The sequence below is a fragment of a genome, unplaced genomic scaffold (assembly GCF_019419815.1).
Source record: "Pyrus x bretschneideri cultivar Hongxiangsu unplaced genomic scaffold, Pyrus_bretschneideri_v1 Contig29, whole genome shotgun sequence".
Taxonomy (NCBI): domain Eukaryota; kingdom Viridiplantae; phylum Streptophyta; class Magnoliopsida; order Rosales; family Rosaceae; genus Pyrus; species Pyrus x bretschneideri.
The window spans coordinates 5,210,512-5,271,459 of record NW_025999601.1 but is presented as its reverse complement, the minus strand read 5'-3'; the positions used below and the strand labels follow the sequence as shown (position 1 = coordinate 5,271,459).

At 36.6% G+C, this 60,948-nt stretch overlaps 3 protein-coding genes and 1 pseudogene across 10 annotated transcripts in view; 1 reads left to right on the top strand and 3 right to left on the bottom strand.

Moving 5' to 3' along the window:
• Positions 1-869: 869 nt before the first annotated feature.
• On the top strand, positions 870-9,006 carry LOC103935663 (transcription factor TGA9-like). Of its 2 annotated transcripts, XM_009345468.3 has the most exons (12): positions 913-1,527; positions 1,720-1,802; positions 2,174-2,268; positions 2,398-2,661; positions 3,534-3,581; positions 3,690-3,749; positions 3,902-3,979; positions 4,093-4,141; positions 4,600-4,871; positions 5,844-6,065; positions 7,954-8,096; positions 8,708-9,006. In XM_009345468.3, exons 1-12 carry the CDS (start codon positions 1,307-1,309, stop codon positions 8,793-8,795), a joined length of 1,623 nt encoding a protein of 540 aa, XP_009343743.1. In that variant the 5' UTR covers positions 913-1,306; the 3' UTR covers positions 8,796-9,006. The 2 variants fall into 2 exon arrangements, with proteins under 2 accessions (XP_048444701.1, XP_009343743.1); XM_048588744.1 differs by lacking the exon at positions 3,534-3,581 and having other exon boundaries at positions 870-1,527.
• A 9,671-nt stretch (positions 9,007-18,677) lies between these two features.
• On the bottom strand, positions 18,678-27,473 carry LOC103935662. 5 transcript variants are annotated; one of them, XM_009345463.3, is made up of 16 exons: positions 27,346-27,473; positions 26,251-26,590; positions 25,651-25,894; positions 24,824-25,101; positions 24,390-24,557; positions 23,471-24,235; positions 23,286-23,380; positions 22,887-22,949; positions 22,686-22,774; positions 22,523-22,588; positions 21,761-22,348; positions 21,555-21,626; positions 21,323-21,393; positions 21,167-21,224; positions 19,942-20,182; positions 18,678-19,676 (listed from the first exon to the last, which is right to left on the bottom strand). In XM_009345463.3, exons 2-16 carry the CDS (start codon positions 26,523-26,525, stop codon positions 19,021-19,023), a joined length of 3,729 nt encoding a protein of 1,242 aa, XP_009343738.1. In that variant the 5' UTR covers positions 26,526-26,590; positions 27,346-27,473; the 3' UTR covers positions 18,678-19,020. The 5 variants fall into 5 exon arrangements, with proteins under 5 accessions (XP_009343738.1, XP_048444755.1, XP_048444754.1 ...); XM_048588798.1 differs by lacking the exon at positions 27,346-27,473 and adding an exon at positions 26,837-27,286 and having other exon boundaries at positions 23,310-23,380; XM_048588797.1 differs by lacking the exon at positions 27,346-27,473 and adding an exon at positions 26,837-27,285 and having other exon boundaries at positions 25,657-25,894.
• A 12,297-nt stretch (positions 27,474-39,770) lies between these two features.
• On the bottom strand, positions 39,771-43,881 carry LOC103935672 (annotated as a pseudogene).
• A 15,239-nt stretch (positions 43,882-59,120) lies between these two features.
• The window catches only part of LOC103935660, a 1,964-nt gene continuing 136 nt past the window's right edge, over positions 59,121-60,948 (bottom strand). The window contains exons 1-5 of one of the 3 annotated variants that reach the window (XM_048588896.1): positions 60,941-60,948; positions 60,638-60,831; positions 60,076-60,302; positions 59,714-59,975; positions 59,121-59,582 (exon numbers count right to left, since the gene is read on the bottom strand). The exon at positions 60,941-60,948 is cut by the window's right edge and continues 136 nt beyond it. In XM_048588896.1, the coding sequence (XP_048444853.1) occupies positions 59,247-59,582; positions 59,714-59,975; positions 60,076-60,302; positions 60,638-60,831; positions 60,941-60,947 (1,026 nt within the window). In that variant the 5' untranslated portion in view covers position 60,948 and the 3' untranslated portion in view covers positions 59,121-59,246. Of the gene's footprint in view, positions 59,583-59,713; positions 59,976-60,075; positions 60,303-60,637; positions 60,832-60,940 lie in introns of those variants that run through there. The other 2 variants (XM_009345462.3, XM_048588897.1) reach the window with 2 other exon arrangements.

Sequence of the window (60,948 nt, the reverse complement as noted above, 5' to 3'; positions counted from 1 at the left end):
TAGTAAGGAATCTTAACATGCCATGGTTTTAGGTAATGACAGGGAATGGATGTTAACACATCAACAAAGCTTGATAAGACCGAACAAATCCATCTCACAAAGGCAGTGATAAATATACTTATAAATATATATATATATATATATATATATATATAATATAAGTGAGGTTTTCCTTGTGGATTATATTAATCTAATGTTTTAGTTGAAATGGTATAAGCAGAGCAACCTTTACAAAAATATGTTTTTTTTTTAAAAAAAAAAATCTTCTTTCTGAAAGTCCCCTCATCAACCTGCCTAGTTGTGAAAAATAAACTCAATTCCCTTTACTTGCAGCTTTTCTTTTTCTCCACAATACTCAGCTTTTACCATCTTTTGTGAAAGAAAACCTTGTCTCATCTCATATAAAATGTTGAATATATCCCCTTATATTTATTTATTATCTACCGAGTACCTGCATCCCTGAGGAGCACAACAAAAAAGAACCAATGGCACAGCACAGGCGGTTAGAAGAGAGAGAGAGTGGAGTAGGAGTCAGTGTTTCCAGTGGGTTCCTGCCAATGACCCCATACTTGATTTTTTAATATTTTTTAGAAATTGTTATTGACATTCTAAAAATTTTATTTTATATTTTAAATTTTTTATATTTAAAAAGAAAAATACATTTGTGAGAATGTAAAATATGATTTTTGAAGTGCTAATAAATTATTTTTATTTTTTTTTGTAATTTAATATTATTTATTTATTTTTAAAGAAAATGTCTTTGTTTTTCCTGTTTTCAAACCCCACACACGCCCCACAGAGAGAGAGAGAGAGAGAGAGAGAGAGAGAGAGAGAGAGGGGTCTGTCTGCAAGGACAAGATTTTCTGTCCAAAATTTTGATAATGTTTACTAGGGAAAGAGAAATAAAGCAGAACCCAAGACACAAACACATCAATTAGAAGATTTCTTCATAAAGAAGTAGAGAGAGAGAAGCAGCAGAGAGTTAAGTAGATAGGGACATAAATATAAGATAGAGAGACTTACTGGACCTTCCCTCTCTCTCTCCTCTCTCTCTCTCTTGAAATTTCTCTCTCTAGCTTTCCTTTGATCTTTGGTCTCTTTCAAGTTGTTTCGGTTTGCTCCATATAGGCTTTGGTCTAGGAACCTTTAAATCCAAAAATTGAGGTAAAGAGAGCAAACTGAATAATTCCTGGGAAATTGTTTTCTTCCTTCTTCCCATTTCCGCCAACTCCTCTGTTTCTTCTCTACCTAGCTAACTGAAAGGAAGAGAAAATAAGTAACCACTTTGTGTGTGTGTGTGTGTTTTATGGCTTTTATTTCTTCTGCTACATGTCCGGATTCTAGCTTCTTCTTGGAGTACAAAGATGAAAATGGTCTGAGAAAATCTTGCATGGCGGCGAGTCATCAAGTTGGAGACGCTACCGCCACCGCCACCACCGCTGGTTTGTCATCGGAATCAGGACCTTCCAATCACCATATCCCTTATGCTGTTCTTCATGGGATGAATGTTCCTTCCACCAGTTTTCTGTACGGAAAAATCACAACAATTTCCAAATTTTCTTTCAGATACTGCAATTTCAAGACTAATTCTCAATTGGGTTTTTTTTTTTATTTTAGAAGTTTCCGTAATTTTATTGATTTTTCTATGATCTGCTCATCTTGTTTTACATGGGTTTCTGATTATATTTTTGTTTTTTGTTTTTGTTTGTTGATTGGTAGTAATCAAGAAGGATCTGCCTTTAATTTTGGGGAGCTGGAAGAAGCAATTGCGCGGCAAGTTAGAAACGATGAAGCTCAAGCACGTATGCCTCCTACGCCCCTATCATCATTTCTCTCCTTTTGGTGACGTTCGATAAAGCATAACCAACTAAGAAAAAGCAGAGAGAGAGAGAGAGAGGGTTTGAATATGTCTTCTGATTAGGGCAGAGAAGGGGGGTGAGGGGTTACCATTTCCAACACAATAATGATTCTGAGAGAGGAGAGTTGAATGGCGTGGGGCTACAAACTTGGAAAGCTGACCTGCATAGCATGATTTTTTTACTGACTCCATAACTGCAGAAAAGTAGAGAGAGAGAGAGAGAGAGAGAGAGAGATTAGGTGGTGCTTTGAAAAAATCTTTATTATTTTGCTGATCCTCTAAGAGATTTGGGTTTTGTGATTCTTTGTTTTGCAGCTTTATTCACAGCAGGAGGAGAAGGAGCAGGCAGGCCTGCTGCAACTCTTGAAATGTTTCCTGCTTGGCCAATGAGATTCCACCAAACCTCAAGAGTAATCCTCTCCTTTAACCCTTTTAATCTTCTTCCTTCTCATTTTTGATAATTACCCAGATGAAAATTTAATCAAATTTTGGTGGGTTTTTTTTCTTTGATTTGATTTGTGATTTTTGTATAAATGTAGGGGAGTTCAAAGTCAGGAGGGGAAGAAAGCACAGACTCAGAATCACAAGTGAACACTCTAACAACAACAACAACAAACCAGTTGGAACTGGAACCAGAATCTCCCATGAGTAAAAATCCTTCTTCCTCACAGGCTGCTTTTGATCAGAAGCATCTCCACTTTCAACAGCAACAGCAACAATTACAGCAAAAGTTGGCAATTAGTGACACTTCCAGAGGACCTAATTCACAAACTCAATCAGCTCCCAAACCCTCTCAGGAGAAGGTAATCAATTAACTCAATTACTGTTTGAATTAGAACTGTACTCTCTCTCTCTCTCGCTCTCTCTCTAGGTCAGTCAATATCTTCCTTGTACCATATCCCATAGGAAAAAGCTGGCATCTTTATTGTTTTTGTTACTGTTTCATCTCTCTCTGCTCTGTGGCATATCTTCATGAAATATTATGGCACAGATCCCCACAAACTCAGAAAATCAAGGAGAGACAGGAGTTTACCTGATTTCTGAACGATTTTCTGATTAAAATGTCTGACACAACAGAGAGAGTGTGTGTACACACTCAGAAAAATAAAATAAAATAAAAAGAAAAGGCCAAAAAGTAAGAATCTTCACAGTAGTTTTACCACTGTTATTATTTCTTTGTTATAATAATATAAATACCTACTTTCTTCTCTCCATAGAACTCAAACCAAAACCTCTCTCTTCTTTTTTTTTTTTTTTTTTTTTTTTTTTGAACTTTGAATATCCATTAGCCAAAACCCACATCACCAAAAGTCACGTTTGCTGATTGCCTGCCTGCCTGCCTCGAACAAAAAATGTTTTGCGGAAACTCTGTGAGATACTCTCTAATCATTGTGTTTTCTTTTCTGAAAATCATGTTATAGAATGTTCCCAGTGATAAAAGTAGGGAATATCACTAAACTACTCATAAAATTATTTTCTTCATTTCCTATATGTTAAAAAACACAAAGTTAATTATTACTTGCAATTTCTTCTATTTTTTCCTCCAAAAATAGAGATGCCACCTTCCTTCCAACATCAAAACAATTTGCTAACTAATTTTACTCTCTCTCTCTCTCTCTCTCTCTCTCCCTCTCTCTCTCTCCCCTCTTCTTATTTCATGTTTTTAATGTTCCAGAGGAAGGGAGCTGGTTCAACATCAGAGAATAAACAACTTGATGCTAAGGTTTTTTAAACATGACAATACTCCAGCCTTTGTTGTTTTACATTATTTTCCCAATTTGTTAACTTCAAGTTTTGAGCTACCAACTTTCTGTTCTTATTTTTTGTGTAGACATTGAGACGTTTAGCTCAAAACAGAGAAGCTGCACGAAAAAGCCGCCTCAGAAAAAAGGTATAGAAGTCATTTTTCAAACTGAAAAGTTTCATTTTCCACAAACTTTATCATAAACTATATTTTATTCTCTAACATACCCACTAATTAATATGTTTTGGTTTAAACAAAACATAATTACCCACTCATATTGTTTCCTTGTCAATATATAGGCTTATGTACAACAGCTAGAGTCAAGCAGGATAAAGCTTACACAGCTTGAGCAAGAACTTCATAGAGCGCGCGCTCAGGTTTTATTTTAAACTTATTAAAAATGATTTATTATTTAATAATTAGTATATTTATTGATTTATTTCTCATTTTGTTAAATGTATTGATTTTTCTTTTTAAATTATTTTATTAGGGGTTGTTCTTGGCTGGTGCCGGTGGTGGTCTTGGCAATATCAGCTCAGGTGAGTATCTTAAATTACTCCACGTAATTATAGATTAGTATGAATTTCTGAAAGTGTTTTACTTGTGCAATCCTTTTACCAAAAGAAAAGTTGACTAGCTTAATATCTTTTAGCTTTTCTAATCCAAAAAATATATTTTATATTCTAAAAGATTATTTTTACTTGGCAGACATCTCGTAGTTTGACCAAATTATGTTGCCAAATTTTTAATATTGAGAAAACTTGTCTTAGGGTTGATGGAATATTTTAAGGGAGCATATTTTTCAGATGTAAAATGATTTGTTATGTATTAGCACAATAATGTACTCTTTCACCAAATAATTAGTAACAAAAAATATTAAGAAAATAAAAGTTAAACGTACTCGAAAAAGATATGCTTTATTCTCATATGTAATAATATACTGATAAGTTTCAAATAATGTACATGACAATGATATTAATTATTATTGTTGTTGTAGGTGCTGCAATATTTGACATGGAATATGCAAGATGGCTAGAAGACGACCACCGGCACATGTCGGAGTTCCGAACAGGGTTACAAGCACATTTATCGGACCGCGATCTTCTGCTAAGTGTGGACGGATATATTTCTCATTACGATGAACTTTTCCAGCTGAAAGGAGTGGCTGCTAAATCTGATGTGTTCCACCTCATAACTGGAATTTGGACTACTCCAGCTGAACGTTGCTTCCTCTGGATGGGTGGTTTTAGACCCTCTGAGCTCATCAAGGTTTGAGTTTTCAAGTTTATGCATATGTAGTTTAACGAAAAAATATAATGCATCTGCTTACAATATGTATGTGTAGTCTTACTACTACGATGTGATCGGGTCTCATTTTTTTTTAACAAACGATATTATCTACACTAATAAAAAACTTGATTCTAGTACTTAAAACAATTTCAACTTTAGATAAACGCTTGGTGTGAGAATAAATATTGATTTTAGTATTTTGACCCTATATTTATAGCTGCATTCATATTATACATCAAATTTATTGCTATCTTCTTTTTCCTATAACGCCTTGTGTTAGATAAAATGTTTCTTACTGTTTTAATTGGTTTGTTACCGTTTTTCCTAAATTATTTTGTTGCTAAAAACTTTTCTTTCTCAATTGAAATTGAACTATAAAAAATTGGATCTCTCTCAATCATAAAAAGAAATTTACATAAATATGATGTATAACATTAATTCCTAGACATCCATTGCACCTAAACATATAATGTTCCTAAAGCACTAATATACTTAGATTAAGGGACCTAAACTAATGTACCTAAGCAAAATACTTGCACCTAAATAAACGGACCTAAGCAAAAACTGTGCAATACTAAACTTTGCCACACCCACAATCACTTTAAGCAAAAATGGTATCATTGCCATAAATATTGCATTCCACTATAAATCTAGCTAGCATCAATGACACTGGGTTGTTATGCTTGTAAATAATAGAAAATTGTATGGGCATCATTGTAGATGAGTCTACCTATTTTAAAAGAAGGATCAAATTCAGAAGTATAAAACCATTTAGGTTATATTTAAAGAGTCATCTTATTTAAGCCTGGATATCCACAATCTCTATGTATAATCCGCGCATACAAAAATTATTTGCCTAATATAAATAAACATCCAACTAAAAGTACAGTCATGTTGCTCATCCTTGCTGACTTATTAATTATAAATGTATTTCTCTTTGTGTTTAATCAGATGCTAATAGGACAGTTAGACCCACTAACAGAACAGCAATTCATGGGGATCTATAACCTGCAACAGTCCTCACAACAAGCAGAAGAGGCCCTTACTCAAGGTCTAGAGCAGCTTCATCAGTCTCTGGTCAACACCATTGCCGGTGGGCCAGTCATCGACGGCATGCAACAGATGGCTGTGGCTTTGGGCAAGCTCACTAATCTTGAAGGCTTCGTTCGCCAGGTACTTAATTATGATTAAATAATCCGATTCTGGCATAGTTTTCTTAGGTTTACCGGTGTAAACCATTTATTTTCCTCATGCAAGTTCATGCATGCACTTCACGTAATTAATTAATCTCTGTATGCTCTCTCATTTTCTGTTATCTCTTTATTAAGAACTGCATCATAAACTTTAGATTATATTATTCCTTTTAGTTATGTGTTCCTTGGAACCCTAGGAATTTTTTTTAATGAACCCTAGGAGGTCATTATTGCTATTTTTGGGAGTGTTATATTTTTATTGGCAAATTTTCCTGAAGCTTTGTGAAAATTAATTTGACTATAAGAGCAGGTCTTGTTCAGGTGATTTCTGAAAAGACTTGAGTTGCCCTAATTTTAAATTGCAGACCAGACTTGACCAATACAAATGGATGTCTGGGTGAAAATTGAAATCCATTCAAAAAATTCTATATGGATTTAAACCGTTTTCAAATTAAACTATCAAGGATTGATTAGATCTTACGTGACGAATCTGCTAACACCATGGACATGTTAAGTTATGTAAATTGAAAAAAGTGACTTTAAATTGTTGATGATTGTAGGGTTCAATATAGACTTTATCTATCAACAACTAGCAGTCAATCACGTTAATTAGTTTCTCTCATGTTTATATCATTAGAAAGGTGTATTATTTTCGATCAAACCATAGAACTTTGGTAGGTGACATCAAACATGTTAGTTGATCTGAATTGTCCTTCTAGTCCAACTATTTCATTATATTCTTTATTTCTGTCCGCTTGTTTTGTGCCACCAGTATCTAATATAAACATGAAGGGTGAACCCAAGGGTTTCATTTTCACACATCACCTTGATTTGACGTCTAAATTGACTTTTAGCTCAAGCTCTACTAAAATAATAGAAATGGAACCATCTATACCATAGTCAACTAGATATTGTATGTAAATTTCTGTCATTTTATGCTTATACCGCTTTTTAATAAGGGAAGTGATTTCTATACATGTTTTTGCACCTTCTCCATATATATATTTTTTTTAATTCTGGTCATTGATATTATTTTAATTTTTTCAATTTAATAGCCAAAAAAAAAAAAAAAAAACTAATGAAAATTGTTTGAAAATTTTGAGTTTTAACGATAACGACAAGATAAAGTGTAAAGTGAATAGTAACAAGATTGATTTTTTAATGTAAAAATATGATTTTTCCTTAAAATGAATAGTATCAGAAACTTTTCGTTAAAGTTCTTAAACAAAAAAAAAAAGAGAAATAATTTTGTCACTGTTATGCAATTGGTCAAATTTTTGAGAGAGAAGTTATATAATATTATACAGCTAGATTGATCACATCCTCTACATGCTTGCCACGTATGCGATGCTTCATTGGGTCACAATAATTTAACTATCACCCATAATTTTGGGGTGAACCAACATGTATTTTTAGCTAAGGTGTCAATCAGGTTGTTGAAGGCTAGAGTTTTGGTGCAGTTTTTCCATTCCAAATGTTTCTGTCAGAGGTAGGTTTGAATGTGATGTTTGTTGAAATCAAAACCGTAGATAGACCTATCGTATGAATTTAAAAATTGAGATGGAAAATATAGGTATTAAACTATGTTTGTATTTCTATTATTTTCTAAACCATGGTTGGAATAGTCCAAATTCATAAAAGGAACAAGTTTTCCAATTTCAACCCTTTTGAAAATATTGTTTAAAGGTTGTGCCCCTTCCCTTGCACTAGGGACGCATCCGAAGGACTACATAATGGTTATTATTTAATTTAATCAAACATGTTTGCTTTATTCTTTTCCTACATTGTATTATATTATGTCTCCTTTTGCATTTCTCTACCCTAAAAATTAAGTTACTCATTATTTGTGTATATGATCAATTGTTTAGGCTGATAACTTGAGACAACAAACCCTTCATCAGTTGCGTCGCATATTGACTATTCGTCAGGCAGCGAGATGTTTTCTTGTAATTGGAGAGTACTATGGACGATTAAGGGCACTTAGTTCTCTTTGGGCATCTCGACCGCGAGAGTAAGATTGTCATAACATCATCATTATTTTCCGTTCTAGTTATTATATAACTTAAATGACAAAGGATTAGTTTTTAATCACTGTTTATCATATGTTAAACTTTTTTGGGCTGGGTAAATCCATGACATTTTGACCTTTTCATGTACACAATCTCTGTTTTCTGGTAGAAAAGAACTTCATTAAAAGGAGAAACCTCTTACATAACCAATTTCAATACAGTCAAAATGGAAAGCCATATTTGCTTCCACAGGAATACATGCGTCTCAAATACAAAGATTATCCATCTTAGCCCAACTAAAGCCACCACATCCACATCCTAGGGAAATCTCTAGGGTTTATTACTTTATGAAAGTAGTAGTTCTTTTCTTTCGGATGAGACTATAGAACTTTTTACCATAGGTCTTACTTTATATCAAACGTTTCGAAAAAACAATTGGGAATAGAGTAATTGGGTTCTAAAACATTTTTTGCTACAGCAACGATAGTATTATTCTTCCTGTATTCTCCTTTAACAATTAATAATTTTAGAATTAATATCCATGTGTAACGCATAGAATTAATATCCATGTGTAACGCATAATTACTATTTATGTCATGTACTCGATCTGCAGGAGCATGATGAGCGATGATAACTCATGCCAAACGACGACAGAACTACAAATGGTACAACCTTCGCAGAATCATTTCTCATCCTTTTGATCAAATCCCAGTAGCCTGCAGAGAGCTACTTTAGGAGTCCATTGTCCATTATTGCCGGTGCTGGATGCTTCTAGCTTGATTAAGCTACTTTAGAAGAGATAGGATGTATTTTGTTTTTTCTTCCTTATTTTCCATTTCTGTTTTTTTTTTTTTAATGTCTTTATGTTACTACGTTATCTTATAAATGCAATTTAATATATTCTGTGCATCATGAGAAGGTTCTTCCACTTGGTTAAACAAAGAAAAAAAGGATTAAACAACGAAACATAATTGGTCCTAAACGGCTTTTACATGCATAATATATATAGATGGATAGATAGATGACCAGGAGAGAAGGGTGGCAAGTGAGAGAAAGAGAGAACTCAATAAGTTGTCATCGTCTAGTGTCATTATTGAAAGAGGGTAGTGCTATTCACACACTCTTCGTTTCTACTTCTCACACACCTATTTCAAATTTTTGCCGGGATCAAATGATTTGAAGAAAATCAATGACAAAAAATTAATAAGGATATGTGGGAGGTAATGTGAATAGCAATATCCAAAATAAGGAATTCTCGAACGAAAATGGTTGTATCTAAGAGAGAGAGAGAGAGAGAGAGAGAGAGAGAGATGGTTGTTGCACACACGTCATTTGTATGAAGTGGTTACGAAGAAGAAGAGTCTAGTGTAGAAGCGACAAGGGTTAGAGATGGGATATAAACTGAGTCGATTGTCTTTTTCCTAATATTTTGTGCACAAAAGTTGTATATACATATATAGAGGAAAAGGTTGGTTGTTACTCTTCATTTATAACAAGTGGTTGCAAATTAATCACAAATGGAGATTATTTAATCCACAAACGGACGAAGATGATATGTGTGTATGCATTTGTGGGAGATAGAGAGAGATGGTTTGACCTAAAATTACATGAACAAGGTGTTAGGAGTATTAAGATTCAATGGCTATGAAATTGATATGTGTCAAGAGAGATTAAGAGGTTAGTTAAGTTTGTTGAGAATGTAGCTTAGAGTGCAAGTTACTATAGCTATTATATATAGCTTGTAATAAACAGTTGTAACTAACAAGAAATATCAACACATTTTACAAGATTCATTCTCTCTCTAAACTCTCTCAATCTTCTTCTTCCTTTATGCATAACAGTTCTTATCAAATCCTTCAATGGTTTACATAGTATCATCGCCGGAACAAGCACATAAGCTTGATGGTTCTTCAATCTTGGTTTCATTTGCTTCCACTACATCTCAAAGTTTCTCTTTGCAACACTGTGATTCTCTCTGATAAATTTGGGTGCTTTTTCTTCACTTCTTCTTCTGATTCTGCGTTCTACAAAGTGTGCACAACAAGTGTTTGTGATTTGTTCTCTGTCAAGATTACTTCAAGATTTTGTCACAAGCTACAACGATGGTGACATCTTCTCAGTTACAAATTCTCCAATCTCCAATCACTTCATTGATTTCATCTGTTTCCAGCATAGTAAACATGAAATTGGATGATACAAATTATTTGACATGACATTTCTAGATGCAGTTACTTCTTGAAGGCCATATTATCATCAACACCCTGTCCTGCCCAGTTTAGTCAAGAATCTTTTGATAACTTTGCAGTCTTATCTGGTGAATCCTCCACAAGAGTACCATCAGATGAATACAAGATTTGGAAGATTCATGATAAAGCATTGATGTAGTTAATCACTACAACTCTGTCTCCTGCTTCAATTTCCTGTGCAATTGGTCGTACCAAGTCCAAAGATTTGTGGACTCAACTCAAAGAATAGTTCTCCATAGTCACAAGAACAAGCATCGTTCAACTCAAATCTGAGCTTCAAACCATAAAGAAGGATAATGATTCCATCACATTATATTTGCAGAAAATTAAAGAAGCAAGATATTTTTTTACTACTGCTGGTGTAATCTTTAAGGATGATCATATTGTGATTCTTACACTAAATGGTTTGCCTGTTGAATTCAATACAATAAGATCTATGATTAGGGGTCGTGAAACTATTAATTGAAAGATCTTCGATCTCAATTACTTGCTGAAGAAATTTTGCATGAAAATGCATCTGTGTCACTTGTGTTATCTACAATCATGGCACAAAACAATGGTTTCACTCCCAAGAATCAATCTTTTTCCAACTCTGGTGGCAAGCATGTTAGTCCCAACTCTAATGCATACAAGTCTTTCATCAACAACAACAAAAGCATAAGTCGGTTCAATTCCAATTTCAATTTGAAATTTGGTAACAACAGGAACTTTCATTTAAGTCATGCTCCTAGAATTCTTGGTACATCACCCACCAAGATCACAAAACTATGGCTTTCAGGCTCAAACTTGCCAAATCTGTGGGAAAAACAATCATCTAGCTTCTACTTGTCGATTAAGGAATACAAATTTATCACAGGGATGTCAAATTTGTGGTAAGAACAACCATCTTGCTGATACTTGCAGATATAGAAATGCAGTTGTTTCTTTAGGCTGTCAAATATGTGGGAATCCCTATCACAGTGTATAAACAGGTTTTCAGAAGAATTCTACTTCTCCAATGAATGCCATGCCTGCTGCCACAACTAATGGTCAACCCTCTCAATTCTCAGTGTTATCTACACTATCATAACAACAAGTTTGGCTCACTGATTCGGATGCCAATAATCTCTCACTGTCAACTCCATATCCATCAAATGAGACAATCCAGACAGTTAATGGTGAAGGTTTAGCTATCTCTCACATTGGTTTTCACAACTCCAATGAAGCTTATTAAGCTTAATTATATTCTTTATGTACCAAAACTGTCACAAAACCTATTGTCTGTGCATAGGATATGTTTGGATAATAACTGTTGGTTGATTTTCGATGCACTTTCATTTTGGATTCAAGACAAAGCCACAAGGAAGATACTCTACAAAGGGCTGTGTAATAATGGATTGTACCCCATCATCTCACCAAGTTCTCATGCAGTCATCAATAAAGGGCAACCTGCAACTTTTCCTGGAAAACAAGTTACAATCAGTATTTGGCATAAAAATCTAGGTCATCCCTCTAATCCAACCGTCTCTCAAGTTTTAAGAATTTTAAATGTCTCATGTGTTGCTGATAGTATATCTTCATTGTGTCAAACATGTTTAGAAGGTAAATTTAGTAAACTACCTTATCCCCCTTCAGTTGCTAAGTGTGTAAAACCATTTAATATTGTACATAGTGATGTGTGGGGCTCTGCTTCGTGTCTTTAGAAGGATTCAAATACTATGTGACCTTCATTGATCATTGTACCAAGTACTGTTGGATTTTTTCCATATGCAATAAAAGTGATGTTTTTGCAACATTTATTTCTTTCTACAATATCATTTTAAACTAGTTTCATACATCCATAAGAACTCTCCAAAGTAATGGTCATGGTGAATATATAAGTAAAGCATTTCAAAAGTTTATTTCTGATAAAAGAATGAACCATCAAATGTCTTGTCCCCATACACCAGAACAAAATGGGATAACAGAAAGGAATCATAGACATATTATTGAAACATCCATCACTTTGTTGCAATCTGCTTCATTACCATCCATATTTTGGTCATTTTCTTGTCAAACCTCAGTATACTTAATCAACAGAATGACATCCCCTACATTAGACAATAAATCACCATTTGAATAGTTGCATAATTCATTACCTCAGATCCAACATTTGAAAGTCTTTGGTTGTTCTTGTTACCCTTGGTTAAGACCATACAACAACACCAAATTAGAATCCAGAACAACATAGTGTGTTTTTTTGGGGTATGCATCCAAGTATAAAGGGTATCTCTGCTAGAAAGAAAATTTATATCTCTAGACATGTGATATTTGATGAGGGAGAGTTTCCTTACTAGTCTTTGGTTCCCAAACAACACTTTGTCACTACTACACTACTACCAGCACTCATACAAACACCAATTCGAGTACCATATCACAATGTGTCCTTGTTTTGCCAGAAACACAAAGTCACTCCACATTGAGTTCCTCACCAGGTCTCACACAATTAGGTCCAGCTAATATACCAAGTTCCATGCCAAATACTGCCATTAATCAAGCTTCAGAAGATTCACTTCAATACCAGTTACAATTCCAAGTTCAAATTCAGAAGAAACAAGTTCTAATTAATCCATTACTGCATCAACAACATAACTCTTGTCTCCTACACTCTCTGTGGTACCTAAATTCCAACCTGAACAATTACAAGTGGTTCTATCTATTCCTCAAATCAATCTCCATCCTATACAGACAAGGTCAAAGAGTGGCATCTTAAAGAAAATTGCTCTACTAACTGCAACACATGAAAATGGAGGAGTTGATTGAGTCAAGTTGAACTTGCAATATATAAATCTGCATTAAAATCACCAGTGTGGCATGAGGCTATGAAAGATGAGATTTCAGTTTTACACAACCAAGGTACATGGTCATTGGTTCCTCTATCACAACATAAGAATTTAGTAGGTTGTAAATGGGTCTTTATGATCAAGAAGAATGTTGATGGTTCAATTGAGAGATATAAGGCAAGACTGGTGGCTAAAAGGTTTAATTAAGAAGAAGACTATGGAGAGACTTTTAGCCTAGTTGTTAAACCTAAAACAGTGAGATTAGTTCTAGCTTTATTTGCACATTTTGGCTGGACATTGAGACAATTAGATGTGAAAAATGTCTTTCTACATGGCATATTGCAAGAAGAAGTGTACATGGCACAACCACCTAGATTTATGGATTCCAAACATGGAGACCATGTTTGCATATTACATAATCCTTATATGGATTGAAAACTAAGGATTTGGAATGAGAGATTCACTAGTTTTTTTGCCATCTTTAGGGTTCAAATCAACATATGCAGATTCATCATTGTTTGTGAAAACTATTGGCAATTCTATGGTGATCTTGCTATTATATGTTGATGACATCATTATAACAAAAAGTGCAACACAAGCAATCACTGAGGTTATTCAATCTCTTGCAAAGGAATTTGATATAAAAGACTTGGGACCACTTTACTATTTTTTAGGGATACAAATTATGCAGAAGAATGATGGTTTATTCCTATCTCAGGATAAGTATGTCACAGATTTTGTTAACCAAGTTTGAAATGTTGCTGTCTAAACTATGCGTTACTCTATGCTTGCCCTACATCATGTTTCTCAAAGATGATGGAAAGTCTTACAATAATCTTGCATTACATAGAAGTTTGCTTGGTGCCCTTCAATACTTGACATTCACTAGGCTTGACATTGCTTTTGCAGTGCATCAAGTATGTCAATTTATGCAATGTCCTATGGAGTCACATTTTATGGCTGTTAAAAGAATTCTTAGATACTTAAGAACTACTCAAGGCTGTGGAATTCATTATGTCAAAGGTTAACCTGATGTCATTACTTGTAGTGATGCAGATTGGGCAGGGGACCCTAATGATAGAAGATCAGCCACTGGTTGTGTTTCTGGGGTCTAATCCCATTTCATGGTCATCTAAGAAACAAAACACTGTTTCTTGATCATTGACTGAAGTTGAATATTAGGCTTTGTCAACTACAAAACCTGAAATTGATTGGATCAAACAATCATTGGTTTTTCTGCATGTTCCATTTTCTGATAAACCACTCATATTTTGTGACAATTTATCAGCAACAGCTCTTACTTGCAATCCAATTTAGCATCAACGCACTAAGCTCATTGAGATTGATGTGCATTTTGTTCGAGAAAGGGTAGCCAAACAACAACTACAAGTGCATTTTTTGTCTTTGAAGGAACAATTTGCTGATATACTTACAAAATGACTCTTTGCACCACTATTTCAGACACATTATGCCAATCTCAGGCTCAATTTCTCTGCTCCTAAGCTTGTAGAGGGATGTTAGGAGTATTAAGTTTGTTGAGAATGTAGCTTAAAGTGCAAACTACTATAGCTATTATATATAGCTTGTAATAAACAATTCTTAACAAGAATTATCAATACATTTTACAAGATTCCTTCAAAACAATTCGCAGAAAATGTGGACATATGCATGCTTGTCTATTAAAGAGAATGCATGTACCTTAATTTGATGATATCTATTTGAGATACATATTACACATGGCCAATTATGCACAAACCGATAACACGATATAAGCATGCACAAAAAATTTATTTATTGAGTTGAGCTTTAATGGGCTGTGTAAACAACGGGTGGACTTGTTAGAGACCTATTTACCAACTAGTCATGTTTGTCATAATTTTATAGCTTAGTAGATCGTGTTCGTGTGTGGTTTTCCACTTGATAGCGTAATGGATCGATTTGTTGAACCTTAACAGTTATACAACTAGAACATATTATTGGCAGGAGTCCATATTAGAATAAAAATGTAAGTATTTTTTCTTTTATTTCCTTATATGTTTTTATTTCCTATTGTAAATAGATTAGGATTTATTGTTTTTCTTGCCCTACAAGGATTGTATCTCTATAAATGTGTGCCTCCATCAAAAGATGAATACAACATAAACTCTTATCGTCAAGCCGATATTCCTATTTTTAACATGGTATGAGATAGAGATCTTAAGATATTTTTTGTGCTTAGTTGAAATCATTGTTAGAATATGAGCATAAGTGTACGTGTATTTTTACTGAATGTTTGAGTTCAAATTGATCTATAAAAGTCTTATTGGATTAAAACTGAGAGTTGATCTTAAATTACTCACTTAAACTAAAATGGGGAGACAATGTTGGTTTCCTACAAGGATTCTAATAGATGAATCGTAGGGATTCTCTACCTATATAAAGGTGGCATTTACTCTCACAAAAATTGTGCTTCTAATTGAAGTAAAATCTATTGTTACTTGAACTTATTAAGAATGAGAGGAGAAGGTCAACTTTGAAGATCATAGCTTCATGACTTCTTGATCGGTTTCTACATGTAAGATTTGTCCTGACAATCATACTCTAGCAAACCCTAAAACCCATGTTTGCGATGCCAAGAGGAAGAACCCCACATGTCATGCCATATCCTACTTCTTTTTTTTTTTTTTTCTTTTTCTTACCTATGATTGGAGTCCTCAGATTGCAAAACTCAAATAATTCCGAACTAGATTCATATCCGAATTAAGAATCAAAACCAAACCCTAGAGATGACTGTTCATCGTGCTTTTTCCTTGGCATTTTGTTTGACAGACAAAACATGAACTAGCCAACTGGTTGCATAGATCCAGTCGAACGGGTGGATGATGCCTTGAAACCTGATTAAACCACACCGATCACATGATCGACCTAGCCTACCAATCGTTCTATGCCTAGAAATTTAACATTGCAAACGTCTTTACTTGTGTAGATAGAATGGTCTTATGCTGTTATCCTTTTGTTGTCTACACCTGCGAAGTCAAGCTTAGATTCGAGACAACTGCCTTCTCATACTTCTGAGGGAGGTTGCACTTGTTGTGCAGCTCAAAGCATCGAAGTGATCTTGTTTTAAGTTACATGAATATCCAAAATAGTGGGAAGACTTTGAAACTGAAAAACCAATGTGTAGCAGCTACTTCACTTCACGTAATTACATTCCAACATGAGCTATTTATAATGCTTGGATTGTTTACTTTGGACCATTTGTTTCATCACTTCACTGTTCATCATGTAAAAATTAGACATAAAAAGCCAAACAAACAAAAAGAACATTAAACAAGTAAAGATGAAGGAAGCGATTATGTTGGAACGTAGACTTAGGGTTTCATATTTAAGTGAATTTTCGAATTAACTCACATAAAGTCTAGAAGACTGCAACTTAAGGTAATTACAATCAAACTATGAATTTAAATTTTATTTGAAGTTGATCAAATACTATGTTATCTATTTTAAAAAAGTTTGGTAGGAACTTTGTTATTTGTGATGTTTGTGTGTTGATTAAGTCTTTGTATGGTCTTTTATTTTCTTGTTACCGCCCATTTTACTTTTTCTAAGTCATTATATAATAGATTATTCTAATTTATCACTTAAAAACACACCATATATGAATGTGTCACGCATTAAGGACTTGAAAACTCAAGGACTCCTTTCACTGGCTCACCTTGGGCTCTTGAAATCTCGGGCTGGCCTTGATCGCATACTTTGCAAAACAATCAACAAGCATAATTGGTCGATGAAATTGTTAAATAATAAGCTCCATATACCTTGGTAGCCAAACAGAAACTAAGCAGATACTGACATATTTCCTTTACAAATCTTCGTGTGAAGATTTTGTAGCACTTGGTTGAGTAGAAGAATCTGAACGTCGAGTATGCCATGCCACTGTAGTTGAAGTTGACTAGTTAATTACTCTAATTATTAGTAGGTTTTAAGCATTCTAAATTATATATAATACGTTTCTTTGCTTCCCAGTTGGCCTCTACTTTTCAGTCCATTACCGTCGACATGGAGTAAATTATAAATAAGAGGCTAGGGTTGGCAATATCAATCACTATCAGCATGCCTTTGTTATCCCCATTTGATATCATAGGCGACATTATATATGATATATATAACCCTATCCATCCATCTTCCTTTACTTTAAAGCATACGTCTTTGTACATTAGGTTCGATTAATTTACCAAAGATTTAATGAAACATATATCATTCTGTGAAAATATATTTCCTTATATTTTCATGAAATCTTTTATATATAAATTTGCAGCAAATTAAAGGACTTCTTTCTTTATATATATATATACAAATTATGGAAACACTAAATTAATCTCAACTATAGAGACGGGAATTAGAACTCAAGTGCAGAGAGCTGAGTAGTAGTTTTAGCCAACTTGATTAAACCTAACTTCTTTTTTTTTTTTTTTTTTTTTTTTTTTTTTTTTTTTTGGAAAGAAAAAGTATTAAGGGTAGGGGAAGGAGTATGAACCTTTACCATAATTTAGGGTAGGAAGAATTTTAAATTGGGTATGCATAAGATAGAAGCCCAACATCGTATCTACTAAAATGTTAAACCACATGCATTGATTGAACCTAAGTTGACCAAACCTAAGTCTGCACATTCAAAAGAACTGGAATTATGCATAAATTAATATTGATTGCTAAAGCTGACCTGATCTTGCATATATACTACAAAACTAATAGTAGGAGACCAATCCAATGCTTGCAATTGATTTATATTATCGTCTAAAATTAACAAGCTATTGACCTGTAGTTGGTGGATAGTTGTTTGCATATATTACATGCGTACATATATTTTAAACTTGTGGTCAATTGTTTTAGCTATTTGTTTAACGTAATGATCTTTCCGGAAGAAACATATAGAAGAATGCGAACTCCCAAACAACCCCTTCCTTCGTGACAACTCCATTTGATTATTAGGGAATTACAAAAGAATTTAAAGTTATCACTAACATGATCGTTCACTAAAATAGTAATTGAATTGGAAATGTGTTGTACTAGAAATTATTTTGTACTGTAATACCGTCACTATCACGTGATATAACCAATTTACTTAATTATATTACAATATGTAAATTTGTATACAACACCTTAAAGCATAAACTCGTCGTCCATATACATAAATGTTACTACGGTACAAGCCACTTTTTGAGCTCACACGGCCAATGATCTAAATCATCCATTTTTTAGGTCTTAACTTATAATATTATCTTTGAAATAATTAGCTTGCTAGGTCGGAATTCATTTAACCATTCTACATGGTTTTATTTTAGTGTTTAATCCTGCGATCTTGCCAGTAGAGACTAGGGTTTGTAAGAATTGCATGGAATTTACAGATCAGTCTAGAAATCACAATCTTTCAATTCGCTCTAGTTTAAAACAAGATCCAACCGTTGTAAAGGTCCATGATTTCACTATATGCAAGATTTAACAATTAATTTTCTTTCTGAACCACTCAAACTCAGCAGTACGTACCATGGAAGAAAAATTGGAAAATAAGAGCTATTTTCAGTTATAATTAGTTTCAGTTGTACATTTCGACAAGTGAGATCCAATCAATTTGCAGATACGCAGACAGACACTAAAATTACATGAGTAGGAGTAATTCCTGGTACCATTCTCTGGAAGGGGATACCAAGCACTGTTACAATCTAAGAAAACACATCTGGGTTTTACAATCAAAATTCTTGGATTACATCGATATTCATTGAAAAGAGAATTACAATTACAACCTGTTGTGGTTAGACTAACTTTGTTTCAATCTGGAATAAGGGGTTTTGTGACGCAACAGCCAGAAGGCGATCAGGGTGAAACAAGTAGTTTAAACTGTCTCACATAAGCATCAACTCTGAGAGATCGTCCATTGGTATTTCGAGGCCAATGGAATCATGATCTTGCAGGCCATCTTCATCAAAGTTCAACCATGTACTCAGATCTTGATTCTCTTCCGGTGAATCTAATTCAGGCAGTTGCAAATTTGCAAAATCAGTGGGTTCATCTGTCTCTTTAGACGAAGATGAATGTGTATTGCTGGGCAACGACGGCCCCACCCTACTCCTTTTATTGCTGGCATTACAAACTGATTGACTTGGTAACTGAGTATTCTTTTGCCTGGACTTTCCCTTTGTTTTGCTTTCACTTCTAGAGGAGTCCAATGATGCGCGACCAACTCCACTGGGCGAACTGTTTCTGAAATTATCTAAATTTTGGTCCTTATCTCTCTCACTTTTCTTTCCCTTTACTTCGTGAAGAGCGGTGTCTAGAGCTGAAGTCAACATTGAGGATGCACTTCCACCAACATCAGTAATCAGCAGTTCCCGCTTCTTCCCCTTGTTAAGGTTCAACTTTGATCCATGTGTGGAAGAAGCTTGACCAGACGAGTCAATGACAACATGAAGAGCTGCTGATGAACCCCTTTCAAGATTAGCACCCCTGTCGAGATTATTACTAAGGGAATCATTTCTCCCACTCGCACTGGACACTGCCCCTGCAGAATCAAATGAAACAACACAGCTTACATTGTTATTAACTTGGTATCCCACAACAATTACTGATTGCAATTTCCTAATGATAAAGTAAAATGATTTTTTCCCTAAAATGGGAATTATCTAAGAACACAAAAGGAAAGGATAAAGAAACATAAAACAAAGGTATGCTCTGCAAGAAAACTCATAACTTACATGGATATAAATTAAATAAAAGGCAGTTATAAATATCATAACACGAGCATTTAAAGTCTAATCAACACATACCAGATCTCCTGACTTCCACTTGATGGGAACCTTCGTTGCATTTAAAGTCAACAGGCTTTGCAGCATTGTTGCATGAAGATTCAGAGAATATAACCTTCTGCAGTGCAGGATCACTAAAGCAACTAATGCCTCTTTCTTCAAATTTTTGACATCTAGACAGCGTGCGTTTGAGAAAAGCCAACGCTACTTGTTTTGAAACCTTACGTACTGCATTTTTTGAACCATTACTCCCCTGGGAAGCCTGTAAAAATTAAGATGATGGAAAATGTTCAGTAATCTGTCTCTTATCAAAAGAAAATGTTCAGTAATCTATCATACACCTTGGTTCACCATTGGTCTGATTAAAAATTCACCTTCTATATTACAATTATGGCAGACATTAGAATTCCTCATAAATATTCATATATAGTGGCACCACTCAATTTTCCCAGCCCTGTGCCACCCCACCCTAAAAGACATCTATCACGCCAACTACATCAATCAAAGGACACCCACATCATAAACAAATTATTGAATAAAAAGCACCACCCACCTCAAACTATTGCCTAATGAGAAAGATGGTATAGCCAGGCACATGCACTAGGGATTTTAATATGATAACGGGAACAAAGAAAGATTGCTCTGTGCAACGAGGACACGAATTGCTCTGGAGGCTGTTTGTTAGTACATGAAGCGATTTCCTCAATGGAAGTATGGTGATCTCCGATTCTCCAGTGGAAAATATTGTTGTTAATATTATGAGTACAAATTTGAAATAAAATATTATTAAAAGGGGATGGGGAAATAGGAAATTTAGTGGAAATAGAATCACTCTATCCAGGGTCCTAGGACTGCTAAAATCAACCGATGTTTGCACCTGACTTATAGTGCAATGAATCATTCATAGCTAGAGATGCTAGGGTACAAGAGTAATTTGCCCACAGGCACGACAGTAAGAAAAGTTAAACCGTAACATTCAAGGTTCGCTACCTAATATGATCACAAATGTATCCACTGCTCCTACATTAAATGATTTATTTGTTTGAAACTTAGAATTAGGCATTGACTAATTTTATTTGTGCCTAACTTTATCAATTTTCATGTTTTACTTCCCTTGACCACATCTGTCAATAAAGTCAGATTATGCTCCAAAGTTCTATATTTGTGAATTTGTGATAAACAACTTAAACAGATGAATATTTTGAAAATGTATAAATACAAAGCTGCAAAAATAGAAACTAATTACCAATCGTTTTCTGTAAGCCATCTCAATAAGCTGGTCCATTGCAACTAGTTCAGTTCTCCTGTGATATTAAACCACATTAATCCAAAACATGGCTGAACTAAAAGAATAAGGTAAATAGTAGAATAAGTAAAACTGCCAAAGCATTCTCAATCCTACCGTCTTTCTGTAACTCTTTCTTTCTGGATAGTTTTATCAATTTCTGCTAAGTTATTCTTCTTCCTTGTGATCTATTAGTTACATAAAGAAACGTAAGAAACAAGAAACAGGAAAAATCAAAGGGATTTATACTTTTAGAAAATATCATTGTGGAAAGTCAATTAGATGCATATATACAGTGATTCATAATTCATATAGCTAGCTGAAACAAGAATATCCATGAAAATGCAACCTCTTGATGCAGCCCTTGCTCGAGTCCCATTATATCTTGATTAATCAAGTCTTCTCCGTCTGTTAGATCAGGCTGCAGCAAGGCACACACAAAAGAGAAGAAGCAGGAAGAAAGGTAAGAAGTCTGGATAAAACACCAAAAATTACTGGCATAAAAGTTTTCCACGACACTTATAAGACAGATCAAGGCTTGAAATGAATGCTTACCAATCTCTCCGGACATAAATCAATACTCTCTAGCTCCAGAAGAAGCCTGTCATCCAGACACATCAACTGATGTTGGCAGTCAGAGGAAAGAAAGCTAGGAGTGTCTAGCTCCCTAGGTTGCAGTTGCTCTGCATCTGAATCTGAAAGGCCATCATCTCCATCCCACTGTTCCTGGCTGTGTAAAGAACTGGACATGTTTCCATTACTAAGGGTACTAGTTTTAGCACTTTTATCACAAGAAAGTCTGTCCAGCATGCAGTATCTCGAAACATCTACTTTTGACTCAACTTCAGATTCTATTATGTCCCAATCTTTGGGTTCAACATCAATCTGATTACATGAACCACAATGTGAATCATCACTAGCACACCACATGTGCATATTTTTCCGTTCGCTCTGATGGTAAAGTTCTTCACCTTCTTCTACAATTAAAGCAGAAAGAACTCTTTGGTACAATGGAGTATCCTTTTCCAACCTTCTCATGTCACGTTTTTCACATAAAGCATCAGACTTCAGTGAATCTTGATTAAAATGGCTCCCTTGTCTTTCCCCAGAACAATTAGGGACTGCTCTATGCATCAAAATGCCCTGCACAAATTAGTTTCCAACTAATTAATATCCTCAAACATGTTTGACTTATTTCCTATACATCCTTTTTCTCCTTTTCTTTTAGTTGAGAACATAAACCGTGAAGATCTGAAAATTTAATGAAATGCACAAAATCAAATGAAAGTTCACGAGAACAATGGCTAATTATATTACCGAAATATTGTATTCATCGCTAAAAATCTGAGACAAACTCTCACCAAGCTCCTCTGCAAAACTTAGCTGATCCAACCAATATACATAAGGAAAGAAAATTGTTAGCGTCTGGCCCAAGGATATACATTAAATTTTACATTCATCAAGGTGGCCAATTTAATACCTGCTGCTGCAAGTAGGATATGTCCTCTGAGCCAAGAGAACCAAAAAGCAATTCCATTTTCTTCCAAAATGGACCAGAACAGGCAGATTCTACAAAAACCGTAGAGAACTTAAGTCAAAAAGTATTAATGTATAGCACAAAGTATGCTGCTTTGTGCAGAACTGTTGAACTCTGTTTGTATTAAAAGGCCAAGAAGCATACTACTAGCATTTCGAGCAGAATTGGCAGCCAAATATAGTTCTTCATGATCGTCTTCAGATTCACCTATTAAGGACATGGCAACATATATTAAAAGGTATTATTGCCAAATTCCGCAATTGACACAAGTTTTTTCACCATATTTCATACAGAATTTGTTAAATAAAACATGCACACCAGCAAAATAAAAAAAAACGCATATAAAACAATAAATAAATAAAACATGCCAATCAAGGGGGGGAAATCTAGTTTTGCAAGCAAAATTGTAATGCTGATTTCAAATCTGCAATGTTTATCAAAAGCCCATGAATATCAGTAAACTACTAAACTTTGAATAATTTTAAATGAAAGAAAACAAAATGGAAAATCAACCCTCTTAAAGCAAAAATATTTTATCGCTACCTGTGAAATCTGACGAACCCTTACATGTTGAAGGTCCAACACGAGTTAAGAACTTGTGATCTTTAATCTTTTTTGAGGGCGGATGACCTGTTTTACTAAATAACATAAAAATCGATGAGATTTCAGTCAAATACTCAATTCATTTTCACAATACCTATGTGACAGATAACGCAAAATATAGTCACCTTTTGTTCTTATCGGACATAGGTTTCATGCCTTGAAGAGGCTTTGTGGTTGGTAAATTCTCCGATTTCTTCACAATTGGAGGAATCTCAGGCCTTGTTAAAGATGAACACCTTCCACTTCTTCCTTGTCTTCGTACACCATCTCCAATTTCTTTAGTTGGTGACTTATTCTTCTTGCTGGGGAATAAGTGAGCCACAACTTTTTGATCTGCAGCTAAGGCAATGTCACTGCTGTCCATTCCCATATCTTTCAACTTGTTTTCCCTAGCTCCAGATTCTTCATTTCCAGATAACCCAAATGGAGATGAAATCTTCTGAAGTTCTCTTTTAGATTTCGGGGTGTGATTATCTAAACTGCTCATAATTTGTGATCCATTGGTCCCAACAGAAGAAGTTCTAGCACTAAAATCAGAAGTTGCAGAACTGTGACAGGAAATCTGAGCCTCAGCATTTTTTGGTATAGGAGCAACCAAATTTGTTCTCCTTGTGCGAGAGTTTTTATGCGGTCTCTGACCAACCCACTGAGCCATAGGTTGTACGGAAGAACCATTCGACATTGCACGCTTTTGATTACTCATAACACTTGCCGCTTTGCCTTTGTTTTCACCAGCAGGATGTTCCCAACCTTGAAAAGGTGCAGACGGAGAGTGAACATTAGGCGATGAGTCTAGATTCAAGATGGAACCAGTTTGTGGCGCCCTAGAAACCTTTCCTTTTATCACAGTATTAAGACTGCGTACAGGGTTCTCCTCCTGAATATTTAGCCTGATGCAAAGAGCCATGTTAAAATCAACAGCCTAATTGTAACCACTAAAAGTGAGGTTTCCAAATAACAGTGTCAAGGTTATCTGGTGGTCTTTAATCACAATTCCTAATGACTTCAAAGTATGATAGGATGGTAACAGAATAAAATACATACTTAATGTTTCCTTTCAACATAACCCTCTGCTCTAAAACAACTGAATGGTCCCTTTGAACAGGAGCATTTTCCATATCATTCTTGAGTACTGTACAGGTACTGAGATTACCGGACTCAAAAGATGGTTCTGACTTGTTGATTCCCCCAACTCCAAGTGAAGTTTTTAATCTGCAACATATGAAAAGCAAGAATATTAAAAAGGAAAAATCCTCGTCTTTTCCTTTTACCATTTCTAAATGTGGATAATCATAAAAAAGAACTGCAATAAACTTACTAGTCCAAAAAATTGAAAAACAAAATATTTGCCCAACCGAAAATTCTCCCTTTGCTTAAATAGTCATACTAGAGATAACATGAATAAATAGTAAAAACCTGCCAACCTCAAGCAGAATGACAAGTTAAAAAATTTATATTGATAGTTTACACATGTCTACCTGACACCTTGTACGTCACAAGAGCGTAGCTTAAGATCATCACTCAGCTTTGGATGTGTAGCTTGTTGTATATCGCATTCACCACCTGCAATTCTATGACTCACTGCTCCCACCGAACGTTTCTTTTTTACTTTTTGATCCAACCCTTCACCTCCAGCAAGCAATCTACGGGTCTTTTCTTCAATCCTGACAGAAGCCGCATTAACAGCCTGAGGCATTTTTTCATCCTTGTCTGTGACTACCTGCTGCCTTGAGATAGCAGCTGACCTAACATCTGCCTGATATCATAGAGAAAATGTGCACATCTTAAACACATGTACATAGAAGTTTGCACTGATCATCACTTAAAGAAGCATGAAGCTAAATTTTAATTAAAAGAACTAATTTAGTATAGAATTCTGGTCCACTAAATGCATGAAAACTCGTCAATCAAATCAATTAAACATGACAGGAAATCTGACTATAAAGAATGAAAACTCACCAATTAATTCATACAGCCTCATTTTAACCGTTAAATGCATGAAAACTCACCAATCAATCTAGTAAAGAATTCTGGTCCAAAAGGTATGCTTGAACTAAGCTTCTTACTGTGTACTTGTCCATGGTTTTTTTCCTTAAAATATAAAGACTAAAGCGGGTTTGGTTTTTAGATAAACTACGAAGCGAAAGTAGAGTAACATTAAGGAAAAAAAAAAATTGCTAAAGAAAATTGAAAACAAGTATAGCTTTTGCTGCATTCAATGTCATATGAAAAATAAATAATAAATTGCTAAGCACAGGGACCTAGATTAAATTGGATAAAATTCCAATGAAATCTGAATACAAACCCGCACATCAGCCACTGACGTCCTAAAACGTTTGTTGAACCTAACACTCTTTGCCCTGTCTTCAAATCTTTGAGTCATATTTTCAGGAGGGTTTTTATAAATCTGGCTTCCGAGTTTCACTACATTTACTCCATTGGACTTCTCACTTGATGAAAGATCACTACGCTGTCTCTTCTTTGAGCTTAAAGCTTCTCTGTACTTATCCAATTTGAAAATAGATTCATGCAACATTTTTGCTCTGTCCCTGGTTGGAAAAAAATAAAAAGATTGTTAATATATGTTATAGAAATTATTGGAACATTTTTTAATCATTTCATATAACGATACGATAATCAAAATCTCAACAGAGATGATTTACTACAATTATGTAGTTATCAAAGGAGATGAGTTACCATCAACATCAACGGAAATAATTTACAGTAAATTTACTCTTAAATATAAACAACACCAAGCCGCACCATTTCAATCACCAAATGCCCCATTTTGATTGAACAAACATCCGTAATTATTTTCGAGACATGAACAACAGCTTCAATGATGTACGATTCAGTTGTAAAAACTGTCACTGCAAGTGGTAGTTGTAGGGCGAGCGGACCATACCTGGCCTTTCTAGATGCATCTTGCACACTTTCTTTGAAGTGCTTTAGCTCCTCTGTTGCCACTGGAGGTGGAAGTTTAAGATGGAAAACTCCAAGAGAATGGTCATCTGTTAAACTCCCAAGAGGAAAGCCCAGAACCCTCCTTAGTTCACCTGAGCGAGTGTACGTTTGATTGCTTAACATAATAGGCTCCAATGGCAAACATTGGAACAAAGGAGGCATAGTTGATGACGGTGTTGCAGTACCGCGGTTTAAATTATTCCCAGAACTTGGCATTAGTTTCTCAGTTCCTTAATTAAGCAGCTTCTGAACCTGTCCTACACCATCGAATATGTTTGTACCTATTATCACATAATGAACAACAAAAGGAGTAAGCGTCTTATCAAGTAGCTACCTGCGTCAACAAGCAACTATGCTGCAGTAAGCTAAAATATCCGCTAAACAAAAATACTAAATCACACCTCTATTCAACAACCATATAATGCCGGTAGCTACACCTCAGAATTTTACTTGACAAAACCAAGAATGCAAGCTCAATTGAGCCTCAAGAAAACCCTATCACCTATTTGGGTAATGTTAAAATTTACCGTATCAGAAACGCAAACAGATGTTCCTTCGTCTCCTTTTCCACAACTCTCTGGTTAACCAAACCGGAGGATGTCTGGTTGGATCAAAGCTCGTTATACTTTGATCACATCTTTGACATCATAATACCAAATTTTGCAAAAACCAATCATAAATTGCTCCCAAAACCAACATTTCAACATGATAGAATTTGAACTCTACAACATTTTCCCAAACAAGAAATTTAAATTTATAAAACAAAACTCCATCCAATTGCACCCAATCCCTTTTGGCTCGGAATTTTAAAAGTTATATTTTTCCCTTGATTTCCCGGGTTTTCCAGCAGCAAAAACGTACATGAGATTTCAAAATAATTAATTAATAAAAAATTAACAAATCCAAATTCAAACAGCATGCGGAGCCCTAAGCTGACCAGAAGTAGAAAATCTAGGGTTTGAGCTAAATTCAGGCGAAATTTAACAGAAAATATATGAAATGAAGCAAATTTGAAAAGCCAGGATTGGAAGAGTACCGGAGATTCAACCAAAGAAAAGCTCAGATCAAACCCACAATCGGAGAAAGAGTAGTACGTAATAAAAGCGGGAGAGATATTTATATATGCATAAACTTTTTAGGGTATAAAAACGCGCACACGTAAATAATAAAATAAAAATGCTACTCTTATTAACTAGTTGTACTATTTTTCTAATACACCTACATAGGTTGGCAGGGCCTTTAAAGGAGATGATACAAGTTATAGTATAATTAGGTAATAAGTGTAGCATACCGATAATGAAAACGTATCTTCCTTTTTTGTATTGTTCGAAGGAGTTACCGGTTGCCAACCCATAAAATGGGTTGGGAAATACAGCTACAGTTTGCTGAAAACTTTTTCTTTTTATAATTATGTTGTTTTTGTTATAAACTTTGTATTTAAGTGTGATTATGTAAATCCTATATTAGTTTGATTCTAGTTATTCTACCCTTATTAGGACTTGTATTCCTGGGAAGAAAATGATTATTCCCTCCCTTATTACTATAAATAAAGGTACTGCTTAGAGGAACAAACACATCTTCTACAAAACCCTACAAACACATCTCTCTATTTTCTCTCTGTGTTGTTGGCCCCCTCTCTCCCTATCAGATAAAATAAGCCACAACACGTTATCAGCACGCTCTTACCACTGCGCTTAGGAATCTAACTTGGAAGTTTTCTGCATCAAACCAATTCATCAATATCATCACACAATCAAGTTCTTTCAAAACAACAATTTTTATCTCGACATTTTTGCAGTCTTAATAGCATGAACATTCACTATAATACATGACCCAACTTTACGTTTTTTGAATTTTAGATTCTACATAAATTGTGTATGCATTATATCCATAATTGTTCAATTATGTGAATTGATATTGCCATGAATTACATCATATATCTGATCATGCATTGAATTATGTGATGAATATGCATGAAATTTAAGTAATCTTATAATATGGAATTGAAAAAAATTACAAAAGAAATTCTTTAGGGTTTCGTTTGAAACCCAACCATGTCGCTAGGCCATCTCCTTCCCCGAGACGAGAAATCCAAACCTGGAGCCACAGCTCTAGGCCCAAACCCTAAAACCCGAAGCCTAAACGTTGTCGCCTCTCTTAAACCGTCACGCAGCATAACCTACAGCCATGCCCAGCCACCATGACTACCTTCCTGACGACCTGAAGTCGTCACTAACGAATCCTTGACTGAAATTCAATGTTTTTTCTTTGAAGTTGTCATCGACGAGTTCAGTCAGCTTGCGCTAGGGTTTTTGGATCAAAAACCCAAGCCCACTCAAGCTTGGTCTGTTATCGACTAGCACCAACCCTTTGAGCTTTCGAGCTACACTCAGCCCAACATTAGCCTATGGGCCATGGTGTTCCCATTGCACTAGATCCCAGCCTATGTGCTGGTGCATCCGTGTATGCATCGCATAAGATTGGCGCCCTTATTTGGGCCAAGGTCATATGGGACTGCGTTTGTAGCCTACATTTGTACATATGGGCTTCTTACCCAAGCTCGACCCACAAATAACACTAGTCTCGGATCCCAGCCCCCCGCTGATGCATCCGTGTACCCGGCCCAGTTTCTAGGTTTAGGCCGCATAGTCCAAATCTGCTCAGCCCACCCGTGAGCTTTGGCCCATTATTTTGGGCCCCCAAATTTAATTGTTTATTATTTTTTTTAGACAATTTGGGTTTATAATTTTTCACCCACACTTCAATTTTGGCATGAAGTCCAAATAATTACTTCAATTATAATTCTAGACCTGAAAGATCTATTTGCATATTTTTGTATATATATTTGCATTTGTCTACAAGAACATATGAACCTGAAGTTTCTAAGAAACATGCCTTGTTTGAAAACCTGAAGTTTTCCTTAAAAACATCACCCATGAAACCCAAAGCTTTTCATGCAAATTTAAACCAATAAATGTCTATTAGAACATGAATGGGTTGATTTTTTCTCCATTACACTAACCACATTCTTATCCCTTTTTTTTTTTTTTTTCTTTTTTTGTGATAGGGACATATTGAAATTGAACAAACTCGACTTCATTGCTTTAGAGGTTTCTGCAAGGAACTACCTCAAGTGGGTCCAAGATGTGAAGCTCCAACTCACAGTAAAGAATTTGCGTCCTACCATTAAAGATGAGACAGACAACCTATTTGGCGAACCTGAGAAAGCCACTGCCATGATCTTCATCCAAAGACACATTCATGATGTATTGCAAACCAAGTACCTTGCTAAGGAAGATCCACAAGCCTTTTGGGTCTCTTTGGCTGATCGCTTTGATCACCAAAAGGACATCTTCTTGCCTGAAGCAAGACATGACTGGCAGCATTTGCGCTTCCAAAACTTTAAGTCTGTGAATAAATATAATTATGAAGTTTGTCGAATCCGATCACCTCTCAAGTTTTGTAACAAGACCTTGATCGAAGAGGATCTTTTGGTAAAGACCTATTTGACATTCTCCACTACCAATATTGTTCTGCAGCAACAATATATGTCTTAGAAGTTCACTAAGTTTTTGGATTTGATCTCTGTTTTAATTCTTACTGAAAAACATAATTAGCTATTGATGAAAAATCATCAAGCTCTTTCAAGTGGCAAACCCCCCCCCCCAACCTTGCTTTTTGTTTAAGTTTGAACAATTTCCTTTATGTTTGGATTGTTTGTTGGTGATTTGTTTTTGGATATTAGGTCTTTTTTAATTACCATCCTTGAATACTTAAATTATTTTGAATGGATATTTGTTTTTAGAACTTTTATGCATGTGACCAATTCAAGTACATTAAAGATAATAATTACTACGCTGAAACCTATGTAGAAAAATGAGTTGAATTTCTGTGCATTACTTAGTATTCTAGAAAAGATGAAGCGTATCTCGAGTGGTCTATATACTACAACCATTCACCCTATAGAGAGCCATTATGTGGCCAGCCCTACCTCTAAGACTGCGTACGAAATTAGACTTTGGCATGATAGTTTAGGACACCCCGGATGAACATTGATGCCCCGTATCCTCAAATCTTCACACGGGCATCCACTAACCCGAAGTTTAGGTTCGATACAAGGAATCGTATGTCAAACTTGCTCTATGGGAAAGCTTATCATTAAGCCTTCTTATGACAAGATTCGTTCGAATCCTCCTATTTTTCTACAAATGATTCAGGGGGCATTTATGGATTGATTCACCCTCTCTGCGGACCATTTAGATATTTTATGATTTTGGTTGACGCTTCCACACATTGGTCACATGTGTGCTTGTTGTCCACAAGGAACTCTGCATTTTCTAAACTATTGGCTCAAGTTATCAAGCTTAGGGCTCACCACCCTGATTATTGAATCAAATCTATTCGATTAGATAATGTTAGAGAATTCACATCTAAAACTTTTGATGACTATTGCATATCGGTTGGGGTTGAAGTTGAACATTCAGTACCCCATGTTCACACCCAGAAAGGCCTGGCAGAGATGTTCATTAAGTGCTTACAAATGATTGCTCGATCATTGGTCATATGCACCAAGCTCCTGATCATTGCTTGGAGCCATGCAATATTGCACGTAACCATGGTTCGTATGAGGCCTGTTGCGACTCAACCATATAGCATCATTCAGTTGGTTATCGAATACGAACCCGACATATCGCATCTGTGTGTTTTTGGTTATGCGGTCTATGTGTCGATTTCGCCGCTCTTACGTACAAAAATGGGGCCTCAGCAAAGGATGGGAATCTATGTCTATATGATTCTCCTTCAATCATTCATTACTTAGAACCTTTAACAGACGATATGTTTACTGCTCGTTTCGCGGATTGTCACTTCTATTAGACAATCTTCCCATCATTAGAGGGAGATAAGAACATTAACGTTCCTGAAAAACGACAAGAATTATTATGGACGACTCCCATTTTGTCTCATTTAGATCCCTACACTACTCAGTCTAAAACTGAAGTACAACACATATTAGATCTTCAGAGCGTAGATCAGAGCATGCCAAATGCTTTCACCGATCTAGTGCAAGTGACAAGATCACATATTTCAGCTGCGAATGTGCCTAGAAAGATAAATGTACCAAATGTACGATGGATTTCCCTTATGGAGGCCTGGGACGCCACTTTGGCCAATCCACGTACGTTAGCCAATCATCTGCCTCTACACAAAAGCATGGCACACCACTTAGGTCAAAAGATTCACACCCTCGGAAGAGGAAACCCACAGCACAAGCTCCTCCTGAGCCGACCGTAAATCCAACTGTTGCCTACTCATTCTATCTAACTCATGAGGAAATTCTTGATTACGGAAGCGTACTTGAAGATACGAATCCATCTCCCGAGAATCAAGGGATTTCGGTCCAATATGCTAGCTTGGATAATGTTTGGTGTAGAACTGAGATGATTATTGCTGATGCATCAACATATGCAATAGCCACTGAGATCATGTTGAGTAATGACATTGATCCCCATTCTATTAATGAAAGTCAACGTAGAACTGATTGGTCAAACTGGAAATAAGCAATCCAAGTTGAACTCGATTCGCTTGCGAAACATATGGTGTTTGGACCTGTTGCTCTTACTCTTCCACATGTGAAGCCTATTGGTTATAAGTGAGTTTTCGTTCGGAAGCGTAATGACAAGAATGAAATTGTGGGTTATAAAGCTCTTCTTGTTGCGCAAGGGTTCGCACAACGTCCTGGGATTGACTATGACAAAACTTATTTACCCGTTATAAATGTGATTACTTTTCGCTACCTTATCAGTTTGGTAGTTTCCGAAAAACTGAGTATGCTGCTGCTGAACGTAGTAACTGCGTATCTCTATTGGGATCTTGATACGAAAATTTATATGAAAGTTCCCGGAGGACTTACATTGACTGGATCAAATATTTCCAAACCCCAAAACACGCTCTCAATTCTGCTGAGGTGTTCACTCTACATTTTAAAGTAATTCGGAAGAATGTGGTATAACTGTCTGAGTGAGTATTTGACTAGTCAGGGATATGTGAACAATGAACTATGCCCTTACGTGTTCATTAAGAAGTCACATTCTAGTTTTGGATAGTTGTAGTTTATGTCGACAACATGAACCTCATTGGAACTCCTGAAGAGCTCGCGAGAACTATTGCACACCTGAAGTCAGAATTTGAGATGAAAGATCTAGGAAAAACTTAATACTGTCTTAGTCTCAAGATTGAGCACAGTTCGGATGAAATCTTAGTACATCAATCGAACTACACCCAGAAGGTGTTGCACCGCTTTAACGAGGATAAAGTGAAGCCTTCGAGTACTCCTATGGTCGTTCGATCGCTAAATGCAAAACAAGATCCCTTTAATCTGAATGAGGATGATGAAGAGATTTTGGAGCCTGAAGTTCCTTATCTAAGTGTGATGGGCGCTTCATTGTACTTAGCTCAATGTACTAGACTCAACATCTCATTCGCTGTTAATCTTTTGGCTAGATACAGTAATGCACCGACATGCAGACACTGGACTGGTGTTAAAGACATATTCCGTTACCTTAAAGGTACTGATACGATCAATATTGCATGCATTTTCATGCTCTTTAGTTTAGATTCTAGTTATATTTTTGAGTGAATTTAGTTTGTTTCACTTAGTTTTATGTTTTTCTTAGATTTGAAGAGTGAAGATGAAGAAAGAAGAAAAATGAGGACTTTTGCGATTAAAATGAGTTTTGCACGTTGGAAGCATAAGCTGCTTGTGCAGATCAGCCAACTTTACGGAATAAACTGTACTTCATCACAATGAACCAGATGTTGAGCCTTGTACCATTGGAAAGATATGGAAGTTAGCTTTCAGATGAATTTTATGGTTCGTGATTCCGAGTTTCCTAGAAGATGTTATAGTGATTCTTGTACCGGACATCTGTCAGCAAGGTTTACACGAGATTTGCAAAGAGATTTCAAATTTACAAATTTTAATAAAAGGAAACATGCAAAGCAAAATGAGAGCTATTAGAAGAGGTCAAGATTATCCTAAAAGGTTCATAGTTAATATATTTACTAGTTTGGCTTGCCATACCATCAATATACCAATCCAAGTAAGAAGAAAATTCAAGAGTCCTATTCAAGTAAGGATTTCAGCATTTATTCAAGAATAAAAGAAGGGAGACAAAGGGAGTTTTAAAGAAGGGTTCTTTTGGGGGGATTCTCTACGTGTTTTTGGAAGAAGGATCAGCCACCAACCATCTTTCCTATCCATCTTCATTGTTCGGAAGTTTTTCATGTTTTTAAGATTTTTAATTATGTTTTCATATTCTATGAGTAACTAAACTCTTTTTCTAGGGTTAGGATGATGCCCTAGCATGGATGTTTATGGTTTTTAATGTTATTCATTAGATTTCTAGTTTCCTTCAGATGAATGCTTAATCACTGTTTGAATTGTTACTTTTTGTTTGAGTTCTCTGATTGATCACCTTAGGACTTTGCATCTAGTAAGATTAGAAGATAAATTTGGGGTTGAACTAGCAATATAATTCAATTAGCTTCTTGTGGTTGTGTGTGGTAAATTACATTATTGCTTGACAAAGAATAATAGTTTGCTTGGTTCCTTTGTTTTCTAGAGCGTAAAGAGTCCTACTTGTTAAATTTATGCCTTAACAAGGATAGACTGGATATTAGGACATACGACATCTGCCTAAACTAGGAAAGAATCATTCACTTAAGGAAAACTATGGTCTAATGTGCTTGACAAGGACTTAGATATGGGAATTATCATCTAAAGAATCGAAAGATCCATTTAATGCATTGAAACCTAAACTAGATTGCTTGTGGTTGATTCTGAATCCCTAGACTTTTTCATCACTTGCTTTAAAACACAACGTTTTCTTCTCTTTAATTTTAGTTTTTATTTAAGGTTCTGTTTTTTTTCGTTTATAAAATCATCACAACAAACTCTTCACATCTTTGATAATTATTAATTAAGATCGAGTCTAGTTCGTTGTTTGGGTTCATATTTGTGTGTTTATGTGTCATTAGTATAATTAGATTTGGTTTAGTTTATCAAATTGGAAATTGAGTTAGAATCCTCGTTTAAACGATACTTGGACTTGCAAAGCACTATATTACGACTATCTTGTGCACTTGCAAGTTTACACCAAGTACCACGGACCTAGGCTTATTCTATCTCTACAGATCCTTGAGTGATGCCTCACCCCCTTATCTCGAGTTGATTCCAGCCTTGTTGGTTATGCGGATGCTAGATACTTATCTGATCTGCACAAGGCGCGTCCTTAAACGGGTTATATCTTTACCGTTGGAGGAACCACAATCTCTTGGAGGTCAACTAAACAGACCTTTGTTGCCACTTCGTCTAACCATGCTAAAATTCTCGCCTTACATGAAGCAACTTGGGAATGCTTCAGGTTGAGAGCAATTGTGGACCATATTTGAAGCTCCTGCGATCTTTACCCCGTCGTTGACGTCCCGACGACGATCTATGACAATAACGCAGCATGCATCGAACAACTCAAGAAGGGTTACATCAAAAGAGACAACACCAAGCACATTACACCGAAGTTCTTCTTCTCACATTAACAGCAAGAGAATCAGAAGATTGAAGTCACGCACATCCATTCACAAGACAATCTGGTCGACCTCTTCACCAGATCATTACCGAAGGCAACGTTTCAGAAGCTTGTTCAAGGATTATTTATGTGTAAACTTTATGAGTTGTAAAATTATTAGTTCTCTTTGGAATTATGTCAAACTCAGGAGGAGTATCCTGGAGCATACTTGCTTGATCTTAGTGTATTCTTTCCCTACAATTAGGAGCATTTTTCCCACTGGGTTTTTGCTACTTAATGAGGTTTTGACAAGGCACCCACCTTGGGATGATCATATCTCTGATGACGTCCAGTAGACGTTTTATTTGACTTTGCTTTTCTCACGCATTTTTTCTAAGACTATAGGTTTTGTCCCTACTCGGGTTTTTACCATAGCCATAAGGTTTTTTGTGAGACTTAGTTCCATACGCAAGTTCATACCTTATTTGAGACTAGCGTGTTCCTAGAATCAGTGTCGACGAGTCGACTTCCTCAACTCTACATGATGCCGAATCTTTAAATATTTACACACTCGAGGGGGAGTGTTATAAACTTTGTATTTAAGTGTGATTGTGTAAATCCTAGATTAGATTTGATTCTGATTATTCTACCCTATTAGGACTTGTATTCCTTGGAGGAGAAGGATTTTTCCCCCCTCATTACTATAAATAAAGGCATTGCGTAGGGGGACCAAACACATCCTCTACATAACCAAACAAATACATATCTCTTTATTCTCTTTGTGCCACCAACCCCCTCTTTCCCTATTAAATAAAATAAGCCACAATAGTTTTTAGTTTTTGTTTTTAATTTTTCTAAAAACTGCAAATTTGTGTACTAATTATTTACAATTTTTTATTAAAAAATAAAAGTAAAAGCAACATTTATTGAGTTTTTAAAATTAAATTTTTTAAATCGAAAGTAATTAGCATATGATTTTTTTAGTTTTTAAAAGAATAAAAACTAAAAATTAAAGTTGAAAACTGAAAATGAAATGGTTATCAAATGGGCATCAGTTACTTATTTATCCAACAACATTTGTAACTTGTAGAAATTCACTTGGAGTTTGATATGTTTTTTGTAATCTTTATAAGGAAGCTTTTACCATGATAAGTGAATTCTACACAAGCTGAAGAATGTATGTTGTGTCTTTACAATCAAGAAAAAAATGATACGTAAAATTTTGTTTAATAGGCATGGTGTGAGCTTAGACCTCTTGTTGTTCTTTGACCTCTATGTCAGACTTACTAGACAAATGAGAATTCAAGAGCTAGAGTTTCTTAGTAGAAGAACAATTACCTTTCACAAAAGAAATGGGATGTGCTTCTATAAGTCATAAGCATAGAAGTTCATGTAGCATGTTGTCGATGGTTCTAGACTTCTAGTACAAATTATTATCTCGCCCATCAACTCAGTTAGTCGTTTGATTTTGAAAAATGTAATAAATATGGTAATGAAAAGCCTTTGAGTTATGCCTCACTTGAGCTTGAAGGCTATATGAATAGAGTGAACCACCACATTGATTGCCTTTACCCCACCACCATTCCTTCCTCTACACCCTATCATCACCATCACCTTAGCAGTAACAACGATCACCATCTTCACGACCACCATTGTCATTGCAAACGCCACCAACCATGCACCATTGTTGCCACTACTGCCACTCCTTACCATGACCGTCGCCGCCACTACTACTCTAACCACCATAAATGCAAGTCAAACATTTTTTTTTCTTTTTCTAAACAGCTAAGTACCTAAAATTTTGAACATGAAGTTTTCTTTAGTCAATATACACACACAGCTAGTTTTACATCAAAACTAGGTAACCCAAAATTATGACTCTGCTGCTCGGAGCGCGGCGAAAGCGTACAACAGGCAATTGAGGTTGGACAACCACCGATTGTTGTGGCGTTTGCCTTTGTGGACTCGGCATTTATGCCAACTGCGCAGGATGACACACGGGAGACCATCATCCGTCCCCCCCCTCGGATGCTTCTGAAGGAGATAAAATGGGCGGGGGAGGGGGCAACGGCGTGTGACACCCAGGCAAGTGTGCCCTTGGCCTAATGGCTTTGGGCGCAACTTACGTTCAAAGACTCAATGGTTCAGGGGATTTTGCAATTCACACCAAGTATCGCATTTCCTTGAGACTTCCATTTTGGAAAAAATAATACTACTACTAGCCTAAATAGCAAGGATCGCTTACAAAACAATTTGAAGGCCCCATAGTGTGATTAATTATAATGTCATTTCTATTACACAATCTATAATGTACGAAAACAATTTACAATGTATGGAGGGAATCTGAACTCAAGGTGCATAGGGAGCATATATGCTCTAGCCAATGCGGCTAACCCATGCTTAGGAAAAAGTGTAAGATGATTGTCTTTGAAGTGCTAATAACATCTCTCTTTGTAAAGGTGAGCAACCATTACCTCTGGTAAACCATCTGTGATCCTCTTCTAGTTCTTTGCATCAATTTTGGCCCAGACCTCATTGATAGTTTTCTTGCAAAACAAGGTAGGAATAGAGAAGGAGCCCTGTCGAGACAAAGTCTTGGGTGGAAAGTTGTATCTTTCTCATTGTTGGAATCTTGATCACATTTGCTTGGTTCTTGGGAAGAAATTTGATTATCTTCTTTGACTCTCCAAATGTTTGCAAGGAACTCGTCCGTGTTCATGGACCCGAAATTCCTCCCGCTCTTGCATTGAATTTCATCGAGAGTGCGTGAGAATATTGAATTCTGTTTAGTACTATTCAGCGAAGGAAGTGAGAGTTGTCTTTAGCAGCGAATCGAGTTCCATGTTGTCATTACGAACATAGCCGACGCTTCCAGATTCATCGGAAACTACCATTTTACCATAAATGGAGGAAAATCATGTAAATTATGTGATTTTTAAGATCAGATACTTAGATCTTAAGTTTATGTACAACAATGAAGGTTGAATTAGCAACTGCACTCACCAAAAAAAAAAAAAAAAAAAAAAACAGTGGAGTTTTAGTGAAAACAAATTTTCAACTTCATCAAATCAAAATAATATTAGTACCCCACCAAAAAATAAATCAAAAGAGGGCTAAAATCAGATATGAGTTCATGTTAGGGATTTGAACTTTGATTTGAGAAACAGAATCTATGCCATTTTTCTTTTTCTTTTTTTGCTAGCATTTTAAGCAAGGAAATGATAACCGCACACCTTATTTCTCCTCCTACACATCCCGCTTCATGTCTCGCCAAGATTAAACAAGGGTATGTAGAGAAAGAAAAAATAGTGCGTGTTTACCATTTCCCTTTCATTATCCTTAACACCTCTCCTTTTTGCAAGGGAATTGTGACTCAATTGGTTAGGAACATTCACCTATACATCCGAGCTCCCCCATATATCCTTTTAATAGAAGAATGAAAGAAAAATGTCTAAATTCAAATAAATGGAGGGACATCTAAAAGCCAGACGCTGCTTGCAGTTTTTATTAGTCCACTGCATTCCAGGAAATACCAAGAAAAAATGGTTCTATAATGAAAAACTAAGAGCATCTCCAATGGGAGTCCCTATTTAGGAACTCCCACCACCACCTTTGAACACTTATTTAGGTACTAAAAAGAATCTTTGAGTCCTTAAAAGAATATTATCTTCAATGGAAAAGTCCCTATAGCATAAATTCTAAATTTAAGGACTATATAATAAAAAACTTATAAGTTAAATCTGGACCGTTCATTTATAATTAAAAAAATATATGTGGGACCTAGCATGTAGCTGCATCAGTAGATGTCTGGCGACTAGCATCCACTTGCGCTGCTGGAGTAAGTGGATGAGCTGCAACATCACTCAAACCCAATAATTGGAAGAAGCATGCAACCTTTCACGTGGGTGGGCTCCATCCCCACTCAAAGTTGTCCCTATGTATAGTCTTCAAATGTGGGGAAATTTTTTAGTACTCCAGCCAATTCCTATACTAAAGGGATTGGAGCTCCGTCCCACTGGAAGTCACAAAGTACCTAAATTTAAAGATATACAGAGGTAGAAGGTAGTAAGGACTCTATTTAGGAACTCATCTGGAAATGCTTTAAGAACAAGAGACTTAGAGGTGGATCAAACAAGGGAAACAAACACTATCACATCCCAAAATCAAATCAAATCCCATAAACAGTCATTTGATGCTCAACTGACTGCGTCAATGTGATGAATTGTAAAATAGTGATTGGCTTAATCACTATTAACTACTCAATTGGGGGATAAGTAGTAACTTTAGTAAGTTGTTAGAAGTGCCAGCTGGCAAAATGAGTGTGCATGACTTGTATACGAGATTTTACAGCTCCCTCTCTTCCTTCCCTCTTCCTTCCTAGCATATTGTGTTACTAGCAGGCTAAATAGGGCTTAGAGATTTGGATCGTATCACAATGGGACGAACTTCTTCATCATCGCGGCACAAACTCATCACCGACGTGCTAGTGCATTGCGAGAGCGCTGTGGACAACATAAAAGATGTACACACATTAGCATTTCCTATAACAAGGCCAAACATTAGTTCACCAGAACCCGCCCTGCGATGGAACATCTTTGCAATGTCTCTTCTACCTTATATGGGTTAACTTACAACAATTCGTCAGTTCTTGAAGGCCTCTAGGTGTTATGGTTTAGGGTGGGGAAGAACATAATGGAATCGCTTTTTAATTTTATTTTTTTAGAGAGCAACTTCAATATAACGAGTTTACGTCACTGCCACACACGTAGCATCCCGATTCACTAAAACAATATGTTCAAAAACTTTTAAAGACAATGAACCCATTCTATGTAAGTCCCCTTTTTAAAGAGAACCCAGACGTTTTTTTTCTCTTGTAGATATACAAATACAAAAAAAATAGCTGCACCCGGCCGCTCACCAGGGAAAAACATGTGCTTTTTTCATTTTCTTTTGTACAAAAGGTACATAGCTGATAACTCCATTCACGTCCAAAAAACCGAAAAAATAGATACAAATACGTGCTACATAATCACTACGAAACAACGAGAAAGTGAGTGCAAAAAGGGGGAGTTGTTACAAAATTCCAACAGAGGGTTAAGAACAACACTCGGATAGGATGACAATCTCCCCGTGAACTCGATCAAGAGGTACCCGCACTTCATAAGCTTTCCTCATTACCGTCCTCCAAACACAAAATTGGGTTCTAAACCTAAATGTGATCTTCATTTGCCCTTGTTATCATCTTGTGGGAGTTGTACACCCATTAGCCCAAGCAAATTGGAAGCGGGACCAGGAAGGCCTTGTTGACTAGAAAATGAATCGAGAAAACTCTTTACGAGATTCACATCCACATCTACATGAGTGAAATCCTCCTCCATATCTTCTGTGGCATGCGACGTTCCCTGCATACATAAATGCAATCCATTTATCACCCCCAGGAACAAAAAGGCTATCGATTAAAACCAAGTTCACTTTGGAAGAAAAAGCGCGTGATTTAGTGCAAGTCTGAGGAACTATGCATGCAGTATTACTTCAGTAAGACCACATGTGTAGCAACAAAGAAGAGTCTTGCTGAAAATTTTCAGTGACACCTCTATGTGTGATAAACTTTAGAAAGCTAAATTTACTTATTCATCCCCACTCTCATCCCCACTCTCATCTTCGGATTCATCTGTGAATAGCAAACCAAGCAGCTTATCAATATTATGATCATGCAACTCAAATCACACCATCATTACATCACAAACAAGCATCAGATAACAAAGTTGGATCATCCTTCAGAATGGAAAATAGAGTGCGACATATCACTATACTCTCCCATTTTGTGCACGAAATTTCAATTTTTACTCAAGTGATGAAAGGAGAATCTTAGTTGTTGCCCCACAATTTCAATGTGTATGAACAAACATAACTCATTTTCCCTTTGTTCGGGGTTTGAAGGGTTATGCCAAAGGTCCTTCAGTTTATTAGATGGTAGTGAGAGGACAAATAAAGGCATGAAAGGAATCAGACAGCAAGCTATGCCCCTTTCCTTTAGGTGGTATGTATGAATAACCCCAACAAACTTGCTTTAGAAGGAAGAGCAATAGAATTCCATCTACAAGCTGAAATCGATTTTTCTCAAAGCCCGATAACAGTTTGTCCTGCATTCTAGAAATGACTCCATGTCCTTTCAAGAATTTTTTAGATGTTGATAATTTATTGATAGTTGTTTAAATTTAATACAAAAGACCTTCCATTGAACCTGTGCGCTTAGGGTCTGGTTTTCTTTTTGTTCCTTGTTTTTTTCCCTTTGGTGCACGCACACGGTTTAACAAAGTTTTCAATTTTGTGGACATTAAAATAATTGAAAATTCAGTCTATTAAAGGAAATGATAAAAAGATACGCATCTCACCGAAGTCCATGTCGGATGAGGACCCTTCCTCAGTATCATCATCAATAGCAGCATCCTCATTGCCTTCAAACTTCATTATTGATTCTAGATCTTTATAAAAACGGTCCATGTCAAAATCCACTTCTGTTAGGTTCCTTCAAAAGATGATTACAGAATACAAAACGATCAACTCCGTGCTCATATTTTAATCATTTAATAAACTCACCAACATCTAAAAACTGACTTAATACAGAGTCTAATGATTGGGAAACTTTATCAATTTCATGAATAACTAGAACATGGAAATAATCAATTTGCATAATCAAGCTTGTAGCTTGGTATTAAAGTAACGACAGGTACTCACTCAAGATTACACAAGCAGTACTGTAAGACTGAGCAAAGCTAGAGTTACATGGGCTCAAAATTCACACACTCAGATTTAAGTACTTTGCCGGAAACTTTAATCACACAGTCTAATCCTACAATTACTGAACGTACAACGAATCCGGCATGCAGAATTCAGATGTTGCTCACTCACTGTAAACCTATGATATGCAAGTTTATTTCTTCGATAGGAGACTCTAAAGCCACTGCACTACATTATGACGAGTACGAGCATTAAAAAATCTAGGTGCCACCACACTAGAATCTATGCTCACATGGATGTAAATGTGCTCTTATTTCAGTATTTGGTAAAAAAATTGGAACTAAACTCATGAACAATTGACGCGTAAATAGAAGTACACTAACCTGCTCTCTGGAACCTCAGCTCCCTCGTAGCTTGACATCTTCTGGACAAATGCCTGCATGGTTTTTGCTATATCACCAGGATTGAACCCATCAACGTTAGAGCTGGATGATGGACCAGCATCGTCCTGCTCCTTTGATTTCTGCTTCTTTTTCTTTTTTGAGTCATAATGTTCCATCTCCTTTTGTCTCTCCACAAGTTCTGAGTTCAATTCCTCCTCTCCATTGTAAAGCCAAGAATCATCGTCAGAAGGTGGAACCTCTTGACCCCTAAAATCATCAGCTGAATATGGTAAAGCAGGAATTTCATCTATGCGTCTCACTGGCGCACTCATCATATCACTGCAAGATTAGTAACACCTTCGTTAATTGCCAACAATAAAGAACGCCAACATCCATTTACGCAGCATCTAAAACGCAAATGATTTTGAATGGAATTTAAGTCTTTATGTCTTCTATCAACAGAAGCGTAATGCTTATACATTACTACATGTTCCCTATTCATAAAAATGCTATCTCCTACCAGAATAACAATAAACTTCAATTGATAAAACCAAACTACCTTCCCCTCGAAAACAAAGCACTACTTCGATAATACTCCTCTGCATTCTGCATCGACCTCTGGTATTCTTTCGACCCGGGAAGCAACCCTTCAAAGTATCCACTCCTCTCCAAGCTCTCCTTAAATGCCTCCCAACTACTCCCTTTCCCTTCCAACCCCTCCTTTCTCCTCTGCTGATACATCATCTCCATCCCGCAAGCAATCTTCATCCCCAATTCGGCCTCCATATATGCTGCCCTATCCTCGCTCCTGTTTGGCATTGGATAACACTTGGGCGCCTGAAACGCCTGCTGCACCAGCTGCGCGTACATTGCCCTCGACATCTTCACCGATACACATACCATCTACTCTTCCCTCCCTCTGCTCAAGAACCTCTGCATTTTCCCAGCGTACTTCATAGTATCGATATCACGGTCGTAGAAATCTTCAACGGCTAGAGCAATCAGGCACGGTTCCTGACTCAAGACTTGCGCCACCGCCACAGGAACCCTAACCTTACCCACATACAAATTCCTCCTCGCCCTTTCTGGATACTCCGATATCCTATTCTTCACCGCAATCTGGACCGGTTCAGCAGCAAGGGACTCCTGCCCAAAATTCGCAATGAAATTCAAGGAGTCCGTAAGGGTAGAGTTCGGGAGTCGAGCTTTAAGGACGATGTGGAGATGTCCATGGCGAATAAACACACGATTGAGGCTGTTTTGGGGGTTGAGCCACCGAAGGAGGTGATAGGCGGCTTCGATGAGGAGGAACTCGCCGTCGGAATCCCAGACTCTGATTGAGAGGTCGGGGAAGGTGGAGGAAATGTGGAAGAGGAGGAAGACGGTGAACCACTCGTCTTCGAAGTTGTCGGCGACGCGGAGCTTGCCGTGGAGGTGGGGGAGGTGGCGGTCGACGGAGCAGAGGCATGAGGTATTGGGGAGCGTGGAGAGGGAGAGAGTGAAGGACTCGTGCTGCCATATGTAGTCGGCAGTGAGGGGAGTGAGGGTTTGGAGGATTTGGAGGTGAAGGGACTGGAGTGAGGCGGTGGTGGTGGTGGAGGTTAGGGAGGAGTCGGGAAAGATGGCGTAGAAGACGGTGTCGTCGGGGAGTCTGGAGGCTTTTTGGGAGAAGATGGCGGAAGGTGATGGGTTGGGGGATGGTGGTGGTGGTGCTGCCGCCATTGTTTAGCTGTCCCGGGCGTGCAGCCCAGACCTCAGCGCACAGAAGCAGAATCATTTAGCGGCGACGGCGGAGGCGGCGGCGGTCATTTGTCCGCAAGATGTTCCAATTTTTAACGTTTTCTATGGCTTACATTTTAAAGTCAAATTTTGTCTTAGTCGAGTTTAAGTCTTTTAGTTTGTTAGTTTTTATTTTGTTTTGAGAGTATTTTGATGAGTCAATTTTATATTATATATTTTATCTAATTTTTAGTATGTTTTGATAATTATTTTGGTGCGATTTTAATACTTTGGTTTATATTTCTAATGTAGGACTTGTGACTTCCTTCTGAGTAAAAAGTGATCAAATGGATGAATTCGGGGGTAATTTCAATTGGAGGATGTTCGTGACACCTGGCATTCGTGTCATGTTTCTCGTGTTCGTGTCGTTTTCGTTTCATACCCGATAGCTTAACGGGTCGTGTCGTGTAATACTTGTTAAAGTAAACAGGTAATATGACCCGACCCGAAATCAACCCGTTAATATTATCAGGTAATATGACCCGACCCGTTACCCGTTAAGAAAATTATATTTTAAATCAATAAAAATGAAAAGAAAAACATAATTTGACCCAAAAAAATGTAAAACATAATACTAAATTAGTATATACATACTAAATTTCAGAGTTGACCCTTTAATGAACGTTGTAAAATTTTTCATTACGTGTGATTACATTTTTCACACTTATTATTATTAATTTTTCACTCAAATAAATAACATTGTTCATGAGATTTTTAAAAATCTACACTTATTTATACTTTCATCAAGTATAACATAAGATTTTATGGTATCCACTAGTGTAAATATTTTAAATTGAAGATCGAATTCATTCATTGTATTCATATAGGGTCAATGAGTGTAGCTGTAAAAAATCATCAAAATCGGAGTTAAAATAACCATTAAATCGTAATTTTTCGTTTATAACCGTCAAAAAGTTTTGTCTCATTACTTGATCTCTGAATGTTTGTTTTTTTTGCAATTTTTGGCATATGCAATCTTGAAGCATATATAAACAAGTTTGACGGTTGGATCGTTGAAATTAGTTTCGTAGGATGCGTATCCCATCAAAACGATAGATTCACTAACACTTAAGAGTTTATTTATACTTTCATCAAGTATAACATAAGATTTTGTGGTATCCACTAGTGTAAATATTTTAAATTGAAAATCGAATTCATTCATTGTATTCATTTAGGGTCAAGGAGTGTAGCTGTAAAAAATCATCAAAATCGGAGTTACAATAACCGTTAAATTGTGATTTTTTGTTTATAACCATCGAAAAATTTTGTCTCATTACTTGATCTCTGAATGTTTGTTTTTTGCAATTTTTGGCGTATGCGATCTCGAAGCATATATAAACAAGTTTGACGGTTGGATCGTTGAAATTAGTTTCGTAGGATGCATATCACATCAAAACGATAGATTCACTAACACTTAAGAGTTTATTTATACTTTCATCAAGTATAACATAAGATTTTGTGGTATCCACTAGTGTAAATATTTTAAATTAAAGATCGAATTCATTCATTGTATTTGTTTAGGGTCAAGGAGTGTAGCTGTAAAAAATCATCAAAATCAGAGTTAAAATAACCGTTAAATCGTGATTTTTCATGTATAACTGTCGAAAAATTTTGTCTTATTACTTGATCTCTGAATGTTTTTTTTTTTTTTTTGCAATTTTTGGCGTATGCGATCTTGAAGCATATATAAACAAGTTTGATGGTTGGATTGTTGAAATTAGTTTCGTAGGATGCGTATCTCATCAAAACAATAGATTCACTAACACTTAAGAATTTATTTATACTTTCATCAAGTATAACATAAGATTTTGTGGTATCCACTTGTGTAAATATTTTAAATTGAAGATCGAATTCATTCATTGTATTTATTTAGGATCAGGGAGTGTAGCTGTAAAAAATCATCAAAATCGGAGTTATAATAACCGTTAAATCGTGATTTTTCGTTTATAACCGTCGAAAAGTTTTGTCTCATTGCTTGATCTCTGAATGTTTGTTTTTTTTCAATTTTTGGCGTATGCGATCTCGAAGCATATATAAACAAGTTTGACGGTTGGATCATTGAAATTAGTTTCGTAGGATGCGTATCACATCAAAACGATAGATTCACTAACACTTAAAAGTTTATTTATACTTTCATCAAGTATAACATAAGATTTTGTGGTATCCACTAGTGTAAATATTTTAAATTGAAGATAGAATTCATTCATTGTATTTGTTTAGGTTCAAGGAGTATAGCTGTAAAAAATCATCAAAATTGGAGTTAAAATAACCGTTAAATCGTGATTTTTTGTTTATAACCGTTGAAAAGTTTTGTCTTATTACTTGATCTCTGAATGTTTGTTTTTTGCAATTTTTGGCGTATGCGATCTTGAAGCATATATAAACAAGTTTGATGGTTGGATCGTTGAAATTAGTTTCTAAGATGCGTATCCCATCAAAACAATAGATTCACTAACACTTAAGAGTTTATTTATACTTTCATCAAGTATAACATAAGATTTTGTGGTATCCACTAGTGTAAATATTTTAAATTGAAGATCGAATTCATTCATTGTATTTATATAAGGTCGAGGAGTGTACCTGTAGAATATCATCAAAATCGGAGTTATAATAACCGTTAAATCGTGATTTTTCGTTTATAACCGTCGAAAAGTTTTGTCTCGTTACTTGATCTCTGAATGTTTTTTTTTTTTTGTAATTTTTGGTGTATGTGATCTCGAATCATGTATAAACAAATTTGACGGTTGGATCATTGAAATTAGTTTCATAGGATGCGTATCCCATCAAAACGATATATTAACTAACACTTAAGAGTTTATTTATATTTTCATTAAGTATAACTTAAGATTTGTGGTATACACTAGTGTAAATATTTTAAATTGAAGATCGAATTCATTCATTGTATTCATATAAGGTCAAGGAGTGTAGCTGTAAAAAGTCATCAAAATCGGAGTTAAAATAACCGTTAAATCGTAATTTTTCGTTTATAACCGTTGAAAAGTTTTGTCTCATTACTTCATCTCTGAATGTATTTTTTTGCAATTTTTGGAGTATGCGATCTCGAAGCATGTATAAACAAGTTTGACGGTTGGATTGTTGAAATTAGTTATGTAGGATACTTATCCCGTCAAAACAATAAATTCACTAACACTTAAGAGTTTATTCATACTTTCATCATTTTGATGGGATACGCGTTGATGTTATACTTAATGAAAGTATAAATAAACTTTAAGCGTTAGTGAATCTTATCATTTTGATGACTTGGAATAAATATATTAATTATTTATATATTTTTTGGGTTAATTAGACTATGTTTCAATTAGTAAGAGATAAAAATAAAAAAAGCTGGTTAATTTTTTTCTTTGGGTTAAACATTAGGTAGGAAATGGATGGATATAGGTTGCAAAATTTCCCAAACATTAGGTGGGAAATAGATGAAACTCTTGAAATATTAGGCGGGAAATTAATTATTATAATTTTTTTATGTTTTTGGTATTTTTAAATTACTTGATATTTTTATTTTTAATGTGTTTTATGATTTTTAATCTCAATCTTTGCCTATAATATATTATAAAAATAAATAAATAAATAAAACTTAAATTTTAAAATTTATATAAAATAATAATAGAATAATAATTAATAAACAATATATACATATTCATTATATCTATTGCATTTTATAGTAAGTTTTTTTTTAGTAGTTTAAAAAATTAAAATCATCAAAATAGCATTTTTCTTATCGTGTCGAAACAGGTTACCCGCGTGTCACTTTCGTGTAAACCTGTTAAGGACCCGTTATTAACGGGTTATTATCGTGTGACCCAATAATGACCCGATTAGTTATCGTGTTGACCCGAAACCCGTTATTTTCGTGTCGTTTACGTGTCGTGTTAACGGGTCGTGTAATAAATTGCCAGGTCTATTCGTGAGTTTCTCAACTTATTTGTATCAAAGTTTCAGATTTTTATGACAAACTTTTAATTGCGGTGGAGAAATAAAGGACCAGCATTTGAAGTTGTCAAAGTGACGTTTTAAGCTTATTTAGGCTGTTTGGCATCCATGATGGTGTTTTGTGGCAATGGGCCATTTTGCAAATATGCTACGGACAACTCAAGCTTTAAAAATAGACTTCTTGGGCTTACTTTGGAGGTGTTTTAAGCTATGAAAGTGGCAGATCTGTTAATTGGGCAGATTCTCCACACTAGTGTAGGAGTGTGTTTCTCCGAGTCTATCTTAAGTTATTTTGTTTCCTAGTTTTTAGAAGACCTTTTCTAGGGAGAATTTATTTAGTATAAATAAGGCCTAGCCAGCCATTGTGATTCTCTACGCATTACTATGCAAAATTCGACTAGGGTTTCGACTAGGGTTTTGACGATTGTTACTTTGATACAAGGTGTTTTCCTTCTTTTACTTCTTAATGATATTTCTTGTTTTTTAATTATGAGTATGCGTAACTAACTTTCTTTTGCTCAACAAGGCCACGGGGCTTAGCAAGAATATGTAATTTATTTTCCATTTACTTATGATATTATGCATGCATGTTTTGAATTATTAATCATCGTGTTGAAAGTATCTATTTGTCTTAAGGCTTACTACCACTAGGATGTTTAGAAAAGTAGTTTGATGCAATTTTGGTCGAAATGTTCCCTGAAATTGGTATGGCTTCTTGTGGTTAATAATTGTAAGTTCACTTAGGACGAATATCACGCCTTAAGGATTGCATATTTTTTCGAAGGGTTTTCATAAAGTTTAATGAGTCTTTCATGTTCAGAATTAATCCGAACGTCCAGACAGGTTGCATGTTTGATATACTATCTAGATTGGAGGTCCATGTAGAACACACTTTAGGAAACCTAACCTTCAAAATATGCATGGTAATCCATAAGTAATTAAGATAACTACTTATGACACAGCTTGTCCCCAATCAAGGCATGATGGCTGTCACGTGAGGGTGACGTAGCCATGTACGCTGTGCGGAAGTGAATGTGATATGAAAATACGGATAAATAAAAACTTGCTAACTAATTACACTAGACTAACATATCAGTGTGAGTGAAAATCTTTAGAGTAAAGGACACATATAATCAGAGCGTAGGTATCAGAATGCAGTCCAGAAGTTTAATTACTAATTATACATATCATAAAAGAAACCCTACACTAGTGAATGTCTATCAGAACTACCGTGAAGTCCTCGTGAGCTACCGATACGAACTTCTATCTAGAACCTGGAAGGGCGTAAAACAGAAAGTGTGAGTGGGCAAAAGCAAAACTTTCAAAACCAATTATCTTTTCAAATGTAATAACCTCTCACTGTAAAACCCTTATAAGTTTCCCAAAAAATAATACTGTAAACATATATGAAAACTATACTCAAGAATAACCAAATCATGTATATGCCATGACAATCATCTCAACCATGAATAAGTAAGCTAGGTGACTTGCACTAATATAAAGTGACATATCAGTTGGAGTCACCTAACGTGACATGTACGGCTGAATCTATAACTCAACAATCAAATCAAATCCTGCACATGAGTTGGAACCACCTATGTGGTTTGTACAATAGGTTAGGTGTAAATAAGTACACTCAAGTGCTATGATCACGTGAAGGCTGTGCAAAGTATCGCAAGTCACCTACGAGTCAGAACCACCTAATGTGGTCTGTACGACAAGTTGGCACCTACCTTGGATCCAAGGTGAGTGTATGGTGTGGGAGGTGGACAATCACGTGAAGGCTAGGCCCTACCCTTGGGCGGAGCACTAACACCACCGGGGTGTAGGATATAAATCACTGAAAGCAGCTTATCATAATCATACACACTACCATCACAACCATCGCTATATACTCACTTGAAGCTTACATGAGCGTCCACAACATCGAGCAGCAAAATGCACAGCTAGATTAAAGCATATTCTAATATGTAATGCATACGACATGGCATTTAAAATGTAAAAACCATTTAAATAGTTTCTGGGAAACATAAGGCATATATATGTATATATGTATATATATAGATATGTGTGTGTGTGTGTGTGTGTGTGTGTATAAATATATATATATATATATATATAACCCAAAAGCCCACTCACTGGTATATAGCCGGGTCGTAACCCCCAAGTCTCGCTTGGCTGTGCATGTCCTCTGGAAATGTCTGACCTATATGTGAAACAACTATTTTAATATTATTTTTAAGCACATAACCATCACTATGAAATAACTTCTCATACGTTGCTCAATTGTGGTGTTTGAATATACTATCGTGGCCTACTCAACACCCCGAGCATCCTCATATTTTTAGAATAATTTTTCAACATCTCACACGCCCCTACGCGCCAGCCAAGGCACGGCCATATGCGCTGGCCACACACGGTCACGTGCCTAGCACGTTGACGATAACCCTAACGCAGTTAGGGAATATGCTGTTAAATAATAGGATATTCTGTTAAATATATCTGACGCCGTTAAGAGTATTCTATCAAAGTTGATAGAATATGCTCTGTCTTCTCCGATGGTTCATCGGATTCCGTCGCCGGCCGCCGTCTGCGTCGCTGGAAACTGGAAAATTCTTAATCCTTAATATCTTCTTTGTTTTTCAACCAAATTTCATGAAAATTATACCAAAATGAAGCTCTAAACGAGTAGAACATGTTCTTACCTATTTAGAGGCATTAAACTAACGGTATATGGTCAAAAAATTATTCGATAGTCTGGCCAAATCTGCAACTCGATAATCCCAAGTGTCCCAACATCAAAACTGCTTTAAAATTGTTCCAAAGTAGTGGAGCAAGAATAGCACCTTATTAAGTCCCAAAACTAGCTAAAACCTTCGCGATCACGTCGGAGAAAATTACAACTTTCGTCAGAGCTTATAGAGTCTCGGGTTTTCGAAGTCAAACCACTTAACAAAAGGTATCACCGTGTTCTAGGGTTTGAGAAGAGTAAGAATCTGGAAACACCAAGTTCAATCCGTAGAGTTTTGGTTTAGTTTGAGGATGAATGCTCTCAGTTGTACGGACAGGGAAGAAAATTCGAGAAAGAGAGAAAGGATATAGGTTGCACGTGTGCGTGTGTGTGTGGCCGCGGGTTGGCCATATTAAAATGGCCTCAACCCCTAATTGGGCTGCATGCTTTGGATTCATGCAATTAAACCTAACCCAATTCCTTTATTCCTTTACAACATCTCCACTACGTACCCGACTCGGCCCTAATTTGCATCCACATTCTTGTAACGTTGAATACCACTTACTCACATCGATGGAAAAATGATTGAAGACTATATACATACATCCACGTCACAAGGCTCACAAGGGAAAAATAATCATTTTAGTGCACTCGAGGATAAAATATATTATAATAACATACCACATCGCCCAAGGGAGTGGATCCTGTAAGCCTTATATGTATATTCCCATCTCTACCTAGCACGAGGCCTTTTGGGAACTCACTGGCTTCAGATTCCATCGGAACTCCGAAGTTAAGTGAGTTCGCACGAAAGCAATCCCAGAATGGGTGACCCACTTGGAAGTTCTCATGTGAGTTCCTAGAAACAAAACCATGAGGGTGTGGTCGTGGCCCAAAGCGGACAATATCGTGCTACGGTGGAGTCGAGCTTGGGATGTGGTGGGGGCCCGGGCAGGGATGTGACAATTTGGTATCAGAGCCAATCCCTAGTCGAAGTGTGCTGACGAGGACGTCGGGCTCTTAAGGGGGATGGATTTTAACATCCCACATTGCCTAGGGGAATGAATCTTGTAAGCCTTATATGTATATTCCCATCTCTACCTAGCACGAGCCATTTTGTGAACTCACTGGCTTTGGATTCCATCAGAACTCCAAAGTTAAGCGAGTTTGCGCGAGAGCAATCCTAGGATGAGTGACCTATTGGAAAGTTCTCGTGTGAGTTCCCAGAAACAAAACCGTGAGGGCATGGTCGAGGCCCAAAGCAGACAATATCGTGCTACGGTGGAGTCGAGCTGGGAATGTGGTGGGGGTCCGGGCGAGGATGTGACAACTTAGGACTGTTAAGGTGACAGTGGAACCTAATGTCTTTTAAATTGATTTTCAAAACCGTTTTCTTTTAGTTTATTTTTCCTATTACCGATTTCTTTAAATTGTTTTTAAAATTCGTAATATTGTTCCGAGTCATAAAATAAAGTTAATCTTCTCTAAACTCTGTTTTATACTACTATTTAAGAACTAGTTTTAAATATAAATTGTTTTCAATAATCTTTGTGGAGAACGACTTTGCTAGAGCAAGCTTTTTAAAATTCGTTTGTATTATTTTAAGCCATAAAATTAATCTTCTCTAAACTATGTTTTAAATATTTATTTAAGAATTAGTTTTACAAATAAACTGTTTTCAATAATTCTTGTGGAGAAGGACCTTAGAGCCGACTATACTATGATAACATTATTTCTCTTGCAAGCATTTTTGATGTTTTTAACTCTTTTTGACTTCTAACGCAACAAGTACCTTGATGATACTTATGAATCAGGTTTTTCATACTTTTATTGGTCTCTTTGTTGTAGCTTATTTGGACGATATTTTAATCTATAGCAAGACCAAAGAAGAAGGTCTAATAGATTTGAGGAAAGTTTTGAGCGTGTTGAAGAAAATAAGTTGTATATGAATCTGAAAAATGCATTTTTGTACAAATAAATTGCTATTTCTGGGATTTGTGGTTGCTGAGAAAGGAATCAAGTGGATGATGAGAAAGACCAAGGCCACCTGAGAATGTACTTCTGAGTTTAGTTTCTGTTGTAAATTTAAAAGAGCTTACTTCTCTCTCCAGCTTAAACATGCATGTATATATTGAACACAAACGATCGGTGAGTCTTAGTTTTGAGTTTAGTTAATTTTTCTCACTTAGTCAACGGCTTTCTATGTTAAGCCAACTGACATTTTAAATGTTATTTTCTCTCGAAAGTTTTAGATTTTCTTCTTCCACGGTTAATTCTTGATCATTTTAACTGCAGCATGTCATTGAAAGTGTTCATTGTTTTTAATTTGCAGTGAAATCGAATGTGATAGCGGAATTGATTAAACAGAAAATAGGCACAAATTAAAGTGTAAATAGTTCTTCAATGCTTTGTTCTTGTCTCAATGGTTGTGTCAACTGCCTGTTTTTCTTACAGTTAGTTGTATCTAATCGATAGGTTAGACATCGGTGGCGTGTTGATTAAGTTACAGGTCTTGGGTGAAAAATATGCTTGAAAAAGTTGCCAAACTGTGCTGATGCGGACAGTCGATTTTCATGGAGGTGAGGGGAGTCACCCTAACACAGTTTGATCAAGATCGACTCTTCGAGAATGAGGCCACTGTACACAGATGACCGATTAAATGTTGTTGCTTTTCAAAGATTGATTTGTATATTTCTTATGTTGTTACAAGAGAGTGAGAACACTCTTATAGAGAAACACAACACGGGGATACACTGGAGAAACAAACACCAACCCTAAGTACCTGCCCTAGTTCCGAGAGAAGCAAAAGAAGAATAAAATAAGGAAAGAAGGTAAGGGACAAGACAAGGTATGGAAGACACAAGAGTAGGGTTAAGACCATCACTTTAGCCCATAACTTAGCTAAAGTGAGGATGCCAACCCCTACTTGAGATCCTTACACAATACTTTGGAAAGCAAAATGTCCACTCCATGAATTAAGGAGTTAACAACATGTCACTAAGAGATCAAACTCAGACATGCATGAATCCGTGCCCTAAAGTACAAGTGACAACTTCCAATACTCCCCCTCAAGCTGGATCCAGAAGATTGATGGATCCAAGCTTGGACAGGAGACGCTGAAACTAATGAGAAGGCAAGGGCTTTGTGAGAACATCAGCCAGTTGATCAGAGCTTCTGGTGTAGTGTGTCCGAATTACTTGAGCTTGCACTTGCTCCCGAATGTAATGACAATCAACTTCAATGTGCTTCGTTCGTTCGTGAAACACTGGATTGGAAGCTATATGCATGGCATCTTGGTTGTCACAGAATAGAGACATAGGAAGAGTTGCAGAAAAACCTAAGTCGCTTAGAAGACTCTTAAGCCAGATTAATTCACAAGCTGTTGAGGCCATTGCACGATACTCAGCTTCTGCACTTGATCTGGCAATGACAGTTTGCTTTTTACTCTTCCAGGTGACCAGGTTTCCACCAACAAAGGTGCAATAACCACTAGTAGATTTGCGATCAATAGCATTGCCTGCCCAATCTGCGTCACAGTACCCCATGATATGAGTGTGATCATTCTTTGTCATGAGAATACCACGTCCCACAGATCCTTTCAAGTAACGTAAGATCCTCTTTACAAGATTCAAATGATCGACGGAATGATTGTGCATGAATTAGTTGACAATGCTCACTGCATATGAGATATCGGGTCTGGTGATAGTTAGGTAGATTAGCTTACCAACAAGCCTCTGGTATGAACTGATATTGGAGAGGGGAGTTCCGCCCATTGTAAGTTTGAGCTTGCTGTCGAGAGAGGTGGTGGCAGGCTTTGACTCACTCATGTTAGCATCATTGAGAAGATCCATGACATATTTTCGTTGATTGAGAAATAGACCCTTGTGAGAGGATGCCATTTCAATCCCAAGAAAATATTTTAACACCCCAAGATCTTTGATCGCAAACTTTTGTTGTAGTGACTGTTTGAGTTTGAAGATCTCAGAAGCATTGTCACCAGTGATTATTAAATCGTCCACATAAATCAGCACAACTAACTTTCCACCAGCTCTAGTACGTACGAACAATGATGAATCTGCTCCACTTCTTTTGAAACCAGTACTGTGAAGAACTGAGCTTAGTTTAGCATACCAAGCACGAGGGGATTGCTTCAGTCCATAAATGGACTCATGCAACTTACACACCAGATCAGGGACCTGACTTTGAGGATGGCCAGGGGGCAATCACATGTAAACTTCTTCTTCGAGATCATCGTGAAGAAAGGCGTTTTTCACGTCCATTTGATACATAGTCCAACCTTTATTGACAGCAACAGACAACAACACCCTTACTGAGTTCATTTTTGCAACTGGCGCGAATGTTTCTTTATAGTCCACTTCAAATGTTTGAGTGAACCCTCGAGCCACTAACCTGGCTTTATGCCTCTCGATTGAGCCATCTGCATGAAATTTTATCTTATAGATCCACTTGCAACCCACTGCCTTTTTTCCTTTTGGAAGTTTGGTGATGCTCCAGGTGTTGTGCTGGTCTAGAGCATTGAGTTCATCTCTCATTGCTTCCTGCCACACTGCCTGATGGTTAGCCTCATGGAAACTTTGAGGCTCCCTGTAACTGGAGATGTTGTTAAGAAAGACTGCATACGAGGGGGTCACTTTTTGATATGACACATAACTTGACATTGGATGCTTTGGTTTGTATATATCAAAATCGTGAAACCTGGTGGGAGGCTGCCTATCACGCCGGGGATTGCGTCGGGGTGCTGGGAGAGAAGGCTCACTCTCGTGCAACCCTTCTGCAACATTTGGAAGGTTGTCTTGGTTTTCACTGTCTTCATCTTGTATGAACTCATCTGGTTGAGGGTCTTGAAGATCAGTGTCTGTGTTGTCATGACCGAGACTGAGTTCTTCGTGGTGTAAATCCTCAGATCCAATTCTTGGTAATGGAAACAGGTCCAGGGTGCCATTCCCTTGGTCTATGTTTTCACTTGGTTTAAAAAAAGGATTAGTCTCATGGAATCTAACATCTTTGGACACAATCACTTTCCTTAGTTGGGGATTATAGCACTTATATCCCTTTTGAGTGGATGAATAACCAAGAAAGAGACATTTAGCAGCTCTGGGATCCAATTTGTCTTGGTGTTGAGACTGAACATGCACAAAACAGATGCAACCAAACACTTTTAGATGTGAGACATCAATTTTTCTTCCTTTCAGGACCTCTAGGGGGGACTTGTGTTCCAAGACTCGACTAGGTAACATATTGATGATGTATGCAGCTGTCATAACACCTTGTGACCAATACCTCTTAGGTACATGCATTTGCAGCATCAGTGCTCTTGTTTTCTCAAGAAGATCTCGGTTTTTACGTTTGGCTACCCCATTTTGTTGAGGGGTTCCAACGCAACTCGTTTGATGCATGATGCCATGAGCACTTAAATAATGTTTCATGATATGGGACATGTATTCGGTGCCATTGTCAGATCGCAAGGTTTGTATTTGAGATAAGAAGTGGTTTTTTACAAGGTTATGAAAATCTTTAAATACCTCTATAACCTCACTCTTAGACTTTAGTAAGTACAACCAAGTAACCCGAGAGAAGTCATCCACAAAAATCACAAAAAACTTGTAACCATCAAACGATTCACTAGTTGGTCCCCATACATCGGAATGAACATGTTCAAAACACTTACTTGTTCTAGAAAGAGAAGATTTAGAGGATAATCTAGTGTCTTTAGACAAGTGACAGGTTTCACAAATCATATCATCCTTTCCTAAATTTGGAAACAAAGTTGACAAAATGGGAGAGGAAGGATGTGCTAAACGTTGATGCCACAACCAAGCATCACGAGTGGATTCGAACTTGGTTTGAAGACCTTTGGGATTGCTTTTTGACAGGTAATAGAGACCGTCTAAGTAAAACCCTTCCCCAATCGTCCTTTTGGTGACACAGTCCTGAAAAATCACATTGTGAGGAGAAAAAATGGCTAAACAATTCAAGGTATTTGTGATCCTTCCCACAGATAGAAGTTTAAATGGAAAGGAAGGGACATACAAAGCTACAGACTCGAGTTCATCTGACATCAACTTGATTTTTTCTTTTCCTAAAACCTTTACTTGGTTTCCATCTGCTATTGAGACTTGAGACGGTTTTGTCAATCTTTCAAATTTTTGAGAATTAGACACAAGGTTGGTCATATGATCTGTGGCACCCGAATCTATAACCCAAAAATCATGCAACATATTTAACTTTAGTGCAGTTTTAAAGGCTTTCATAATACCTGGCATGTCTTCTTGGGGCACAGGATTTGTGTCTGTCAAAAAACCTGTGAACTTGCCAAGCATTGCTGTTGATGTTCCTTCTTCCATGTCCTTGGTACTGTCTCTTTGATCACCTCCTTTCTTGCCTTGTAGAAATGACAGGAACTCATTCATGAGTTCTGTCGGGTTGGCTGTGAAATTCTTGAATGAATCTGCCTTATTGGAGATGGAGGTGGATGCAGAATTAGCTCGATGTGGAGTACGATTCACCCTTGGTACATTCTTCATGTAGTCTGGCTTTAATTCTGGATGTAAAATCCAGCATGTGTCCCTAACATGACCTGTGTTATTGCAGTGTTGACACTTTAGGTGAGGGTGTTTTCCTTTGTACCTTCTTTCGTTAGTTACATATGCCCTAGACTCCGGGACATTTGGCATAGTACTTATGTTCATGACTTTCCTCCTTACTTCCTCACGTTGAATCGTTGCACACACGCTTGGAAAGGAAGGTAGTTCTGTGTTCATGAGTATGTGACATCGCAGATCTTCATATGTTGAGTCAAGACTGGACAAGAGTTGGAAGATCTTGTCTTCTTCTGCCCTCTTTCGTAGCAACGCTGCATCTGTCGTATGAGGTCGATATGTTTCCAACTTGTTCCACATGGTCTTCATACTTCCCAAGAGTTGCACGAATGGCTTCCCATCTTGTTGTAACTCGGAGATGTCTTTTTTTAATTGGAAGACCCGAGCAGCATTATTTTGGCTGCCATACATCTCCCTGACTGCTTCCCATAGTTGATAAGAAGATTCTGAGTAGCTGAAAATTTCAGCTAACTTTCTCTCCATGGAATTTAAGAGCCATGACATCACAAGTTGATCTTTGCTCAGCCAAGATTCATAGTTTGACGAGGAAGCATCAGGAACTTTGATGCTTCCATTTATGAACCCTAACTTGGACCTACCACCCAGCGCCAATGACACTGCTCTCAACCATGGCAAGTAATTGAACTCATTCAATACGACTGAGCTTAACCTTTGATTTGGGTTGACATCCACTTCATGCATATTAACGGAGGAAATTTCCGGGGAGCTATCCGCCGTTGAAGCTGCCGGATTTTCTTGTGACATTTTTGAGGTTGAAGAATTTTGGAAAGCAGTATAGCAGGAGCAGGTTAAAGTTCCTGCTCTGATACCATGTTGATTTTCAAAGATTGATTTGTATATTTCTTATGTTGTTACAAGAGAGTGAGAACACTCTTATAGAGAAACACAACACGGGGATACACTGGAGAAACAAACACCAACCCTAAGTACCTGCCCTAGTTCCGAGAGAAGCAAAAGAAGAATAAAATAAGGAAAGAAGGTAAGGGACAAGACAAGGTATGGAAGACACAAGAGTAGGGTTAAGACCATCACTTTAGCCCATCACTTAGCTAAAGTGAGGATGCCAACCCATACTTGAGATCCTTACACAATACTTTGGAAAGCAAAATGTCCACTCCATGAATTAAGGAGTTGACAACATGTCACTAAGAGATCAAACTCAGACATGCATGAATCCGTGCCCTAAAGTACAAGTGACAACTTCCAATAAATGTCAACTTTGCAAGCTCTGGTTTCTGAATTATCTGTCTGAAGTTTGCTTGATTTCAATGTCAACCGAGAGACATTTTCGCCCATTGTGAAATGCGACTTCAAAATTTTGATCGTCGAATGTGAATGATAATGATGCATCCAAGCTTTAGAGCAGTGCTATGATCAATCTCCACGTGCAAGAGCGATTTCCGACAATTGTTCAATGTTGAGTCCACATTCTGTCAATGGTCAGAAATCATCCACACGCACGTACGAACTGACCTTAGCAAAATGCCTTAGCGATACAGTAACTGTGCTTAACGGAGCTTGGTTAAACCACAATTTACTAGCTTGATTACCAAGGTTATCAGTGAAAAAGATGTTACTTGACAAAAAATGACGTGCTCTACTGATGAGATGGATGAACAATTTTCTTGGCTGCTAAGGCAGTCACCTGGTTAACACAATTTTCGTACCGTGAAGAGAACGACGAGCTGTACAGTTTTTTTAGTAGTTTGCGAATGTGACTTGAAAGGGATGATACATGTTAATGTGGTCTCTTTTGAAAACAATTGGGATGTTTGGATTGATATTAACAAACCTAAATTGGTACTAATTAAGTTTAAACTGTTTCTGTCGCCATTGAAAATGACAAGTTCGATACGAATTTATTCCTCCCACCCTTTACGGTAAATATATTATCGTATGAAAAAACTTTAAATTGTTCATTTCGAATTGAAAACAAAATTAAAGTCAGAAGGCTTAGAAAAGTTAGGATATCCTATGAAGTTTTGAGAATATTTTCAGAGGATATTCTATGTAATCATTCCTTTTCTAAAAGAAAGAAACTTTCTTCTTCCAATAACAACAAATCTAATGTACATTGCTTGCTTTAAAAGAATTAACCATTTACACAATCAACACTTTTGGACATTTTAAGAATAATATTTAACACACTATGAAACAAGTTTGGGTATACTAGGTTTGTAACGAGGATGTTCTTCTCCGAGCAAAAGCGCCCTCAGAATCGCCTCACTTAAACCGGCATAATGCACAATCAAATGTCCGCCATCGGGAACTTCGTGATACTGAATCCACGGCAGCTTACTTGAAATGAATCTCTGAAGTTGAAACGGCACAACCTTATCTTCGTAACCTTGCCAAATGTGAACAGACCGCTGGTTTTGTGGGAATGGGTTACTGAGATCCATTGGATCGAAATCCCAAGGGGTGAAAGCCAATTTGAAGTCACGATGCAGAGTATTGAAAACCACTCGTCGCCGTAGATTCTCCTGTAGGTGTGCATACATAAACATTGTTACAGTAATCGCGAGACAGAAACGATTAATATGAAAATTCGGTTCATGGGGAAGCAGCCTTGACTACATAACACCATGGACCCAACGTTCTGACTTGGTTTTACCTGAGTCAGCATTGGGAAGCCTGGTATTATTTTGAGGACATCCATGTCTTTGCTGTTGAAGAATACCGGGTTTCTTTCCATGACAGACGTTGAGGGGAGCCATTTCCGAGTTACCCACCACCGCAGTAGTCCTGGGGCAAATTCTGCAAACAAGAGGCCCCAATGGATGAGTTTTCTCCGATAATCATCCTTTATCAGTTTCTTGGGAAGAGAAGGCCATTGGTAATTGACAACTGGAACTACTAAGGCCACACCTGCGAGCCTACACAAGCAAATGTGATATAAGAAATGTGAAGAGAAACTATTCGAATTGAATGAAGCAGAAAGTCATGAACCTTGAATCCAAAACCGAGCGTATTTACCTCTGTGGTATATGTTTGATGCAACTCCAGGTGGAATATGATCCCATTGAGACTCCAATGACATAAAACTTCGAGCCTAGCTCTAACTGATCGGCTAGTTGTTCGATGTCAAGGGCTTCACTCTTGACCGAACGCTTTGGATTTGGATCACTTTCTCCATAACCTGCCCGGTCGTAGAGCAGGAAATATATCCCCAATTCATCAATTAATTCCTGGAAACTGAACCACTGTGAAAACTCAATCCATCTTCACAGTATTATTTTAAACTGATGCATCGGAACTATATAATCGAAATCAAGAACTTTTCTTGTAAAACAAGTGTATATATACACATATGAATGATCAATGTTTCAATTCGTTGACTTATGAAGATATAAATTTTCAGAACAAATGTTTACCAACCTCAAAAATTAAATTTTTAACTTTCACACTTAATCAAGATTCACAATTTTCCGATACGAGCAATACTATCAAACCGAGAAGCCTGGTGAAGGCGGAATACTCTTAGCCAACTGAGTTACAAGCATGGTTAAGAAAAGAGAGATTGAAAGAGAGTAGTTACTTGGGGAGCCAGGAAACTCATTTCCTTGGAGCTTCCAAAGCCATGAACCATGATGATCTTGTAGTTTGCCTTGTTCTTGGGGACCCCACTTTCTCTGTAGGCCAGATGCCTTCCATCTGCAAGCTTGATTCTTGGTGAAGCTCCAGCAACTTCTTCTGCTTCTTCAGCCACAGCACTTGTTTTTGAATTCTTTCCTGAAAAAACATAACCAAAAATGGAAGATTGGATCTAATTAATTTCAAATTTCATTTCTTGGACCCAAAAATTCAATTGAAAAAAAAAAAAAAAAATTTAAAAACTCACCTGGCATG

Bases quoted from the DNA above. Each gene is read 5' to 3' on its own strand.
- LOC103935662 (XM_009345463.3), bottom strand. From the start codon at position 26,525: ATGCCAAGTTCTGGGAATAATTTAAACCGCGGTACTGCAACACCGTCA. The intron at 22,950-23,285 runs GTAGCGATAAAA...TGTCCTTAATAG, and splicing joins GGGTTCGTCAGATTTCACAG to GTGAATCTGAAGACGATCAT. The intron at 21,627-21,760 runs GTAAGCATTCAT...GCCTTGCTGCAG, and splicing joins ATTTATGTCCGGAGAGATTG to CCTGATCTAACAGACGGAGA.
- LOC103935663 (XM_009345468.3), top strand. From the start codon at position 1,307: ATGGCTTTTATTTCTTCTGCTACATGTCCGGATTCTAGCTTCTTCTTG. The intron at 2,662-3,533 runs GTAATCAATTAA...TTAATGTTCCAG, and splicing joins CCAAACCCTCTCAGGAGAAG to AGGAAGGGAGCTGGTTCAAC. The intron at 3,980-4,092 runs GTTTTATTTTAA...TTATTTTATTAG, and splicing joins TTCATAGAGCGCGCGCTCAG to GGGTTGTTCTTGGCTGGTGC.